The following is a 60047-nucleotide window of genomic DNA, read 5'->3' as shown; positions in this document are numbered from 1 at the left end:
GTGGAGAGAGAGAGGGGCCGGCCAGGGCAAGAGGCGTGCCCCCTCCCCTTGAGTCCGAATAGGACAAGGAAGGGGGGGCGGCACCCCCCTTGCCTTTCCCCTCTCCCACTCCTTCCTTCCCCCTCCTTGGAATAGGAAAGGGAGGGGGCAAACCTACTTGGAGTAGGTTTCCCCCTCCTAGGGCGCGCCTCCCCCTTGGTCGGCCCCCTCCTCCTCTCCTCCTTTATATACAGGGGAAGGGGGCACCCCATAGACACACAAGTTGATCTACGGATCGTTCCTTAGCCGTGTGCGGTGCCCCCCTCCACCATATTCCACCTCGGTCATATCGTCGCGGAGTTTAGGCGAAGCCCTGCGTCGGTAGAACATCATCATCGTCACCACGCCGTCGTGCTGACGGAACTCATCCCCGACGCTTCGCTAGATTGGAGCCCGGGGGACGTCACCGAGCTGAACGTGTGCTGAACACGGAGGTGCCGTACATTCGGTGCTTGGATCGGTCGATTCGTGAAGACGTACGACTACATCAACCGCGTTGTCATAACGCTTCTGCTAACGGTCTACGAGGGTACATAGACAACGCTCTCCCCTCTCGTTGCTATGCCATCACCATGATCTTGCGTGTGCGTAGGAAATTTTTTGAAATTACTACGTTCCCCAACATTGTGAACAAGTAATGAGATATTTAGAGGGTGGGGTGGGAAAAATTTAGCAGGACAAGTAAACAAAAAAGTAGGAGGGGAAAAAATTTGGGGCGGGGGAACAAAATATTGGAGGGAACCCAAAAAATTGTGTCTATTCATTCACCTTCATAAAACATGAATCCAACATAAACATTGATCTAATAATGTGGAATTGTCGAGCGTGTCATGGATCATTTCAACTTGATCATTTATTTTTTGTTGTGAACATGCCATGGATCATTTCTTACTAGTGTGTTGGTCATATCAAGATTATGAACCTCACATTTCAACTTTCCAATTCACAATATTTATGCAACACCTAACATGTCTACCATCCCAATTTTGTGCGTGCATCGGTTCTTCGTGATGTATGCAGCCCAAAGGCTGGTCTAGAAAAGTGGAATTAGTCATTGGATCTTATTGTGACCGTATTAGTGAGGTCAAAATGTCTCACTATGAGTATCAACTGTTGGGTTGATGTGTGCTTTCAAAAAGTCTGATCGCCCATTTTGTATGTGTTACACATGATTAAAATGGGCAGGTTTATGCTACACGAACCTTTTTCGTTGTCGATATGACATGTATACTAATGGACATGGATCATATCTTGCAGCCTTGCTCATATCAAGATTATGAATCTCACATTTCAACTTGCCAAGTCACGATATTTATGCAACACCTAACATGTATACATTCCCAACTTTGTGCGTGCATCCGTTCTTCATGATGTATGCAACACAAAGGCTGGTCTAGAAAAGTGGAATTAGTCGTTGGATCTTATTGTGACCGTATTAGTGAGGTCAAAATGCCTCACTATGAGTCTCAACTGTTTGGTTGATGTGTGCTTTCAAAAGTCTGATCCCCATCTTGTGTGTGTTATGCATGATTAAAATGGACAGGTTTACGCTGCACAAACCTTTTTCGTTGTGGATGTGACATGTACAATAATGGACATGGATCATGTCTTGCAGCCTTGCTCCTATCAAGATTATGAACCTCACATTTGTACTTGCCAAGTCCAATCTTGACCAATGCTCACGAAATAACACCTAATATGTACGATTGTTATAAAAGGTTGATCGACCACGTTGTCCCTGTCACATGGACAATAAGGGACATGCATCATATCTTACATCATTGGTGATCAATAGTTTATGGACCTCACATTTGAACTTGCGAAGTCCCGATCCCATCTAATGCTCATCCTACTAACACCAATTATGAAATACCTTATAAGACTACCATCCCAACCTAGTCATATGTTGTGCCACATTTATGTGTTCCTTATAAGTAGTATTTACCTCCATAAACATGCAATGCACTCTCTTCATTTCCTATTTCTGTTGTGCAGATTCAAATGATACCAAACTTTAGCAGTATCTCCATGACAATGATGTGCACTAGAGAGACATCTTCTTATTATTACAGCTTGTCATCTTGTCAGACGACAGGCATGAGCAACAATGGCCTAGAGTGCATTGTTCTTCACTCTCTCTTACTCCAATGTGCAATGTCTCGTTTAAGCTATTCTTGTGTCGTCATGCAGCTGTTGAAAGATCATGGATGACGCCTAGAGGGAGGGGGTGAATAGGCACTTTAAAATAATTATGATTTAGACTTGAACAAATGCGGGATAAAACTAGCGTTTAATTTCTCAAGAATAAAACCTAAAACAACTAGGCTCACCTATGTGCACCAACAACTTATGCTAAGCAATATAAACAACTAAGTGATAGCAAGATATATATCATGAAACACTAAGGCTATGACAAAGTAAAGTGCATAAGTAAAGGACTGAAGAGATAACCGAGGCATGTGGAGACGGCAATGGATCCCGAAGTTCACACCATTGCGGATGCTAATCTCTGTTCGGAGTGGTGTGGAGGCACAATGCTCCCAAATGCCACCAGGGCCACCGTAATATCCTCACGCCCTCGCATAATGCAAGATGTCGTGATTCCACTAAGGGACTGCTACCTCTTGAGCATGCGTTGGTTTTTCCCTTGAAGAGGAAAGAGTGATGCAGCAAAGTAGCGTAAGTATTTCCCTCAGTTTTTGAGAACCAAGGTATCATTCCAGTAGGAGGCTACACGCAAATCCCTCGTACCTACACAAACAAACAAGAACCTCGCAACCAACGGGATAAAGGGGTTGTCAATCCCTTCACGTCCACTTGCAAAAGTGAGATCTGATAGAGATAATAATAAAATAAATATTTTTGGTATTTTTATGATGTAGATTGGAAAGTAAAGATTGCAAAATAAAATAGATTGGAAACGTATATGATGGAAAATAGACCCGGGGGCCATAGGTTTCACTAGTGGCTTCTCTCAAGATAGCATAAGTATTATAGTGGGTGAACAAACCACTCTCGAGCAATTGATAGAAAAGTGCATAGTTATGAGAATATCTAGGCATGATCATGTATATAGGCATCATGTTCGCGACAAGTAGATCGAAATGATTCTGCATCTACTACTATTACTCCACACATCGATCGCTATCCAGCATGCATCTAGAGTATTAAGTTCATAAGAACAGAGTAACGCATTAGGCAAGATGACATGACGTAGAGGGATAAACTCAAGCAATATGATATAAACCTCATCTTTTTACCCTCGATGGCAATAATACAATACGTGCCTTGGTGCCCCTGCTGTCACTGGGAAAGGACACCGCAAGATTGAACCCAAAGCTAAGCACTTCTCCCATTGCAAGAAAGATCAATCTAGTAGGCCAAACCAAATTGATAATTCGAAGAGACTTGCAAAGATAACCAATCATACATAAAATAATTCATAGGAGATTCAAATATTTCTCATAGATAAACTTGATCATAAACCCACAATTCATCGGATCTCGGCAAACACACCGCAAAAAGAGTTACATCGAACAGATCTCCAAGAAGATCGAGGAGAACTTTGTATTGAGAATCAAAGAGAGAGAAGAAGCCATCTAGCTAATAACTATGGACCCGAAGGTCTGAGGTAAACTACTCACAACTCATCGGAGAGGCTATGGTGTTGATGTAGAAGCCCTCCATGATCAATTCCCCCTCCGGCGGAGCGCTGGAAAAGGCCCAAAGATTTGATCTCACAGGTACAGAAGGTTGTGGCGGTAGAAATAGAGTTTCATGGTGCTCCTGGATGTTTTCAGGGTATGTGAATATATATAGGCGAAGGAAATCGGTCAGGGGAGCCACGAGGGGCCCACGAGGGTGGGGGGCGCGCCCACCCCCCTAGGGCGCGCCTCCCTGCCTCGTGGCTTCCTCGATTGCTTCTTGACGTCCACTCCAAGTCTCATGGATTGCGTTTGTTCCAAAAATAACTCTTCCAAAGGTTTCATTCCGTTTGGACTCCGTTTGATATTCCTTTTCTGTGAAACACTGAAATAGGCAAAAAAACAGCAATTTGGGATGGGCCTCCGGTTAATAGGTTAGTCCCCAAAATAATATAAAAGTGTATAGTAAAGCCCATAAACATCCAAAACAGGTAATATAATACCATGGAATAATCAAAAATTATAGATACGTTGGAGACGTATCAAGCATCCCCAAGCTTAATTCTTGCTCGTCCTCGAGTTGGTAAATGATAAAAACAGAATTTTTGATGTGGAATGCTACCTAGCATATTTCTCAATGTAATTTTCTTTATTGTGGCATGAATGTTCAGATCCAAATGATTCAATATAGAAGTTTAATAATGACATAAAAATAGTAATACTTTAGGTATACTAACAAGTAATCATGTCTTATCAAAATAACATAGTCAAAGAAAGCTTATCCCTACAAAATCATACAGTTAGGCTATGCTTCATTTTCGTCACACAAAATACTCCAATCATGCACAACCCCGGTTTCAGCCAAGCAATTGGTTCATCCTTTTTAACGTGCTTCAGCTTTTTCAACTCTCACGTAATACATGAGTGTAAGCCATGGATATAGCACTATGGGTGGAATGATGATAGGGATTGCGTTGAGAAGACAAAAAGGAGAAAGTCTCACATTGACTAGCCGTATCAACGGGCTATGGAGATGCCCATTAATAGATATTAATATGAGTGAGTAGGGATTGCCATGCAACGGATGCACTAGAGCTATAAATGTATGAAAGCTCAACAAAAGAAACTAAGTGGGTGTGCATCCAACTCGCTTGCTCACGAAGACCTAGGGCATTTTGAGGAAGCCCATCATTGGAATATACAGCCAAGTTCTATAATGAAAAATTCCCACTAGTATATGAAAGTGACAACATAGGAGACTCTCTATCATGAAGATCACGGTGCTACTTTGAAGCACAAGTGTGGAAAAAGGATAGTAACATTGTCCCTTATCTCTTTTTCTCTCTTTTTTTTTCTCTTCTTTTTTATTTATTTTGGTGGGCTTCTTTGGCCTCCTTTTTTATTTGGGCTTCTTTGGCCTCTTTTATTTTTCATAAAGTCCGGAGTCTCATCCCGACTTGTGGGGGAATCATAGTCTCCATCATCCGTTCCTCACTTGGGACAATGCTCTAATAATGAAGATCATCACACTTCTATTTATTTACAAATCAAGAATTACAAGTCAATACATAGAACAAAATATGACTCTATGTGAGCCTCCGGCGGTGTATTGGAATATGCAATGAATCAAGAGCGACATGTATGAAAGAATTATAAAGGTGGCTTTGCCACAAATACGATGTCAACTACATGATCATGCAAAAGCAATATGACAATGATGGAGCGTGTCATAATAAACGGAACGGTGGAAAGTTGCATGACAATATATCTCGGAATGGCTATGGAAATGCCATAATAGGTAGGTATGGTGGCTGTTTTGAGGAAGGTAAATGGTGGGTGTATGATACCGGCGAAGTTGCGCGGCACAAGAGAGGCTAGCAATGGTGGAAGGGTGAGAGTGCGTATAATCCATGGACTCGCATTAGTCATAAAGAACTCATATACTTATTGCAAAAGTTTATTAGCCCTCGAAGCAAAGTACTATTACGCATGCTCCTAGGGGAAGGGTTGGTAGGAGTTAACCATCGCGCGATCCCGACCTCCACACATAAGGAAGGCAATCAAAAGAACACCCCATGCAATAAATTTGTCACACAACGTTTACCATATGTGCATGCTACGGGACTTGCCAACTTTAACACAAGTATTTCTCAATTTCATAATTACCCAACTAGAATGACTCTAACTTTACCACCTTTATATCTCAAAACAATTATCGAGTATCAAATTTATAATAGTGTTGCATGCACTTTCTATGATAGTTTTTACTATACCCAACTTGGATGCCCATCATATTAGGACTAATTTTATAACCAAAGAAATACCATGCTGTTCTAAAAGAATCTCAAAATAATATAAGTGAAGCATGACAGATCAATAATTTCAACAAAATAAAACAACCGCCGTGCTCTAAAAAGATATAAGTGAAGCACTAGAGCAAAACTGTCTAGCTCAAAAGATATAAGTGAAGCACATAGAGTATTCTAATAAATTCTGATTCATGTGTGTCTCTCCCAAAAGGTGTGTACAACAAGGATGATTGTGATAAACTAAAAAGCAAAGAATCAAATCATACAAGACGCTCCAAGCAAAACACATATCATGTGGTAAATAAAAATATAGCCTCAAGTAAAGTTACCGATGGACGAAGACGAAAGAGGAGATGCCTTTCGGGGCATCCCCAAGCTTAGGATTTTGGTTGTCCTTGAATTTTACCTTGGGGTGCCTTTGGCATCCCCAATTTTAGGCTCTTGCCACTCCTTATTCCATAGTCCATCAAATCTTTACCCAAAACTTGGAAACTTCACAACACAAAACTCAACAGAAAACTCATAAGCTCTGTTAGTGCAAGAAAGCAAACCACCACTTTAAGGTACTATAATGAACTCATTATTTATTTATATTGGTGTTAAACCTACTGTATTCCAACTTCTCTATGGTTCATACCCCCCGATACTAGCCATAGATTCATCAAAATAAGCAAACAACACACGAAAAACAGAATCTGTCAAAAACAGAACAGTCTGAAGCAATCTGTAACTTTCGAATACTTCTGGAACTCTAAAAAATCCTACCAAAATAGGAAGTCCTAGAAAATTTGTCTATTAATCTTCTGCAAAAATAATCAACTAAAAATCACGTTTTTCTGATTTATTAAAATTATTCTTGTGCATGCAAAAGTTTCTGTTTTTCAGCAAGCTCAAATTAACTATCACCCAAGATGATCCTATAGGTTCTACTTGGCACAAACACTAATTAAAACATAAAACCACATCTAACCAGAGGCTAGATGAATTATTTAATACTAAACAGGAACAAAAAGTAAAGAACAAAAACAAAATTGGGTTGCCTCCCAACAAGCGCTATCGTTTAACGCCCCTAGCTAGGCATAAAAGCGAGAATAGATCTAAGTATTGCCATCTTTGGTATTCAATTCATATGTGGCTCTCATAATAGATTCATAAGGTAATTTGATTTTCTTCCTAAGAAAGTGTTCCATGCCTTTCCTTAACGGAAATTGGAATATAATATTTCCTTCTTTCATACCAATAATTACACCAATCGTTCTAAGGAAAGGTCTACCAAGAACAATAGGACATGAAAGATTGCAATCTATATCAAGAACAATAAAATCTACGGGCACATAATTCCTATTTGCAACAATAAGAACATCACTAATCCTTCCCATAGGTTTCTTAATGGTGGAATCCGCAAGGTGCAAGTTTAAAGAGCAATCATCAAATTCACGGAAACCTAACACATCACACAAAGTTTTTGGAATCGTGGAAACACTAGCACCCAAATCACTCAAAGCATAGCATTCATGATCTTTAATTTTAATTTTAATAGTAGGTTCCCACTCATCATAAAGTTTTCTAGGGATAGAAACTTCTAATTCAAGTTTTTTCTTCATAAGATTGCATTAAAGCATCAACGATATGTTTAGTAAAAGCTTTATTTTGACTATAAGCATGAGGAGAATTTAACACGTATAGAAACAAGGAAATACAATCTATAAAAGAACAATTATCATAATTAAATTCCTTGACATCCAAAATAGTGGGTTCATTGCTATGTAAAGTTTTGACCTCTTCAATCCCATTTTTACCAATTTTTGCATCAAGATCTAAAAACTCTGAATTGGGATGCCTTTTAACTAAAGTTGACTCATCTCCAGTCCCATCATTATCAAGATTCATATTGCAAAACAAAGATTTAATAGGAGACACATCAATCACTTTTAGATCTTCATCCCTATTATCATGAAAACTAGAAGAACACACTTTTACAAAGCAATCTTTCTTAGCATGCATCCTAGCGGTTCTTTCTTTGCACTCATCAATGGAAATTCTCATGGCTTTTAGAGACTCATTGATATCATGCTTAGGTGGAATATATCTAAATTTGAAATAATCAACATCAAGAGAAATACTATCCACGTTCCTAGCCAATTCATCAATCTTAGGCAATTTTTCTTCAAGCAAGGCATTGAAATTCTTCTTAGAGATCATAAATTCTTTAACACTAATCTCAAAATCAGAGGGCATCATATTAAAATTTCCACAAGAGTTGTTGTATGAATTACCATAATTATTAGAGGAATTACTAGGGAACGGCCTAGGATTAAAGTTTCCTCTATACGCGTTGTTACCAAAATTATTCCTACCAACAAAATTCACATCCATAGATTCATTATTATTCTCAATCAAAGTAGACAAAGGCATATCATTAGGATCAATAGGAGCACTCTTATTAGCAAACAATTTCATAAGTTCATTCATCTTTCCACTCAAAACATTAATCTCTTCTATCGCATGAACCTTTTTACTAGTAGATCTTTCGGTGTGCCATTGAGAATAATTAACCATGATATTATCTAGGAGTTTAGTAGCTTCTCCTAAAGTGATTTCCATAAAAGTGCCTCCCGCGGCCGAATCTAAAAGATTTCTAGAAGCAAAATCTAATCCAGCATAAAAAATTTGTATGATCATCCATAAATTTAATCCATTTGTAGGGGAATTATGAATCATTAATTTCATCCTCTCCCAAGATTGTGCAACATGCTCATGATCAAGTTGCTTAAAATTCATAATATCTTTTCTAAGAGAGATGATCTTAGCGGGAGGAAAATACTTAGAGATAAAAGCATCTTTGCACTTATTTCATGAATCAATACTATTTTTAGGCAAAGACAAAAACCAAGTTTTAGCACAATCTCTAAGTGTAGACGGAAATAACTTCAATTTAGCAATATCATTATCCACGTCTTTCTTCTTTTGCATATGACACAAATCAACAAAGTTGTTTAGATGAGTAGCGGCATCTTCACTAGGAAGGCCAGAGAATTGATCTTTCATGAAAAGATTCAATAAAGCAGCATTAATTTCACAAGATTCAACATCGGTAAGAGGAGCAATTGGAGTGCTAAGAAAATCATTGTTGTTGGTATTGGAAAAGTCACACAATTTAGTATTATCTTGAGCCATCGTGACAAACAATCCAACACACAATCACACAAGAGGCAAGCGGAAAAGAGGCGATCGGAAAAGAGAGGGCGGATAAAACGGCAAGGGTGAAGTAGGGGAGAGGAAAACGAGAGGCAAATGGCAAATAATGTAATGCGAGGGAGAAGAGTTTGTGATGGGTACTTGGTATGTCTTGACTAATGCGTAGACCTCCCTGGCAACGGCGCCAGAAACCCTTCTTCCTACCTCTTAAGCATGCGTTGGTTTTTCCCTTGAAGAGGAAAGGGTGATGCAGCAAAGTAGCATAAGTATTTCCCTCAGTTTTTGAGAACCAAAGTATCAATCCAGTAGGAGGCTACACGCAAATCCCTCGTACCTACACAAACAAACAAGAACCTCGCAACCAACGTGATAAAGGGGTTGTCAATCCCTTCATGACCACTTGCAAAAGTGAGATCTGGTAGAGATAATAATAAGATAAATATTTTTGGTATTTTTATGATGTAAATTGGAAAGTAAAGATTGCAAAATAAAATAGATTGCAAACTTATATGATGGAAAATAGACCCGGGGGCCATAGGTTTCACTAGTGGCTTCTCTCAAGATAGCATAAGTATTACGGTGGGTGAAAAAATTACTGTCGAGCAATTGATAGAAAAGTGCATAGTTATGAGAATATCTAGGCATGATCATGTATATAGGCATCACGTCCGCGACAAGTAGATCGAAACAATTCTGCATCTACTACTATTACTCCACACATCGACCGCTATCCAGCATGCATCTAAAGTATTAAGTTCATAAGAACAGAGTAACGCATTAGGCAAGATGACATGATGTAGAGGGATAACCTCAAGCAATATGGTATAAACCCCATCTTTTTACCCTCGATGGCAACAATACAATACGTGCCTTGGTGCCCCTGCTGTCACTGGGAAAGGACACCGCAAGATTGAACCCAAAGCTAAGCACTTCTCCCATTGCAAGAAATATCAATCTAGTAGGCCAAACCAAATTGATAATTCGAAGAGACTTGCAAAGATAACCAATCATACATAAAATAATTCATAGGAGATTCAAATATTTCTCATAGATAAACTTGATCATAAACCCACAATTCATCGGATCTCGACAAACACACCGCAAAAAGAGTTACATCGAATAGATCTCCAAGAAGATCGAGGAGAACTTTGTATTGAGAATCAAAGAGAGAGAATAAGCCATCTAGCTAATAACTATGGACCCGAAGGTCTGAGGTAAACTACTCACAACTCATCGGAGAGGCTATGGTGTTGATGTAGAAGCCCTTTGTGATCGATTCCCCCTCCAGCGGAGCACCGAAAAAGGCCCCAAGATGGGATCTCACGGGTACAGAAGGTTGCGGCGGTGGAAATAGGGTTTTGTGGTGCTCCTGGATGTTTTCAGGGTATGTGAATATATATAGGTGAAGGAAGTCGGTCAGGGGAGCCACGAGAGGCTCACGAGGGTGGGGGCGCGCCCACCCCCTTATGGCGCGCCTCCCAGCCTCGTGGCTTCCTCGATTGCTTCTTGACGTCCACTCCAAGTCTCCTGGATTGCGTTTGTTCCAAAAATAACTCTTCTGAAGGTTTCATTCCGTTTGGGCTCCGTTTGATATTCCTTTTCTGCGAAACACTGAAATAGGCAAAAAAAACAGCAATTTGGGTTGGGCCTCCGGTTAATAGGTTAGTCCCAAAAATAATATAAAAGTGTATAGTAAAGCCCATAAACATCCAAAACGGGTAATATAATAGCATGGAACAATCAAAAATTATAGATACGTTGGAGACATATCAGGGACCCTTGAGGGCAGTCATCGAACCCATACAAATGGTAACCCTTGGGGGTGCTGGAACCCATACAAATTGCTCGGGGCACTCTCCACAATTTAATTGGAGTCTCCTGAAGCTTGTTCGGAGCTTTACACCACAATGATTGAGCTGCATCAACCCTAACCGTCTAGGGCACCAAAGCACCAAAGAGGAACAAGCTCCAGGGTGCTCAAACACCCAAGAGTAATAAGCTTATCAACTTTCACTTCCACATATCACCATGGAGAACTCAAACCGATGCACCAAATGCAATGGTAAGGGCACACGGAGCGCTCAAGTACGTACATCACTCTCAAGTCCCACCAAAGCAACGAGAGATTTTGAGGAATATGAGAGGAAGAAAAAGAAAGAGAACACAGCTAGAGTCCCTGGTCGCATACTGATACGTCTCCAACGTATCTATAATTTTTGATTGCTCCATGCTACTTTATCTACTGTTTTGGACTATATTGGGCTTTATTTTCCACTTTTATATTATTTTTGGGACTAATCTATTAACCGGAGGCCCAGCCCAGAATTGCTGTTTTTTTGCCTATTTCAGTGTTTCGAAGAAACGGAATATCAAACGGAGTCCAAACGGAATGAAACCTTCGGGAACGTGATTTTCTCACCGAACGTGATCCAGGAGACTTGGACCCTACTCCAAGACATAACAGAGGCGGTCACGAGGGTGGGGGCGCCACCCCCCCTAGGGCGCGCCCCCTGCCTCGTGGCCCCCTGTTGCTCCACCGACGTACTCCTTCCTCCTATATATACCAACGTATCCCCAAACGATCAGAACAGGAGCCAAAAACCTAATTCCACCACCGCAACCTTCTGTATCCACGAGATCCCATCTTGGAGCCTGTTCTGGAGCTCCGCCGGAGGGGGCATCCACCACGGAGGGCTTCTACATCAACACCATAGCCCCTCCGATGAAGTGTGCGTAGTTTACTTCAGACCTTCGGGTCCATAGCTAGTAGCTAGATGGCTTCTTCTCTCTTTTTGGATCTCAATACAATGTTCTCCCCCTCTCTCGTGGAGATCTATTCGATGTAATCTTCTTTTTGCGGTGTGTTTGTTGAGACCGATGAATTGTGGGTTTATGATCCAACTTATCTATGAACAATATTTGAATCTTCTCTGAATTCTTTTATGTATGATTGAGTTATCTTTGCAAGTCTCTTCGAATTATCCTTTTGGTTTGGCCAACTAGATTGGTAGTTCTTGCAATGGGAGAAGTGCTTAGCTTTGGGTTCAATCTTGCGGTGTCCTTTCCCAGTGACAGAAGGGGCAGCAAGGCACGTATTGTATTGTTGCCATCGAGGATAACAAGATGGTTTTTTTTATCATATTGCATGAATTTATTCCTCTACATCATGTCATCTTGCTTAAGGCGTTACTCTGTTTTTAACTTAATACTCTAGATGCATGCTGGATATCGGTCGATGAGTGGAGTAATAGTAGTAGATGCCGAATCGTTTCGATCTACTTGTCTTGGACGTGATGCCTATATACATGATCATACCTAGATATACTCATAATTATGCTCAATTCTGTCAATTGCTCAACAGTGATTTGTTCACCCACCGTAGAATACTTATGCTCTTGAGAGAAGCCACTAGTGAAACCTATGGCCCCCGGGTCTATTCTCATCATATCAATCTCTATCGCTTTATTACTTGCTTTGTTTTTTACTTTGCCTTTTACTTTTCACTTTGCATCTATCAATCAAAAATACCAAAAATATTATTTATCATATCTATCAGATCTCACTCTCGTAAGTGACCGTGAAGGGATTGACAACCCCTAATCGCGTTGGTTGCGAGGAGCTATCGTTTTGTGTAGGTACGAGGGACTTGTGCGTGGTCTCCTACCGGATTGATACCTTGGTTCCCAAAAACTGAGGGAAATACTTACGCTACTTTGCTACATCATCCTCTCCTCTTCGGGGAAATCCAACGCAGTGCTCAAGAGGTAGCAAGAAGAACTTCTGGTGCCGTTGCCGGGGAGGCTCACGCAAGCAAGTCAACAATACCAAGTACCCATCACAATCCTATCTCTCGCATTAAATTATTTTCCATTTGCCTCTCGTTTTCCTCTCCCCCACTTCACCCTTGCCGTTTTATTCGCCCTATCTTTACCAATCTCCTCCTCTCTTTCCCGTTTGCCTTTTTCCATTGCCTTTCTGTTTGCTTGTGTGTTGGATTACTTGTTGCCACGGCGCAAGATAAGACCAAATTGTGTGACTTCTCAAATACCAATAATAATGATTTACTTAGTACTCCGACTGCTCCTCTTAATAATGATGAGTCTTGTGAAATCAATACCGCTTTGCTGAATCTTCTTATGAAAGATCAATTCGCCGGCCTTCCTAGTGAAGATGCCGCTACTCATCTAAACAATTTTGTTGATTTGTGTGATATGCAAAATAAGAAAGATACAGATAACAATATTGTCAAATTGAAGTTATTTCCTTTTCACTTAGAGATCGTGCTAAAGTTTGGTTTTCGTCTTTGCCTAAAAATAGTATTGATTCTTGGAACAAGTGCAAAGATGCTTTTATCTCTAAGTATTTTCCTCCCGCTAAGATCATCACTCTTAGTAACGATATTATGAATTTTAAACAACTTGATCATGAGCATGTTGCCCAATCTTGGGAAAGAATGAAATTGATGCTTCGCAATTGCCCTACTCATGGTTTGAATTTATGGATGATCATACAAAATTTTTATGCCGGATTGAATTTTGCTTCTAGAAATCTTTTAGATTCGGCCGCGGGAGGCACGTTTATGGAAATTACGTTAGGAGATGCTCCAAATTTCTTGATAATATTATGGCTAATTATTTTCAATGGCACACCGAAAGATCTTCTAGTAAAAAAGTGCATGCGATAGAAGAAATCAATGTTTTGAGTGAAAAGATGGATGAACTTATGAAGATGTTTTCTACTAAAAATACTCCTCTTGATCCCAATGATATGCCTTTATCTACTTTGCTTGAGAATAATAATGAATCCATGGATGTGAATTTTGTTGGTAGGAATAGTTTTGGAAACAACGCGTATAGAGGGAATTTTAATCCTAGGCCTTATCCTAGTAATCCTTCTAATAATTATGGAAATTCCTACAACAACTCCTATGGAAATTTTAATAAGATGCCCTCTGAATTTGAGAGTAGTGTTAAAGATTTTATGAATTCACAAAAGAATTTTAATGCTTTGCTTGAAGAGAAATTGCTTAAAGTTGATGATTTGGCTAGGAACGTTGATAGAATTTCTCTTGAAATTGATTCTTTAAAGCTTAGATCTATTCCTCCTAAGCATGATATCAATGAGTCTCTCAAAGCCATGAGAATTTCCATTGATGAGTGCAAAGAGAGAACCGTTAGGATGCGTGCTTCCAAAGATGCCTTTATTAAAGTGTGTTCTTCCAATCCCTATGAAAATCAAGATGAAGATCTAAAAGTTATTGATGTGTCCCCCATTAAATCTTTGTTTTGCAATATGAATCTTGATGAAATTGAATATGATCTTCCTTTACCTAGAAGGCGTTCTAAGAATTCGGAGTTTCTGGATCTTGATGATGAAATTGATGAAAGTGGGATTGAAAGGAATAAAAACCTAGATGTTGCTAAACCCACTATTTTGGATCTCAAGGAATTTAATTATGAAAATTGATCTTTAATTGGTTGTATTTCCTTGTTGCAATCCGTGCTAGATTCTCCTCATGCTTATAGTCAAAATAAGGCCTTTACCGGACACATTGTTGATGCCTTGATGCAATCTTATGAAAAAAAACTTGAGTTAAAAGTTTATATCCCTAGAAAACTCTATGATGAGTGGGAACCTACTATTAAAATTAAAATTGAAGATTATGAGTTTCATGCTTTGTGTGATTTGGGTGCTAGTGTCTCTACTATTCCCAAAACTTTGTGTGATTTGCTAGATTTCCATGACTTTGATGATTGCTCTATAAACTTGCATCTTGCGGATTCCACTATTAAAAAGCCTATGGGAAGAATTAATGATGTTCTTATTGTTGCAAATAGAAATTATGTGCCCGTAGATTTTATCGTTCTTGATATAGATTGCAATCCTTCATGTCCTATTATTCTTGGTAGACCTTTCCTTAGAATGATTGGTGCAATTATTGATATGAAGGAAGGGAATATTAGATTCCAATTTCCCTTAAAGAAGGGCATGGAACACTTCCCTAAAAAGAAAATAAAATTACCATATGAATCTATCATGAGAGCCACTTATGGATTGCCTACCAAAGATGACAATACCTAGATCTATCCTTGCTTTTATGCCTAGCTAGGGGCGTTAAACGATAGCGCTTGTTGGAAGGCAACCAATTTTTTGTGTGTGTGTGTTTTTGCTTCTGTTTAGGAATAAATAATCCATCTAGCCTTTGTTTGGATGTGGTTTTATGTTTTAATTAGTGTTTGTGCCAAGTAGAACCTATAGGATAACCTACGATGATAGTTGATTTGATTCTGCTGAAAAACAGAAACTTTGCGCGCACGAATATAATTTTTTTAAATCACAGGAACGTGATTTTGCGTTGATTCCTTTTGATGCTGATCAATAAACAAATTTTCCAGGACTTCCTATTTTGGTAGAATTTTTAGTGTTACAGGAGTTTCGTTAGTTACAGATTGCTACGGACTGTTCTGCTTTTGACAGATTCTGTTTAGCGTATGTTGTTTGCTTATTTTGATGAATCTATGGCTAGTAAAATAGTTTATAATCCATAGAGAAGTTGTAATACAGTAGGTTTAACACCAATATAAATAAAGAATGAGTTCATTACAGTACCTTGAAGTAGTCTTTTGTTTTCTTTCTCTAACGGAGCTCACGAGATTTCTATTGAGTTTTGTGTTGTGAAGTTTTCAAGTTTTGGGTAGGAGTGGCAAGAGCCTAAGCTTGGGGATGCCCCGGAAGGCATCCCCCATTTTTGTCTACTTCCATCGGTAATTTACTTGGAGCTATATTTTTATTCACCACATGATATGTGTTTTGCTTGGAGCGTCTTGTATTATTTGCGTCTTTGCTTGTTAGTTTACCACAATCATCCTTGCTGTACACATCTTTTGAGAGAGCCATACATGAATTGGAATTTGTTAGAATACTCTATGTGCTTCACTTATATCTTTTGAGCTTGATAGTTTTGCTCATAGTGCTTCACTTATATCTTTTGAGCATGATAATTTTTGCTCTAGTGCTTCACTTAGATCTTTTAAGAGCACGGTGGTAGATTTGTTTTAAAGAAACTATTGATCTCTCATGCTTCACTTAGATTATTTTGAGATTCATTAATAGCATGGTAATTTGCTTAATGTTAATATACTTGGTATTCAAGATATGTGAAACTTTTTTTTGAGTGCGTTGAATACTAAGATAAGTTTGATGCTTGATAATTGTTTTGAGATATGAAGATGGTGATATTAAAGTCATGCTAGTTGAGTAGTTGTGAATTTAAAGAATACTTGTGTTGAAGTTTGTGACTCCCGTAGCATGCACGTATGGTGAACCGTTATGTGATGAACTCGGAGCATGATTTATTTATTGATTGTCTTCCTTATGAGTGGCTGTCGTGGACGAGCAATGGTCTTTTCCTACCAATCTATCCCCCTAGGAGCATGCGCGTAATACTTTGCTTTGATAACTTCTAGATTTTTGCAATAAGTATATGAGTTCTTTATGACTAATGTTGAGTACATGGATTATACGCACTTTTTCCCATCCTTCCACCTTTGCTAGCCTCTCTAATACCGCGCACTTTTTGCCGGTATCATACACCCACCATATACCTTCCTCAAAACAGCCACCATACCTACCTATTATGGCATTTCCATAGTCATTCCGAGATATATTGCCATGCAACTTTCCACCGTTCCGTTTATTATGACACGCTCCGTCATTGTCATATTGCTAGCATGATCATGTAGTTGACATTGTATTTGTGGCAAAGCCACCGTTCATAATTCTTTCATACATGTCACTCTTGATTCATTGCATATCCCGGTACACCGCCAAAGGCATTCATATAGAGTCATACTTTGTTCTAAGTATAGAGTTGTAATTGTTGAGTTGTAAGAAAAATAAAAGTGTGATGATCATCATTATTAGAGCATTGTCCCAAGTGAGGAAAGGATGATGGAGACTATGATTCCCCCACAAGTCGGGACAAGACTCCGGACGAAAAAAAAGAGGCCAAAAAAAGAGAGAAAGGCCCAAATAAAAAAATGAGATAAAAAGAGAGAAGGGACAATGCTACTATCCTTTTACCACACTTCTGCTTGAAAGTGGCACCAAGATCTTCATGATAGAGAGTCTCTCATTTTGTCACTTTCATATACTAGTGGGAATTTTTCATTATAGAACTTGGCTTGTATATTCCAATGATGGGCTTCCTCAAAATGCCCTAGGTCTTCGTGAGCAAGCAAGTTGGATGCACACCCACTTAGTTTCTTTTGTAGAGCTTTCATATACTTATAGCTCTAGTGCATCCGTTGCATGGCAATCCCTACTCACTCACATTGATATCTATTGATGGGCATCTCCATAGCCCGTTGATACGCCTAGTTGATGTGAGACTATCTTCCCTCTTTTTGTCTTCACCATTCTATTCCACATATAGTGCTATATCCATGGCTCACGCTCATGTATTGCGTGAAGATTGAAAAAGTTTTGAGAATGTCATAAGTATGAAACAATTGCTTGGCTTGTCATCGGGGTTGTGCATGATTTAAATATTTTGTGTGGGGAAGATGGAGCATAGCCAGACTATATGATTTTGTAGGGATAACTTTCTTTGGCCATGTTATTTTGAGAAGACATGATTGCTTTGATTAGTATGCTTGAAGTATTATTATTTTTATGTCAATATGAACTTTTGTCTTGAATCTTTCGGATCTGAATATTCATATCACAATTAAGAAGATTTACATTGAAATTATGCCAAACTATCACTCCGCATCAAAAATTCTTTTTTATCATTTACCTACTCGAGGACGAGCAGGAATTAAGCTTGGGGATGCCTGCTACGTCTCCAACGTATCTATAATTTTTGATTGCTCCATGCTACTTTATCTACTGTTTTGGACTATATTGGGCTTTATTTTCCACTTTTATATTATTTTTGGGACTAACCTATTAACCGGAGGCCCAGCCCAGAATTGTTGTTTTTTGCCTATTTCAGTGTTTCGAAGAAACGGAATATCAAACGGAGTCCAAACGGAATGAAACCTTTGGGAACGTGATTTTCTCACCGAACGTGATCCAGGAGACTTGGACCCAACTCCAAGACGTAACAGAGGCGGTCACGAGGGTGGGGGGCCACGCCCCCCCTAGGGCGCGCCCCCCTGCCTCGTGCCCCCCCTGTTGCTCCACCGACGTACTCCTTCCTCTTATATATACCTACGTATCCCCAAACGATCAGAACAGGAGCGAAAAACCTAATTCCACTGCCGCAACCTTTTGTATCCACGAGATCCCATCTTGGGGCCTGTTCCGGAGCTCCGCCGGAGGGGGCATCCACCATGGAGGGCTTCTACATCAACACCATAGCCCCTCCGATGAAGTGTGAGTAGTTTACTTCAGACCTTCGGGTCCATAGCTAGTAGCTAGATAGTTTAATCTTTTTGGATCTCAATACAATGTTCTCCCCCTCTCTCGTGGAGATCTATTCGATGTAATCTTCTTTTTGCGGTGTGTTTGTTGAGACCGATGAATTGTGGGTTTATGATCCAACTTATCTATGAACAATATTTGAATCTTTTCTTAATTCTTTTATGTATGATTGAGTTATCTTTGCAAGTCTCTTCGAATTATCCTTTTGGTTTGGCCAACTAGATTGGTAGTTCTTGCAATGGGAGAAGTGCTTAGCTTTGGGTTCAATCTTGCGGTGTCCTTTCCCAGTGACAGAAGGGGCAGCAAGGCACGTACTGTATTGTTGCCATCGAGGATAATAAGATGGTTTTTTTATCATATTGCATGAATTTATCCCTCTACATCATGTCTTCTTGCTTAAGGCGTTACTCTGTTTTTAACTTAATACTCTAGATGCATGCTGGATAGCGGTTGATGAGTGGAGTAATAGTAGTAGATGCAGAATCGTTTCGATCTACTTGTCTTGAACGTGATGCCTATATACATGATCATACCTAGATATACTCATAATTATGCTCAATTTTGTCAATTGCTCAACAGTAATTTGTTCACCCACCGTAGAATACTTATGCTCTTGAGAGAAGCCACTAGTGAAACCTATGGCCCCCGGGTCTATTCTCATCATATCAATCTCTATCGCTTTATTACTTGCTTTGTTTTTACTTTGCCTTTTACTTTTCACTTTGCATCTATCTATCAAAAATAGCAAAAATATTATTTATCATCTCTATCAGATCTCACTCTCGTAAGTGACCGTGAAGGGATTGACAACCCCTAATCGCGTTGGTTGCGAGGAGCTATCGTTTTGTGTAGGTACGAGGGACTTGTGCATGGTCTCCTACTGGATTGATACCTTGGTTCTCAAAAACTGAGGGAAATACTTACGCTACTTTGCTGCATCATCCTCTCCTCTTCGGAGAAATCCAACGCATTGCTCAAGAGGTAGCACATACAAGCATTCCTTCAGACATACCGGTAAATTGAAGACTCAAACACCTACCATCAGCTTTAGGAGGACCTCATTGAACACCATTGGCAAAGGCATGGCCAAAGGCATTGAGCACCATTGGCAAAGGCACCGGTCAATTTTACATTCATTTCATTTAATTCATGTGTGATCGGTATCATTGTTGTATTCGGGACAATTGTTGTATTGAATTATTAGTCTAATTCGGTGATTTGAATAATTATTGTAATTTGGATTCATAATTTCACATTTTGTGTTATATTGAGTTCATAATTTTGTGTAATATGTGAGTTATGTGTCAATAACACGTATTTTGCGGGTTGGCGCGGGCTGCGGCCGAACAGACCCTGCATAGCGGAACTGTAAAAGAGAATGTGTATCTTTTACAGTCCTGCTATGCGGGGTCCGTTCAGCCGCAGCCCCCCTAGCCCGCAAAACACGTTTTTGGCGAAATGTAAACATGTTTTAAGGGTTCGCAATATAAAGGGTCTGCTAAAGATGCTCTAATAATGGTTTTTGAAAGCGCCTTGAATCGCCCATCCAAAAAAGATGGGAAGCCTTAATCGATGAACATACCTGGGCTGGGATGATCCCCTAGAAGTGCAGGTCATCGAATCACTATGTCTTAACCATGATGTCTATGAAAGATTTCACCTCCACAAAGAATCAGACCAACAAAAAAAGCTTGACACAGCAACATAATCTCATCTCAAATCTGCAAAGACATAAAAACTCTCTAATCACATGGCACCGCCAAAAGAACAAGAGAAAATTTATTCTCATAAAATTATAATGATCACTAGAGATTGACGAAGAACATAAAAGTCTTGAAGATCCGAGGTCCCCCCACCTCTCAGCACCAAGCTGGCAGCCGGAGGCGAGGGGATCTAAATTTCTCACATGTGACGGTGGCATAGGTGCGACTAAATTTTTCCCTTATCATACACGAATGGGTCACATGGGCCCGTGAGATTTTTCTAGTAATTATTGGATAAAATAATTAGGTTACAACCCAATAATTTCAGAACAAAAATATAATCTTACGAACGTTTATCCATCCAATTTTTGTACGACCGGGGAGATCAAGTGTTCGCTTGTTGTGGCCTACAAAACCAGTTAAAGTAACTGTACCAAAGTCGTACTACAAGCAACTTTCTATGGTACGCCTACCATTGCTCAGAATTAAACGATGGACGAGAAGAGGACATAAAAATTTCAGTTGTGGATCGCAAGATACGAGTAACATTGAAGGAAAGCACCACGTTATGTAATCGCACGGATGTCTTCTTCCGAGGGCGTTATGTAATCGCACGGATGTCTTCTTCCGAGGGTCGATGGATGAATCTACGGAAGCAAAGGATTTGTAGCTTACGCGCCGCCGATTCTTGGCCGGCCCGCATGTAGATGTAGTGGATATATGATGCAAGATTGACTTGAGATGGTCGCTTTTGGCACTTAAAGATAACGTTGATATGTGATGTCTCTGTGGACAACGACCTATCGAGGGCACCCCGTTGTGGCACCGGAGAAGAATGTCTTGCGGCGGCTGTAACCCTGGTCTAGGGACAATTACGGCGGCAAGCAAGCTCTTGATTAACGAAAGTAATTAACTTCTGCACGCTAGTTAACGGTGCTCTTAATTGCCCAGAGTACATAGGTGCCGATGCTGTCCTACGTCTAGCTTTTTGTTATTATCAGATAATTGTCTGCAACGAGGCACAAATATTTTACCTGTAATTACCATAATTTATCTGTCATTTACATCTTAAAAAATGATTTTTAGTTTTTAATTGAATCTGCACTTTTTGTAAAACTTGATTTTACGAGAAGTTGTCTCTTTTTTTTCTCATGTGAAAAAAAGGAAAGCCGATGCGAATCTCGCCTAGCGGCCAGCCTTCCGGCACTTGTTGCGGTGACTCCCGTTCGATGACGACCTCCTCTCGGTTGACCGTGGTGAGGAGGGTCACCGAGTCCCGCGAGTGTGTATCTGTATAATTTTAGAATTAGGGCTTTAGTAATTTAGGTTTTTTAGACGCTCTACGTCTTGGTTCCGACGAAGGCGGCGGCGACGTTGAATAAAAGTACTTTGTATCTCCCCCACCCCAACCCCCACCCCCAACGCGGTGTTCTTATCTATATATGGTCGGCAATTGATCTAGATGGTTGTCTGTTCAAATGGAGATGGTGTGATGGCGGCGCCAGTATCACTGTGGTGGACTTGTGTCCTCGGACTCCACCCTTGCGACATCATTAGATCCAACGCAGATGCGAAGTTCGGGAGACAGTGCAGGAGCGGGTAGCAGATAGTGGTTTGCATTAACGACAACTAGAAGACGTGGATCATGTGCTAGGTTCGTGGTTGACGTCAAGCAGGGTATAAGATTTGGAGTTCGATGGCGTGACTAAGATGATGTGCGAGCCAAATTATTTCAACGATGATTTCGTCTTTGGTGAGTAAACTGAAAATGGGATTCCTTCATGAATTTGCATTCACCTGCCCATTAGGCAAACTGGGCAATCACACAATTCATCCCAATGCACCATCTCAAAAATAAAATTTTCTAACCCAAGACGATTGAGCGACTGTTTAACAAATTAATGGCATAAAATATTTGTCCCCGCAAAAAGAATGGCGTGGCATAAAATATGTCGCCATGATCCGATTGTACTTTTTCTTTTGAGAACTATTGTACTTCTTTGTTGCACCGCCTACTTCCCTTCCCTTCCTCTCACATTTTTGCATTTCTATCCTCTCCCAAACATTCCCCTTCTGTATCATTTAACAAGCAAGGAAGAAATCTGCTCCAGGAGATACCAAATCACCTCCTCTCCCCTCCCGTCTCCTCTTCCCCTCTATCTCTCTCTCTCCCCTTCCCCGTTCACACCACTCCCCCGCTCCCCCCATTGGCCATTGCTGCCCCAATCCCAAGCTCCAAATGTCAAGAACTTCAGCCCCATTGCCCCGCCCGCTCTGCTGCCTGCTGCCACTCTCCTGCATTGCTATAAAATCATCTGCATCTCCACTCCGGCCCCTCTAGTCCAGCCAAAGGAACAACCGGAGATGGCAGGAGCCCCAAAATCCACCCTCCTTATCTTGCTCCTCCCCCTCCTGTTGCTCGGGGCCGCGGCCTCCTCCCTCCCCCTGCTCAACTCCTCGCTCCCGGACCCCGCCGCCGTCGTCGCCGACTTCCACAGGTACTACCTTATCCTCGAAATCTCGCAATGTGGCAGCGCAAACTTCAAATTCGCAATCTTTTTTTACGCGCTTCTTTCGCAACGTAACGGCGGCGTGTCGGCGTTGGCATGGGCAGCAAGGTGGCGACGTCGCGGCGGCGGATGCAGGAGACGGGCGGAGGCGGCGGGTGCATGACGGGCAACCCGATCGACGACTGCTGGCGGTGCGCCGGGACGGACTGGTGGAAGGACCGGCAGCGGCTGGCGGACTGCGGCATCGGGTTCGGCCGCAACGCGCTGGGCGGCAAGGGCGGGCCGTTGTACGTTGTGACCGACTCCTCGGACCGCGACCCCGTGAACCCGGCGCCCGGCACGCTCCGGCACGCCGCCATCCAGGAGGGCCCGCTGTGGATCGTGTTCGCCGCGGACATGACCATCCGCCTCAACGAGGAGCTGCTGGTGAACAGCTACAAGACCATCGACGGGCGCGGCGCGAACGTGCACGTCGCCGGCGGCGCGTGCATCACGCTGCAGTACGTGTCCAACGTGATCATCCACAACCTGCACGTGCACGACTGCGTGCCGGCGGGGAACGCGAACGTGCGGTCGTCGCCGACGCACTACGGGTGGCGCACCCGGTCGGACGGCGACGGCATCTCGCTCTTCTCGGCGCGGGACGTGTGGGTGGACCACTGCGCGCTGTCCCGGTGCGCGGACGGGCTGGTGGACGCCATCATGGGGTCGACGGGCATCACCGTGTCCAACAGCTACTTCTCCCACCACGACGAGGTGATGCTGCTGGGGCACAGCGACGGGTACCTCCCGGACTCGGGGATGCAGGTGACCATCGCGTTCAACCACTTCGGCGTGCAGCTGGTGCAGCGGATGCCGCGCTGCCGCAGGGGCTACTTCCACATCGTCAACAACGACTACACGGCGTGGGAGATGTACGCCATCGGCGGCAGCGCCAGCCCCACCATCAACAGCCAGGGCAACCGCTACATCGCCCCCGCAAACCCCAACGCCAAGGAGGTTTGTGCTTTTCTCTTGCCGTGCCGCCTCGGTTTGTTTGCTCATGGTTTTGGGTCTCCGTTTGCTCTGTTCCTTTCTTTGCTTGCCGAGTTCTTGTGCTTTCACCGCCTCGTTTGGATCTTTGCTCTGTTTAGGGCGGTGGATGGGCCGGTACCATGCGGTGGTTGCCAAATAAGTACTGTGACCATTGTCCTGTTATTCCATGTCCCATTTTTCTTTCTTCCCGTACGTGTTCTCCACTGGAAAGTGGTCCGGGTTTTCTGTTAAAAATCATGCTCATTTCTGCGGTTATTTTGCTAGTTAGTACTACATGAGGTTTGTATTAATGAACACTAGTGATGGTCCTGCGAAATGGTACCACTCACTGATCGATGAATGTGCATAGTACTACCCCATCTCTCTCTCTTTGGTGTTGGTAGTAGTAGTAGGAGCATCTCCTTTTATTTTTACAAAAAAGGTGGCGCGTGCATGCATGCATGCTTCTCCGATTTTGGTCCAGCCAGCCGGAGGCAGGGGTGGCATCCGAGGGCCGAGGCTCCCCGGCCCGGTTGAGGCAACCGCTGAGGTCACGGCCAGCAGATAGTAGTTTGAATGAGCGGGTGTGGTTGGTTTGGGTTGCAGGTGACGAAGCGCGTGGACACGGAGGAAGGGCAGTGGAGCGGGTGGAACTGGCGGACGGAGGGGGACATGATGGTGAACGGCGCCTTCTTCGTGCCCTCCGGGGAAGGGATGGAGAACATCTACGACAAGGCCTCCAGCGGCGTCGACCCCAAGTCGTCGGCGCTCGTCGACCAGCTCACCATGGGCGCCGGCGTCCTCGGCGGGCCAAGGTACTACGCTTTCCCTTCCCTTGGCTTGCGGTCTACGTGGGGGTGGGTCAGGGGGCTGAAATATCTCGTACCATGCGATAAACTGCGATCGGTCGCGGCTGCCTGGCGGGTCCCACGTGAACACCTTTGTTCCCCAACTTTTTTGCCTTTTGTTTCTTCTTCTTTTTTACTCATTTGCCTTCCTCCAACGGGCATCGGTTGCCGGGGTGCGTGCCGGACACCCCGCACTGCACCCCGTCCCCGGCCCCGAGTCGCCCATTCCCGCGCCCGGAGTCAAAAATCATTTCCTCCCTGGCAGTGGGAATGTGCATCCGAGGACCGCCGCCGCCCGGCCATAATGTCGTGGACTTAGATGTGCGCTGCGTACCACGTTGGCCGAACCATGTCGGCGTTATGCCGTCGAAAGATTCATTCACGATTTCGCAGAGACACGGGCGTCGATTTATTTTTAAATTAATAATTAAACCGGGCCATGCTTTGCTCCGCCTGTAGTACAGAGCATGGTGGTTAATTAAACTGTGACTTCTCACTAGAAGATGCAGAGCACTATGAAGATAGTACAGGGTACAAGTGCAGAGATACTAGTGATGTACTGACAAATTCAGACTGCCCATGGCACTCGCATGGGTGAAAGCGAGAAAAATTCGGCCGTGCATGAGAGCGCCATCATCCAGCCCGTGGCTCTGTCATCCGCGGCCTGGACGCTCCATCGTCAAACCAAGAGACAAAAAGGAACGTGGTTTCTCAAAAAACAAAGGACAAAAAATAACGTGTGTGCTAGTAGCTACTGCTACCTGGTAGTGCTAGTACTAGTAGAGAAGAATAGCCCGCCGGGCCGCTGATCACTGATTTTGTCCCGGAATCTTACGTCCCATCACTTCAATCTTGCTCAAAATGATACTACTACCTTCGATCCATATTTGACTAGATACCGATGTATTTCCTTTCTTTTTTGTCTCATATAAAATTTGTCAGATTCAAACTTCATAAAATTTGACCAACTATATAAGAAAAAATAGTATCAACATTCACATTATGAAATCAATATCATTAGATGCATCACGAAATTACTTTCTATACTATATACTCCCTCTGTTCACTTTTATAAGGCCTTGTAGACATTTCAGACAACATGCAAATTGTCTGAAACGACTTACAAAAGTGAACAAATGGAGTAACTTTTCTATTGTAAATTTCAATATTTTTTAAGATAACTTTGATCAAACATCACGTGGTTTGACTTCAAATAAGTTTTATACACGGAGTAAAAAGAAACAGGGGGAGTATCTAGACACAAACGTTTTGGCTTTTCTTTTTTGGAACAATCCAATTGTTCTAATACTACCTTGTACCGGGAGTTAATTGAGCGTTTGGATCTAGGTAGTGTCCCGTGACCTTTTTGTCGTCCCGTACCGTGTTCCCCGGAATCGAATTCTTAGAGGGTGCTTGGATACGTTTTAGTCCCATGACTAAAAGTAGTGGGACTAAAACTTGCTAGCCTCACCCATGCTTGGATACAAATACTAAATAGACTAAAATAAGTTAATGAGCATTTATTATCCTTCAAACCCTCCAATCCCGAACTCGCATGTGTTAAAGGAGAGGAGTTAAATGAGGAGAGAGAGGACTAATCCACATTTTAGTAGGGTTCCCCTGACTAAATTTTTTTAGTCTCAAGACTAGTTCTAGTCTCTCTTTAGTCAGGGGTGATTGGAACTTTAGCCTCTAAAAAAGACTAGTTTTAGTCAGACTAAAAATAGTCCCTTGAATCCAAGCATAGCCTTATTCCAGCGCGCGTTCATGACAGCGCTGCTAGATCTGAGCTTGACCAATACCCAAAAGCAACTGTGTAAGCAGTCGTTGCCGGTTTTCGTGGTGGTATCTTACTCATAAGGGCGCGCTTGGATTGGATGTAAAATAATACGGGGCTGTTTTGTTTACACGTGTAACTTACCGACTGATGAGCAATTTACACGCGGAAATGAAACGACAGACCGAGGCCTGTATATTTTACGGATGTATTTAGAACGGAAACGCTGATCCAAACAGGGCCTAATGTGTGTTTTCTTCTGCCAGGGACAATGGCGAAGCGTCCGCGTACGTCGGGTTCAACTATGCCGGATCGGCAACCGGCGGTGGGAGTGCAGGAGGTGGAGGCAACGGGTATGGTTCCCTTGGGATGGTCTATGCCAATAGCGGCCATCGGAGCTGCCCATCTCAGTTGATACTATCGTTGACTACTTTGGTTCTTGCCCTAATATGGTCTGTAAGACTCGATTGAGACATAACACATGGTTTGGTTATTATGATTCAGTCGGGGAAAGGTAGGAAAAGAGGGGAAAGTTGACACTAGGGACATATGTAGGCAGCAGTAATATAGATACCCACCATCACCATGTCCATGTACCAGCACATGGGGATGTGTTGGAATATTGCAAGGTAGCCTCAGTGTAGCTGTTGTGACAAAGTTCATTCATTCGTGTGGTTATTAACTCTAACCGCCCTGTAATCTCAGCCAAAGAAGAAAATACAGACTGGCTTACAAGGGAAAGCTCACTGGACTGCATCCAAAGAGACTGTCATTAAACAAAATAAAATTTCAGAACGGTGGGTGCTAGCAAACACTATAGCCTGACGCCCAACGGTTTATTCATAAACGCACAGCCAAACATGTTTTTCAACCTAACAATACCTTGATAGAAAAAGCATTGTGTTACTTGTTTCATGAAAATAGCCGAAAGTTGAGCGACAACTGTCAATGACCAGGGGCCTGTTTAAAAACATGATTATGTCAGTAGTAACAATGTAATGATGACATAGCAGACCACGGTCCATAATTGTCCTAAGCAGAGCACACAGCAGCAGCACCCACACAAGGCGGGTACAGTACATGCAATCACAAAAGTCACGCATTTTGTATCACCGTCCGCTAATTCTCTCAATTCTGATATTCTCCTAGTGCTGCAAGCTACATGACAATATATGAAAGACTTTTAACACCCTTGGTACAACTGCTGCGCGCCAAATTAACCCAAAATGGAACCCATTTGTATTTTTAACCAGAAGGTGGCGGTGGAGGAGGTGGCATGGACATTGGAGGTGGCGGCATTCCACCACCTTGTTGTGGGGGTGGGGGTGGCCTCCACATAGGTGGTGCTTGCATATTGGGAGGTGGCGGAGGCGGCCTGGCCATGTGATGAGGTGGCGGCATCATGTTTTGCGGTGGGGGCATCATGTTTTGCGGCGGTGGGGGCATCCCTGGAAGCCTGTATTGAAGCTGCTGTTGCATAGGAGGTGGTACTTGTTGCATATTCTGTGGAGGACCAGGCCAGGCAGGCTGTCCATGCATCTGCATGGGAGGGTATTGACCAACAGGTGGCGGCGGCGGTCTGACATGTTGCATCTGTCCTGGGACATTCCCATTGGCAAAAGGCCGTGGCACAGGTGCACCAACACCACCGTTTTGAAGCCCTTGGGTTGGCGGAGCAGTTGCAAACATTGTGTGAGGCCTATGCTTCTGAGATCCTGGGTTATTCGCTGCAAGCAACCTCTCTGCCAACATATAACAACAGAGTCATCACAAGTTAAGAAAAAGTAGTAATAATAAGATCTTCAGATCAAGACAGCCGTCTACAGCATATATAGGCAGCAATGGTGGCAAGAGCAGTGACAACATGTGATATGGTAGTAAAAATGCCTCCAGGAAAATTTCAACAAATCAGATCAAGATCCATCATGTTTACTAAATGATGAAATACTTGAAAGGAAATCACTTTCAATAAAGTTGAAACCCTAAGGCCCGTTCGGTACATGTGAGTGCAAAACAAAGGAACACAAAAAGGCATAGGAATCAGGTGGAGTGCAACCTTGAAACCTACAGGCTTCCAAAACATAGGAACGGGCTTTTCCTTTGGTCTTGGGTGGATGTTATGTTTACCCTATTAAACATAGGAAACCTTCCCTTCCCTAAGGAAACCGTACAGACATCACAGGAAAAATTTCCGTAGGAAACCTGTGCACTAAAAAGAACCTAAAATGTCAAAGCACAAATGTCGGGATGTGGGGAACTCGGCGTCAACCAGTTAGCCAGTGGCACACAGCCGACAGCATGCCCGGCCTGCCACCCATGTTCAAGCCTTCGGCTCCAGAGGGTGTGTCCGTGTGTGTCTGGGTTGTTTCCCCAAATAAGTCCCTGTTGGTCTAGTTGGTTTTTTTAAATGTGGGGATTTGGAGAAGTATAGCAATCTAAGTCCATGTCCAGAATGGAACAACCTAATCAAGATTAGACAACAGGTTTTTTTTAAATGCGGGGATTTGGAGAAGTATAGCAATCTAGAGTCGATGTCCAGAATGTTACAACCTAATAAAGACTAGACAACCAACTTCAATATTCTTTCAACATAAGCAAGAGCTGATCCATGTTATTGTACAAGAAACCAAACAACTAGCTCAACAGATATTTCGAAATACAATACCTGCTGGTGTGCCATGGCGCTCTCCTTTCGTGTCTTTCTTGTAAGCATATGAGACAGTGATTGGCCGATTACATAAATGCTGGTTGTTCATGGCCTGGGAAATTACAGCAAAGGTAACAGTTGAAACATATGACAGAATCACAATAAGCCAAAATATAGAGCAGTATTGCGCGAATGACATTACCTCTATAGCTTGATCAGATGATTCAAAGGAGTCATAGCTCACAAAGCCAAAACCTCGAGAATTTCCAGTTTCAGGGTCCCGCATTATCTTGAAAAAGGAAGTTCAGAATATGACAGTCATGACACCAACATGCATTTGCGTCAAATATGCAAAGGGAAAAGAAGATAGAATATTTAACTCATTTGATCCCTATCATGGCATAATTAGAGGAACAGTGCAGGGAGCATGTAGGGTAATTTTAAATCAAGAAGATGCTACCAGATAAGTATTACACTGAAGCAAGGAAGACTACCAGACAAGCAAATGCAATAATATTAGGTTAATTTAAGCATAACGATTGCTCTTCTTTGATTCTGGAGATCGTAATAAGAGGCTAATGCTGATGAAATCAGTTCCCATTGTGACGTGAGATAATTAGCTAGCAAGTACATAGCCAAATGCAGAAAGTTTATATAATTGTCACCTTAGGGTTGGTCACAATCACACCAAATGCACTGAAGGTATCATAGAGAAGCTTCTCATCGACTTCCTGTTGACAAAGCAAACACAAAACTATTAGCTACATATATTAATATGAATATAAAGTAATAAGAGAAAATGGGCTTTAGGTTTCTACCGGATCAAGATTGCCAATAAAAAGATTCGCACCCACATCCAAGCTCTTCTTGTCTTGGGAAGCCTGGAAAAAGATGGCATAGTCATATTAGGTCACTGTGATTAAAATCCTAACTGTATGATGTATCATTAAACAAATTCATGTGGACTACATACAATAAAGAAACTTCAAGTTACCAGGAAGCAATAGGTTTGTAAAAATAGAAAATGAGAATTCAAAGTACTGAACTCTGTCAATCAGACAGTTTACCACAAGATGATCATCCACATTAATTAAGTTGTTCAAACAGTAGCAGTAACATCAGAGGGAAAGAGTAATATCAACATTTGAAGACATTTATTTTACTCAACGGATCCAATCCCCCCAATCAGGAATTTGGTATCAGTTTGTCGATGTTTTGAAGTAGGGTTTTTATCATTTATGCCACTAGTTGTGTCCCACTACTCAGTTTTTCCATTAGAAGTTTCAACTACTCAAAAATGCCATCGTTCCGTGAGATGCTTGCTCAAAAATACCATTAGATACCATTTCTGTCAGGTCATACCCGTTGACCATGTTATATGACCAAAATACCCCTAGACACACATGTCACCTCTCTCTATCTCACAATGATAAATGTGGACCCCACTTGTCAAGAGTAAGTCAGCGAATAATTTTTAGAGGAAAATAAGAACGTCGTTGGGGATCGAGTGGGACCCACACTTTATCGTATTGAGATAGAGGGAGAGCTGACATGTTGGTCCATGGGTATTTTGGTCATATAACATGGTAAACGGGCTTTTAGCTGACAGTAATGGTGTCTAGTGATATTTTTGAGCATGCGCCTAATGGTGCGATTGCCTTTTTGACCAGTTGAAACTCCTAGTGGCAAAACTGAATAGTTGGACACGACTAGTGGCATAAATGATAAAAACCCTTTGAAGTATCATCTAAATTTCTAAGCACACGAGATTAAACTACCAACTATCATAAAGTTCAAAAGTAAGGGATCTCAGTGTTAGTCCAGTTACTATATACTCCCTCCGTTCCTTTATATAAGGTGTATTTGTTTTTTGATAAAATTCCAAAATGTAAGGTGCATTTCTTCTAATTCATCCTAATTCCGCTTTTAACCCTCCAGAAAAAGGAAAGTATATTTCTCCTAATTGCATATATATCTCCTTGTAGAGAAAAAAGGAAAGTATCTCTCTCTCGATTGCGTGTATCTCTTCCTTTACTAGTCTAAATGATTTACTTGTCGATAATCAACTAATTAGCCAAGAGCGATTTCGTCCTACATTGTCTATAATTATGTGCCTTGGTCACCGTGCCGAAACTAATACACCTTATATAAAGGAATGGAGGGAGTATTACATAACTGCTGCAGAAGTGCTGAGGAAGGCTGGGAGGGTCAAGAGAAGTGATTACCTTGTTTACTCTTATTGGCTTTCCGTACAATTTGAGCATGTTCAAAATCTTAATAGCCTACAAAAAGCAAAGCAAAAATTCAAAAATAAAACAGTTTACATCTAGATGAGATAAATGAAGGTAAAATAAATTGCTATCACGCCAGTACAAATAGACTTACATAATCTGCATCTTCCTCACTCCTAAATTCTACAAACCCATAGCCCTGGTGTAGATTTGTAACTCTGTCTTTTGGGACATAGACATTAACTACAAACAAAAGAAGGGATCATTATTTATTAACCATCAAACTCACTAATTTATTCACATGATATTTGAGATGAAATTTCTATTTCACGGTATAAGTGAAAATGGTCCGCAGTTCAGCACCAAACATATAAATCGATTAGAGCAAGATGCTGGAAGATAGTTCACAACAAGAATCAACCTGTACATTATAGGGCAGGAAAAGTGTCCCATTGTGGACATGCTACTTACCAACAGGGCCTGCTTGGACAAACAACTCCCACAGTAATTCCTCAGAAACCTGTAAAATGATACAGGAAGAACTATCAGCATGGATGTCTGGAAATAATGATACCAAAGGGAGGAATATGCGGTTCTACAATATACAAGAAGGCACAGGTTCCTTAAGTGGATTTATAATTTCTCAATGGAAGCAACAGGATTGAGTTGTTGCAACTTACAATCATCCATAAGCACATACTCCCTCAAAAAAAGAAAGCACATACAGAACTCCATGGTTATAATTTCCTACTGAAGAAAGGAAAAATAATCCCAGTTACAAACTATCAAATAGCAATGTGATTGATGCACATCTAAACAGTCGACTTCTGTCCATCTAAACATTACACCAACGAATGATTAGCGGCCAATGCACGTGACAGCGTTGCTGCACTTGAAACAGTGGAAGGCCATGTATTTAGCAGCAGGGACTAGCCATTTTGACCGCGCAAGACAAATCCATATTCATCAAGCAAAAACTGGACGGCGTCGCCGACAGGATACACGGATCCCGCTCTCAGAGCAAGGTGGGGATCTATACTTTTACAGGGATGGATAGGAGGGGGGAGTAGGGGCGGGGGAACACCAACCTGCGGGTCGAGGTTGCCAACGTAGGTGGTGGCGTCCTGGTTGCGCTCCGCCGAGTGCTGCCCGAGGAGGTTCGCGCCCACGCCGGGCGCGATACGCGTCGTCATGCCTGGTTCACGGCGGCGCGACGGCGAGAGTGCTAAGAAAGCGGAACCGCGGGGGTGGGGTCTGCCCTAGGACGAGGACGGGCTGGGGAGTCGGTGCAGTATCTTGTACGGGGCGGCGGCGTGGTGCCGTCCGTGCAGGGACCAGCGCTGGCGAGGGTGGCGGGGTCGCGACCAACGCGCCGGTGAAGAAACGGGCGGAGGGCAGCCCTAGGAAGCCAGTCAGTGGGGCAGGGGAGGCGCCGGTGCAGTGGCGGCGGCTAGGGTTAGCTGTTCGCCATCTGCGGCGAGAGATAGAGGTATTCTTTTTTTTTCTTCTCTCTTTTTGAATTGGCGAGAGATAGAGCTGCGTACGGGCGAATTGCTGCTCGATAGAATTGGCTTTTGTCGACTTGTCGTGGCTAAGAGCATCTCCAACACACAACGACTTGATAGCGTGCGCGGGACCGAAACTGACGCTCTAGCAGCCATGATAAAATCGTGTGCGCAGTAAAGTTGGTTCAGCGCGATGAGTGAAACGGCATCGTGAGTGTTGTGTATTTGGTGCGCCAGCTCCCGCGCGTTGTCCAGCGAATATTTGCGCGCGAGTGACCAACTGCCACCCTGACCTCTTCGGTCGTCCCGCCTTCGCCCCGCACCGCCGCCAGCGAAATTACACCGATAGAAGGTCGTGCCGACATCCCGCCAACCCCTTCCTACACCCGCGACCCCTTCGTCGCCGCCGCTGCCGCAAACCCTAGCGTGGGGTTGACCTTTGGCTTTGTCGCCGGCGCCCCTCCTCCTCCAAGCACCGGTCTCGCGCACGGTCTTTTCATGGCGCCCCGGACGACCTCGCGAGGTGGTGAAATGGCGCCGCCGCCCGCCATGAAGCCACGGGGCTCCGTCTCCAAGCGACCAAATATAGCGACGGTGACGACGACGACGTCCGAAAAGAAGAAGAAAGTGGACGGCGCTTCTAGGCGCCCGAAGAAGAAACATGCAGCGCGTCCGGCTGCACCTCCGCCTGATTGCCGCCCAAAGCGCTGGATAGCTCGCAATTTGTAGCGTCGGCGGCCGATGCGCACAAGGTGTTTGATGAAATGCCCACAAGGTATGAGTTTTTCCCCTTTTCTTTGTTGTTCTTTAGATAAATGTATACATATGGATAGCTTGATTGGTTTTCTTTATCGTACTTTGTAGTTTCAATGATGACACATACATGTCAACAATGAGTGTTCACTCCAATAATTGTCATTGTTCTCAAACCAATGAAGTGCATGCAGATGATCATGGTATGAAGTGGATGAGGATGGTGAGTGTATCGTCGATGCACCAAAAGGAAGGGTGTGCAACTACACCATTGAGGAAGACGTCTCGCTATGCAATACATGGTTGACCGTGTCTATGGATGCCACCGTTGGAGGGGACCAATCTAGAGATACATATTGGTTTCGTATGAATGAGTTCTTTGATGCACACAACAAGAGTGGAATTGAGCGCACAGGTAGATCTCTTCTCCCGGTGGTCGATGATCAACAGAGATTGTCAAAAGTGGGTGACGGCAATGAAGTCGATTGACACGATAAACCCAGTGGCACTAATGATAGAGATGGGGTAAATGCCATTTATTTATGTTCCATGTTCATGCTTCACCTTTTGTGTTTCAAGTAGTAACGTGTTATTTTGTTTGTAGCTCAATATTGCAGAAACTTGTTTCACGGAGAAGAGAAGAAGACCAATAAAAGTAAGGTCGAGAAAGGGAGAGCATTTGTGTTGCCCCACTGCTACGAAGTGTTGAAGGATGAAGAGAAATGGAAGCCCCGTGAAGTCCAAGAGGAGAGCAAGAAACACAAGGGAACTATTGATTTGGATGATGATGAGGAGGAGGAGGAGGCATCAAGTGATGGCGGCAAGAGGAGCCCTGCACCAAACTCGGTTGCCTACTCTAAGCCTAAAAGACCAAATGGAGATAAACTAGCAAAAGAAGAAGAAGAAGAAGAAGAAGAAGAAGAAGAAGAAGAAGAGGGGGAGGAGGAGAAGGAGGAGAGGAGATGATAGAGGCAAAGGTGTCCCGTCTTTCGATGAGATGGTGATTATCGTTTCGGAGGAGTAGACTTTGACTATCCGACTACGTACGTGCAAGGACGTCGCGCCTTAGCAATCGCTAAACCAACTCCGAGAGGTTATTGACCACGCCGGAGCACGATCAACCTGACCACGAGGATCAACTCCGAGAGGTTATTTCCTGCGAGCACACGAAGAACAAGCAAGAAACTGAGATTGCAATCTGGATATTGCGAATATAAGATGAAAGCTTTATTGATCAAGATGGGGTTCTCTGACGTCTTGGTCTGGTCGTTGAACACAAACGAAGTACACGAAGTTGCAGCTATGGCGAACTTTTAATCTAAACAAAACCCAAAGTCTAAACGACGCCCTAAGGGTTGTATATATGGAGGAAGAGGGGGGATTTCGTGGCCCTTGGGGAAGGGGTCCGAAACCAACCTTATCTCTTGTTTCCCCACACATACGGACTCTAGAAACAACCTATACTCAAGTATTTCAAAATTACATGGACCTGACCCAATAATAAGGTGACGCAACACCTAGAATAGCCTCTGGACAAAAGTTATGAAGTAGCATCTTGTATATTTCGTCCAAGGCTTCATGCACTCATTATGGTGGCTTCAACGTCCTGAAATCATCACTTGTAACTCCGTTCTTGTTCCCCTTGCGCATGCCATCATCTCCATGCTTGTTCTTGCTCCAATGTTCATCCTTCTCCAAGCTAGGCCCTTCATTTGTAAGTAAAACAAATGTATCCAATTTAGGCAGCACATATTCTCATGAACATTAGAATCATTACCAAGAAACGAAAGTACCTGGTAATTTAATTGGCATGCGCGAGCTCTAGTAATTGCTCCAATATGTATAGTAGCAGGAGTTGTGGGTGTAACAATGGTATTGATGACCTCGTCATCCTTCCCTTCTTGAAATGAAGTCGTCCTCGACGGAAGCTCATCTTCCTTGCCTTAAATAAGGCTTCAAATCTGCAATATTAAAAGTGGGGCTAACCCCAAAATCTGCAGGCAGCTCAAGTTTATATGCATTATCATTTATTTTTTCTAACACCTTGAAAGGACCATCAGCACGTGACATTAGCTTTGATTTGCGCAAATCATGAAATCTATCCTTACGCAAATGTAACCAAACAAGATCTCCAGGTGCAAACACAACATGTTTTCTACCCTTATCTCCAGCAAGTTTATATTTAGCATTCATACGCTCAATGTTTTCCTTAGTTAACTCGTGCATTTTTTGAAATCAATTCGGCATGTTGTTTAGCATCAAAATTAACCTTCTCCGAAGATGGAAGAGGCAACAAATCAATAGGTGCACGAGGTAGGAAACCATACACAATTTCAAAAGGGCACGTCTTAGTAGTAGAATGCAATGAACGATTATAAGCAAATTCAATATGAGGCAAGCATTCTTCCCACATTTTCTTATTATTCTTCAAAACAGCCCTAAGCATATTAGACAATGTTCTATTGACTACTTCAGTATGTCCATCAGTTTGGAGGTGACAAGTAGTACTAAAAAGCAGTTTAGTTCCCAACTTAGCCCATAAACATCTCCAAAAGTGACTAAGAAATTTAGTATCATGATCTGAAACAATAGTATTTGGCACACCATGCAAGCAAATAATTTCACGAAAGAACAAATCAGCAACATTAACAACATCATCGCTTTTATGACATGGTATAAAGTGTGTCACTTTCGAGAATCTATCCACGACAACAAATATGCTATCCCTCCCCTTCTTTGTTCGTGGTAAACCTAAAATAAAGTCCATAGATATATCCTCCCAAGGAACACTAGCTACAGGCAAAGGCATATATAAACCATGAGGATTGAGTCGTGACTTAGATTTTTGACATGTAGTGCAGCGAGCAACAAAGCGCTCAACATCCCGTCTCATCTTTGGCCAAAAGAAATGTGTAGTAAGTATGTCCTCCGTCTTCTTCATGCCAAAGTGTCTCATTAATCCTCCTCCATGCGCCTCCTGCAACAACAAAAGACGAACGGAGCTAGCTGGAATGCATAGCTTGTTAGCACAGAACACAAATCCATCATTAACGATGAACTTGTTCCATGTTCTTCCTTCTTTATAATTCTGCAATACATCTTTAAAATCAGCATCATGCACATATTGATCTTTGATGGTCTCCAAACCAAATATTTTGAAGTCAAGTTGTGAAAGCATAGTATAGCGACGAGACAATGCATCAGCAATAACATTTTTTTCACCCTTCTTGTGTTTAATGACATAAGGGAAAGTCTCAATGAATTCAACCCATTTAGCATGTCTATGATTCAGTTTAGCTTGACTTTTAATATGTTTCAAAGATTCATGGTCAGAATGTATAACAAATTCTTTGGGCCATAAATAATGTTGCCATGTTTCTAAAGTCCAAACAAGAGCATATAATTCTTTATCATAAGTAGAATAATTCAGACTAGGCCCACCCAATTTTTCAGAAAAGTATGCAACAGGTTTGCCATCCTGTAATAACACACCTCTTAATCCAATTCCACTAGCATCACATTCAAGCTCAAATGTCTTATTAAAATCAGGAAGTTGGAGTAAAGGAGCATGTATAAACTTATCTTTCAACACCGTGAAGGCTTCTTCCTGTGCGGTACCCCAAACAAAAGGCACATCCTTCTTTGTAAGCTCATTGAGAGATGCAACAACGGTGCTAAAATCTCTCAAAAACGACTATAGAATCCAACGAGGCCAAGAAAACTCCTCACTTGTGTGACCGTTTTGGGTCGCGACCAACTCTCAATAGCTTGAATCTTGGCTTTATCAACTTCAATTCCCTGTGGAGTAACAACATAGCCAAGAAAAGACACTCAGTCGGTGCAAAAGGTACACTTCCCAAGGTTACCAAACAAACGTGCATCAAGCAGAGCAATAAAAACAACACATAAATGTTCCAAATGTTCCTCCAAAGATCTGCTATAAATCAATATGTCATCAAAGTAAACTACCACAAATCGTCCAATGAAAGCACGTAAAACTTCGTTCATTAATCTCATGAAAGTACTAGGTGCATTAGTTAACCCAAAAGGCATGACTAACCACTCATATAATCCAAACTTAGTTTTAAATGTTGTTTTCCATTCACCCCCCAATTTCATATGAATTTGATGGTATCCACTACGCAAGTCAACTTTGGAGAATATTGTAGAGCCACTCAATTCATCAAGCATATCATCTAGCCTAGGAATAGGATGACGATAACAAATAGTAATATTATTAATGCCTCTACAATCAACACACATACGCGATGTACCATCCTTTTTCGGCACTAGAATAATAGGAACATCACAAGGACTAAGGGATTCGCGTATATAACCTTTGTCGAGAAACTCATGTACTTGATGCATAATCTCCTTCGTCTCCTCTGGATTGGTACGGTATGGCGCACGGTTTGGCAGTGAAGCATCGGGAATTAAGTCAATCTGATGCTCAATTCCTCAAATAGGCAGTAATCCCGGTGGCACGTCTTGTGAAAATACGTCAGCGAACTCCTACAAAATGTTAGTGATAGCAGGAGGCAAAGAGGAAGGCACGTCCTCGAATTAAAACAATGTCTCTTTGCACACAAAAGCATAGCAAACAGATTTGCTGAAATCTAGCTCATCAATATCAGACTTGGTGGCAAATAAACATGCACTTTTCAATTTAATTTCAGAAGCAACACTAGATGGTTTATTATTAGGCTTCATTTGTTGCTCAAATTTTTTTGCCACAATATGATTTTCACTCTTATTCTTCTCATGTTTTGCTTTATTAGCTCTTTTAATATCATCTTTCAAAATGGAATCAGGAGTCATGGGAAGCAAAGTAATATTTTTATCCTTGTGAACAAGAGTATACTGATTGTTTCTACCATGGTGTACAGAATTTTTATCAAATTTCCATGGTCGACCAAGTAATAAGGAACATGCTTGCATAGGTACCACATCACAATCAACATAATCAGCATATGTAGAGATACTAAAATGCACACGAACTGTACGTGTTACCTTAACCTTGTCACTCTTGTTGAACCATTGGATCTAGTAAGGATGTGGATGTGATCTTGTTGTGAGAGATAGTTTCTGCACCATCTCCATGCTAGCCAAGTTGTTGCAGATCCCTCCATCTATGATGACGCGCACAGAACGTTCCTTCACAACTCCCTTTGTATGGAACAAATTATGGCTCTGATTTTTCTCAGCTTGTGTGACCTACACACTCAAAACACGTTGAGCAACTAAACATTCATACATGTCAGTATCTTCAGGAGCCATTTATTGCGTCTCATAATCAGAATCATCTCCACTGTGTTCTTCACGTGTAATAAGAGCCAAAGTCTCCTCATCATAGTCACTAGCGGACTCATACCCACCATCCTCAGTAGCAATCATCACACGCTGAGATTTCCATTCTCTCGCATAATGACCTCTTCCCTTACAACGACGACAAATAATATCACTTGTGTGCCCAGTTGATGCCATGGAAGAAAAAGAGCTTTGTGCAGGCCCAGCAGGTGCGCTCTTGGCAGATAGTGGTGGTTGTGCCTGCTTTCTTGTATCACGGCTGGAGGTGTCACATGATGGAGGTGCTGGTGCAGTGGAAGTAGAAGATGCACGCGGGGTCCATGATGAAGGTCGACCTGCAAAAAAGTTAGTTTGCGCCAATGCCTGTCGATCCTGCACTTCACGTTCAGCTTTACACGAGTGATATTAGTATACTCCTTATACTCTAGAATGGTCCAAATCTCTCTATTTAATCCACCCATAAAATGTGCAAGCATAGCTTCATTCTCCTCAACAATACCACATCTAATCATGTCAGTTTGTAATTCCTGATAATATTCTTCTATATAATTTTTTCCTTGTCTTAAACGCTGCAATTTTTGAAGCAATTCACGTTGATAATATGGTGGAACCCAACGAGTACGCATAGCAGTTTTCAAAGTAGCCCAAGTAGCTGGAATAGGATATAATCTACAATGTTCAGACCACCATACACATGCAAAACTAGTGAAAGCACAAATAGCAGCATCAACCCGTCTCTCCTCGGGATATTGTAAACATGTAAAACATTGTTCAGTTTCTAACTCCCAAGTAAGATATATATCAGGAACACATCTACCCTCAAATGGTGGAATATTCAATTTCAGTTTAGGAATATGGTCATTATCTCATACCTGAGGTACTGGTGTAGGTCTACCATTGCGAATATATACATGAGGTCGACCTGCTGGTGGTGGTGCTGGTGGCTGCACGTAGTTCTGATTTTGATCAACCTCATCCCCGTAATAGTCTAATACGTCTCCAACGTATCTATAATTTTTGATTGTTCCATGCTATTATATTACTTGTTTTGGATGTTTAATGGGCTTTACTATACATTTTTATATTATTTTTGGGACTAACCTATTAATTGGAGGCCCAACCCAAATTACTGTTTTTTTTGCCTATTTCAGTGTTTTGCAGAAAAAGGAATATCAAACGGAGTCCAAACGAATGAAACCTTCGGAAGAGTTATTTTTGGAACAAATGCAATCCAGGAGACTTGGAATGGACGTCAAGGGACAAACGAAGAAGCCACGAGGCAGGGAGGCGCGCCCTAGTGGGTGGGCGTGCCCTCCACCCTCATGGGCCCCTCGTGGCTCCCCTGACCGACTTCCTTCACCTATATATATCTACATACTCTGAAAACATCCAGGAGCACCATGAAACCCTATTTCCACCACCACCTTCTGTACCTATGAGATCCCATCTTGGGGCCTTTTCCGGCGCTCTGCTAGAGGGGGAATTGATCACGGAGGGCTTCTACATCAATGCCAAAGCCTCTTCGATGAAGTGTGAGTAGTTTACCATAGACCTTCGGGTCCATAGTTATTAGCTAGATGGCTTCTTCTCTCTCTTTGAATCTCAATACAAAGTTCTCCTCGATCTTCTTGGAGATCTATTCGATGTAACTATTTTTGCGGTGTGTTTGTCGAGATCCGATGAATTATGGGTTTATGATCAAGTTTATCTATGAGAAATATTTGAATCTCTTCTGAATTCTTTTATGTATGATTGGTTATCTTTTGTAAGTCTCTTTGAATTATCAGTTTGGTTTGGCCTACTAGATAGATATTTCTTGCAATGGGAGAAGTGCTTAGCTTTGGGTTCAATCTTGTGGTGTCCTTTCCCAGTGACAGCAGGGGCAGCAAGGCACGCGTTGTATTGTTGCCACCGAGGATAAAAAGGTGGGGTTTATATCATATTACTTGAGTTTATCCCTCTACATCATGTCATCTTGCCTAATGCGTTACTCTATTCTTATGAACTTAATACTCTAGATGCATGCTGGATAGCGGTTGATGTGTGGAGTAATAGTAGTAGATGCATAATCGTTTTGGTCTACTTGTCGCGGACGTGATGCCTATATACATGATCATGCCTAGATATTCTCATAACTATGCACTTTTCTATCAATTGCTCGACAGTAATTTGTCCACCCACTGCAATACTTATGCTATCTTGAGAGAAGCCACTAGTGAAACCTATGGCCCCGGGGTCTATTTTCCATAATATAAGTTTCAGGTCTACTTTATTTTGCAATCTTTACTTTCCAATCTATATCATAAAAATACCAAAAATATTTATCTTATTATTATCTCTATCAGATCTCACTTTTGCAAGTGGCCGTGAAGGGATTGACAACCCCTTTATCGTGTTGGTTGCGAGGTTCTTATTTGTTTGTGTAGGTACAAGGGATTTGTGTGTAGCGTCCTACTGAATTGATACCTTGGTTCTCAAAAACTGAGGGAAATACTTAGGCTACTTTGCTGCATCACCCTTTCCTCTTCAAGGGAAAACCAACGTAGTGCTCAAGAGGTAGCAAGAAGGATTTCGGGGCGCTGTTGCCCGGGAGGTCTACGCACAAGTCAAGACATACCAAGTACCCATCACAAACTCTTCTCCCTTGCATTACATTATTTGCCATTTCCCTCTCGTTTTCCTCTCCCCCACTTCATCCTTATCGTTTTATTCGCCCTCTCTTTCTCGTTCGCCTGGAGCGGTGGAGGTTGGATGAACAAGAGCTCGTGGATGAACAAGAGCCCGTGGAGGCAGGAGGGGAGACACCGTGGATGAACAGTCACAGGTGGAGGCTGGAGGAGGTCGAAGATGGATGAACAATAGCCCGTGGAGGCAGTTGCTACGTCTTGAGCTTGCGGTGGTTTTCCTTAAAGAGGAAAGGGTGATGCAACAATAGTAGCGTAAGCATTTCCCTCAGTTTTTGAGAACCAAGGTATCAATCTAGTAGGAGGCTCCTCAAAAGTCCCACACACCTACACAAACAAACAAAGAACTCGCAACCAACGCAATAAAGGGGTTGTCAATCCCTTCACGGCCACTTGCAAAAGTGAGATATGATAGAGATAGTATGATAAGATAAATATATTTTTGGTATTTTATAATATAGATGCAAAAAGTAAAGATGCAAATAAAAGTAGATTGGAAGAAAATATGATAAGAGATAGACCCGGGGCCATAGGCTTCACTAGAGGCTTCTCTCAAGATAGCATAAGTAATACGGTGGGTGAACAAATTACTGTCGAGCAATTGATAGAAAAGCGAATAATTATGAGATTATCTAGGCATGATCATGTATATAGGTATCACGCCTGTGACAAGTAGACCGACTCCTGCCTGCATCTACTACTATTACTCCACACATCGACCGACTCCTGCCTGCATCTAGAGTATTAAGTTCATAAGAACAGAGTAACACCTTAAGCAAGATGACATGATATAGAGGGGTAAACTCATGCAATATGATATAAACCCCATCTTTTTATCCTCGATGGCAACAATACAATACGTGCCTTGCAACCCTTTATGTCACTGGGTAAGGACACCGCAAGATTGAACCCAAAGCTAAGCACTTCTCCCATGGCAAGAAAGATCAATCTAGTAGGCCAAACCAAACTGATAATTCGAAGAGACTTGCAAAGATAACTCAATCATACATAAAAGAATTCAGAGGACATTCAAATATTTCTCATAGATAAACTTGATCATAAACCCACAATTCATCGGATCTCGACAAACACACCACAAAAAGAGTTTACATCGAATAGATCTCCACAAGAGAGGGGGAGAACATTGTATTGAGATCCAAAAAGAGAGAAGAAGCCATCTAGCTAATAACTATGGACCCGTAGGTCTGTGGTAAACTACTCACAACTCATCGGAGGGGCTATGGTGTTGATGTAGAAGCCCTCCGTGGTCGATTCCCCCTCCGGCAGAGCGCCGACAAAGGCTCCAAGATGGGATCTCGCGGATACAGAAGGTTACGGTGGTGGAAATTGTGTTTCGTTGGCTCTCTGGATGTTTTCGGGGTACGTAGGCTTATATAGGAGGAAGAAGTACATCGGTGGCCGCCCGAGGGGCCCACGAGACAGGGGGCGCGCCCTGTAGGGGGGGGCGCCCTACCCTCTCATGGCCGCCTCAGCTGCTTCTTGACTTGCACTCCAAGTCCCCTGGATCACGTTCGTTCCAAAAATCATGCTCCCGAAGGTTTCATTCCCTCTGGACTCCGCTTGATATTCCTTTTCTTCGAAATACTGAAATAGGCAAAAACAGCAATACGGGCTGGGCCTCCGGTTAGTAGGTTAGTCCCAAAAATGATATAAATGTGTAAAATAAAGCCCATACACATCCAAAAGGGGTAATATAATAGCATGGAACAATCAAAAATTATAGATACGTTGGAGACGTATCAAGCATCCCCAAGCTTAATTCCTGCTCGTCCTTGAGTAGGTAAATGATAAAAACAATTTTTTTTGATGTGGAATGCTACCTAGCATAATTCTCAATGTAATTTTTCTTTATTGTGGCATGAATGTTTAGATCCAAATGATTCAAAATAAAAGTTCATATCGATAAAAGAAATAGTAACACTTCAAGCATACTAATCAAAGTAATCATGTCTTCTTAAAATAACATGGCAAAAGAAAGTTCATCCCTACAAAATCATATAGTTAGGCTATGCTTCATTTTCGTCACACAAAGATGTTCCCAACTTCTATACCCCCGATGACAAGCCAAGCAATTGTTTCATACTTAAATAATCTCAAACTTTTTCAACCTTCACGCAATACATGAGTGTGAGCCATGGATATTGCACTATGGGTGGAATAGAATGTGATGATGGGGATTTTGTGGAGAAGACAAAAAAGGAGAAAGTCTCACATTGACGAGGATAATCAACGAGCTATGGAGATGCCCATTAATTGATGTCAACACGAGGAGTAGGGATTGCCATGCAACGGATGCACTAGAGCTATAAATGAATGCTCAACAAAAGAAAACTAGTAGGTGTACATCCAACTTGCTTGCTCACGAAGACCTAGGGCATTTGAGGAAGCCCATCGTAGGAATATACAAGCCAACTTCTATAATAAAAAATCCCACTAGTATGAAAAAGACAACCTATGAGACTCACTATATGAAAAACATGGTGCTACTTTGAAGCACAATATATGAGACTCACTACATGAAGAACAAGGTGCTACTTTGAAGCACAAGTGTGGAAAAAGAGATAGTAACATTGCCCTTTTTATTTATTTTCTTTTTCTTTTTTTCTTCTTTTTTCTTTTTTTTCTTTTTTGGGCCTTTCTTTTTTTGGGGCCTTTTTTTGGGCAATGCTCTAATAATGATGATCATCACACTTTCATTGATTACAACATATGAATTACAACTCGAAACTAGAACAAGATATGACTCTATATGAATGCCTCAGGCGGTGTACCGGGATGGTGCAATGAATCAAGAGTGACATGTATGAAAATTATGCATGGTGGCTTTGCCACAAATACGATATCAACTACATGATCATGCAATGGCAATATGACAAAAGTAAAGTATGTCGTGATGATGATGAACGGAACAGTGGAAAGTTGCATGGCAATATATCTTGGAATGGCTATGTGTAAGTGCATCTAGTGCCACCCCTAGTTGGTTTTGGAGTATTGACGACAAAGTTGGTTGAGGGACTAATGCGTTTGTGAGAATTGTAGGATAATGCAGGTTGTGTCCCTCAATGATTCGGTTTACCTACCGGAGATGACCCCTAAAAATGTATGAAGACATTGAAGACAATGGTGATGTGTGAAGATATTCACACTAAAGTCTATGACATGAGAAGACATTGAGTGAAGACTATGGAGCACCAAGACTGAGTTGTTTCGCTGTTTCCTTTTCTTCTTTGTTGAGTCATAGGAACCACCGTACTGTTAAGTGGGGTCCAAGTGAACTAAGTCAGAGTGACTGAAGTGATGCTCAACCCAAATCCTATGTCTTCGAGTGAAGACGATGAGAGCAAATCTTATCCAGAGCTGGATGAGTCAGCTTTGCTTGTAGCCCAAGTAAAGTTGCCGTGTGTGTTTGAAATCTGACCGTTGGAACACGTGTCAGTTCCTTAGTGACCCAGGGTCATTTCGGACATATCAGGTTGGGTTGCCTTGTGGCTATAAATAGCCCACCCCCTACACCATAAATTGGTGGCTGCTCAGAGTTAGTTTACGGCTTTTGTCGTTTTGAGAGCAACCCACCTCGAAGCCTTTGAGAGAGAAATCCTTGCGAGGACAAAGCCCAAACACCCAGAGCCAAAGAGTGTTAGGCATCACTGAAGTCTTTCTGTCTGTGTGACCTGAAGACTTATTACACTTGAGGACTGTGTATTCTCCAGCCGGTTAGGCGTCATGTTCTGAGCATCCAAGAGTCATCGTGGATTGCCGGGTGAACGAAGTCTGTGAAGGTTCGGAAGTCTACCTTGAAGACTTACCAGAGTGATTGGGCGAGGACTGTGTGTCCTTAGCTCAAGGGGAATAAGGTGAAGACATGGTCTTCTGAGTTGAATCTCAGCCTCCCTAACCAGACGTACAGTTGTCATAGAAACTGAAACTGGTCCAACAAATCCTGTGTCCTCAACAAGTGACTGGTTCTATCTCTTCCCTCCTTTACTTTGTGTTTGTCTTCGTGAAGTCATTGCTTGTCTGTCGTATCTGTTTGACTTCATTGCTTGACTACTATTGTTGATTGGCTTCATACTATCTTCCATCCTGATCCTTACTACCTTGCTGCTATTAGTCTTCGTACGTTAACACTATTGCATACTTGACTATGGCTTGCTTGTTGTAGTTTATCTTCCGCTGCATATCAATTAGGTCGTTTCTATTGTTTGTCTTCAAAACTTCCACGTTTTGAAGACTTGGATAAAAATCGCCTATTCACCCCCCTCTAGTCGATAACTAGCACTTTCAATTGGTATCAGAGCAAGGTACTCCCTTGTTCTGTGTGATTCGGTTTAACCACCTGGAGTTTAGCTATGTCGACTGCAGGGATAATCAAAGTCTCCGCTGCTTGCCCCGTGTTCGATGGAACAGAATATCCCTACTGGAAGAATAAGATGCGCATGCATCTTGAAGCCATTGATGTCGACCTCTGGTATGTCGTCAAGAACGGCGTTCCAAAGACTGGTGAAGGTGTCACCCTGCTGATGTCAAGAAGTTCATTTAACTGGACTCGACTGCAAAGAACATCATCTGTGTCATCTGACCAAAGGACAGTATGGCCGTGTGAGTGCTCTGGAAACGTCAAAGCTAGTCTGGGACTGGCTATCCAAGGTCAACGAAGGCGTCTCTACACAAAGAGACCAGAGCATCAGTGTTCTTCACAATCTCTTCAACCGCTTCAAGAGAAACGACAATGAAAATGTCCAGCTCACGTTTGATCGCCTCACCGACATCACAAATGAGCTTTAGGCTCTCGGCGCCACAGAGATCACCAAGCATGAAATCGTCAAGACGCTACTAAGATCTCTTGACAGCTCCTTTGACACCCTTGCCCTCATGATACAAGAACGTCCTGACTTCAAGACTCTTGATCCGTCTGACATACTTGAGAGGCTCAACACCCATGAGTTCCAGCTTTCTGAGAAAAGAGATATCTATGGCCCCAACTATGGCCGAACTCGTGCTTTGAAGGAAAAAGTTGCTTCCTCGTCTGAAGAAGAGGAATTTGACCGCGGTTCTGATGATCCTGAAGACATTGGAAGGGAACTTGCTATGCTTGTGAAGAAGTTCCAAAAATTCACCAAGAAGAAGGGCTTCAGAAAGTCTTCACGATCCAGGTCAAGAAATGATGAAGCTTCCACTCAAGACAACAAGAAGAGAACCTGTCACAAGTGTAAGAAGCCTGGGCACAACATCTCTGAGTGTCCTTAGTGGGAAAACGAGAAGAAGAAGAAGAAGAGCAAGGAATATGACTCTAATGACAAGAAGAAGAAGAAATCTTCGAAGTCTTCTTCCAAGTCCTCATCAAGGTCTTCATCGCATAAGAAGAGCTCATCTGGAAAGGCTCGTGCTTTTGTTGGCAAGGAAATGGATTCAGAGGAGGAGTCTGCTTCTGAGGAGGCAGAGGTGGAATCTGAAGCTGAATCTGACTCTGGCGTTGCAAGTCTGGCTCTAGCCACTGCCTACGTTGCCAAGTCCATCTTCAACACTGAAGACAATGACTCCCACGCCAACGCTGATGATGACAACGACGATCCTGCTCCCACCTTCTGCTTCATGGCACGCGGTGCCAAGGGTATGACACCTCGTGCTTCAAAATGGATTATGGACAGTGGATGCACTAATCATATGACTGGTGATCGAAGTCTTCTCATGGACTCAACCTTACGTCCATCTTACAAGAGTCAAATCACATTTGCTGACACTGGTAAAGGCAAGGTATTGGGTCTAGGTAGAGTTGCAATCTCAAAGGATCAACACATGGATAAAGTGATGCTTGTTGAATCCCTTGGATTCAACTTAATGTCGGTCTCGATGCTTTGTGACTTAAACATGATTGTGATATTCGGAAAATATCGTTGCCTTGTACTAATGGAATCTGACAAGTCTCTAGTCTTTGAAGGGTATAGGAAAGGTGATCTATACATGGTAGATTTCTCAGCAGGTCCACAACTTGCCGTATGTCTTCTTGCAAAAGCTTCAGAATGCTGGCTCTGGCATCAAAGGTTGGGACATGCTGGCATGAGGAACTTACACACTCTCGTCAAAAAGAAGCATGTCATAGGCATCAAAGGTGTCAAGTTCAAGAAAGATCATCTGTGTGGTGCCTGTGAAGCTAGAAAGATGACTAGGGCCAAGCATCCCTCGAAGACAATCATGACGACATCTCAACCCTTCGAGCTGTTGCACATGGACTTATTTGGCCCTACTCACTACTCTACCCTCACAACAACGGCGTGTCTCTATGGCTTCGTCATTGTTGATGACTACTCAAGATATACATGGGTGCACATAATTCTCTACAAGACTGAAGTACAAGATGTTTTCAGACGTTTTGCTAATCGTGCAATGAACAATTATGGCGTTAAGATCAAGCATATCAGAAGTGATAACGGCACTGAATTCAAGAACATCGGGCTTGATCTTTATCTGGATACAATGGGAATCACTCATGAATTTTCTGCTCCATACACACCTCAGCAAAACGGCATTGTAGAGCGCAAGAACAGAACCCTCATTGAGATGGCTCGAACAATGGTTGACGAGTACAAGACACCAAGAAAGTTCTGGCCTGAAGCTATTGATACAGCCTGTCACATCATCAACCGTGTCTACATCCATAAGCTTCTGGGCAAAACATCCTATGAGCTCCTTACTGGCAAGAAGCCAAATGTCAGCTACTTCAGAGTCTTTGGTGCTAGGTGCTGGATCAAGGATCCCCATCACAAGTCAAAATTTGAACCCAAAGCCCATGAAGGCTTCATGCTCGGTTATGGAAAGGATTCTCATTCTTACAAAGTCTTCAACCTCTTTCACTACAAAATCGTTGAAACTGTGGACGTGCGATTTGATGAAACCAATGGTTCACAACGAGAGCTCCTGCCAAACACATTAGATGAAGCTCCTTCCTGTGAATCTATCAAGCTGATGGGAACTGGTGAAATCATGCCCTCTGAAGCACAGCCTGAAGAGGAACTTATCATTTCTGCACCAAACCAACCTGAAGACAATGCTCAGACTGAAGACAATCCTCCCAATGATGACAATGATCAGCATGAGCAAGGTCTTTGTCCAGTTCATCCTCGTGTTGCAAATGAAGTACAAATTGAGAAGATAATTGATAACATCAATGCTCCTGGTCCACTTACTCGCTCAAGGGCAACACAGCTAGCAAATTTCTGTGGGCATTTTTCATTTGTGTCAATATCTGAACCCAAGAAAGTTGCTAAAGCCTTTATGGAACCTGAATGGATTCAAGCCATGCAAGAAGAACTTCAACAGTTTAAGCTGAATAATGTTTGGGAACTTGTCAAGCGCCCTGACCCTCGCAAGCATAACATTATTGGCACTAAATGGATATATCGAAACAAGCAAGATGAGCATGGTCAAGTCGTTAGAAACAAAGCACGTCTTGTAGCACAAGGATATACTCAAGTTGAAGGAATTGACTTCGATGAAACATTTGCTCCTGTGGCTAGGCTTGAAGCTATTCGCATACTGCTAGCCTATGCCAATCACCACAACATCTTGCTATATCAAATGGATGTGAAAAGTGCTTTCCTCAATGGCAAGATTGAAGAAGAAGTGTATGTTGCTCAACCACCTGGCTTTGAAGATCCAAAACATCCTGATATGGTGTACAAACTGAACAAAGCACTATATGGCCTCAAACAAGCTCCTCGCACCTGGTATGATACAATAGACTTCCTGAAGAGCAAGGGATTCAAACCTGGATCCCTCGATCCCACACTCTTTACGAAGACATATGATGGTGAACTGTTTGTATGCCAAATATATGTGGATGACATAATCTTCGGCTGCACCAATCAAAAGTATAGTGATGATTTTGGATACATGATGCAAGAGCGATATCAGATGTCCATGATGGGTGAGCTGAAGTTCTTCCTCGGTCTTCAAATTTGTCAGCAAAGAAATGGCATCTTCATATCTCAAGAAAAATATCTCAAAGACTGTCTGAAGAAGTTCGGCATGCAAGATTGCAAAGGGTACACGACGCCAATGCCAGCCAAACATCATCTTGGTCCCGACGACAATGGTAAAAAGTTCGATCAACAGGTATACCGCTCCATGATTGGTTCTTTACTTTACCTATGTGCATCTAGGCCAGATATTATGCTTAGTGTTTGCATGTGTGCTCGATTTCAAGCGGCACCAAAGGAATCGCATCACTTAGCCGTGAAGCGAATTCTTAGATATTTGGCTTACACCCCAACTCTCGAATTATGGTATCCAAAGGGCTCAACGTTTGATCTGGTTGGATTCTCGGATGCTGATTATGCTGGTGACAAGGTGGATCGCAAGTCAACATCAGGAACATGTCACTTTCTAGGACGACCACTTGTCTGTTGGTCTTCAAAGAAGCAAAACTGTGTATCACTCTCAACTGCTGAATCTGAATATATTGTTGCTTGATCTTGTTGTGCACAACTTCTGTGGATGAAGCAAACTCTCAAGGACTATGGCATCAATCTGAAGCAAGTCCATCTCTTCTGCGACAACGAAAGCGCCATCAAGATTGCCAACAATCCAGTTCAGCACTCGAAGACAAAGCACATTGAAATTTGTCATCATTTTCTCAGAGGTCATGTCATGAAGAAAGATATTGACATCATTCACGTCAACACTGAAGAACAACTGGCAGATATCTTCACAAAGCCCTTGGATGAGAAAAGGTTTTGCAAGTTACGATGTGAGCTAAATATCTTGGAATCCTCAAATGTCCTGTGATCAGGCACACATCCTAACACTTATGCATGTTGATGACTTAGATGTACAACACACGAAGTAAGGTATATCTTCAATCAATGAAGACTTACATTCTGAGTGTGAATACATTAACGTGGAATTTGACTTCGGAGCGCCACGATAATTGTGCGTCGTGTCTGGGTCTAATACTTCCTATACGATGGTAACGCCACCACCAAATTTCTTGGTTTGAAGTGTTTCACTCATGGCATTATTTTTGAACATCTTCGCATATTGATTTGTCTTCAACTTTCAACTTATCTTCATGATTTACTTCACTATGTTGAGTTGATTGCTTTCTCATATAGATATGTATACTAGTATTCTGTCCTCTACAACATTCACTTATAGCTATGTTCTCATTGTTGAATCTTTTGAACTAAGTGAATGTGATCGGACCCTAATCTCTCCATGCTTACTATCTCAAACTCTATCTGTCCAAATCATATGCATTCTATTGAAACTGTCGAATGTCTTCTCTGCATCCTTGTTAGCAGAAGACACAAAGACAAAACATCAAGTCCTATTTAACTGATTAATCTTTATTGTCGATATCCGGAGAAGTCGGAACAACCATCCGACAAATTTGGCGGGCATGGGAACATGGGACAACTCTGAGTATGTTGCATGCTTGCCACGTGTCCCACGGATGTGAACAGACAGGGGCACCTGCATAATTGCACTGTGCCGCACACCTACTTATAAATACGTGTCCCCTGCGGTAAAGAAAACCTTCTTCCACCTCTCCACCTTGTCAAAACCCTAGCGCCACCGCTAGCTCTCGACGACACCGGCGACGAAGCGCTTAGCTGCCGCGACTTCTCCGACGTCGTCCTCACGCCGGCCGCGGGCATCGTCCTCTTCGCCGCCGCCGTAGGTTTCCTCCGTCGCCAAGTTAGGGCACGGTGGATTGAACTGCTCGGTCTCCTACTCATCCCATCTAGCAGTTCTTCGTGTGGTAAATATAACTCTATTTTTACCAGCTTTTTGATCCTCACAGATTCATCCAATTTACCAAAATTGGTTTCTGTCTATACAAAGTTAGATCTATTCTGTCTGCATCTCATACTGCCTAGTATATTCACTTAAGCTTCACATCAAGTTAGATTCCTCACTTGTACTTATTCACAGATTCGTACAAATCTGGAACCGACTCTCAACATATAAGTGAATGTCTTCGCAACATGAGGTCAATGTCTTCAAACTGATTTATCTTCCAAATCTTCTGAGAATGCATATGACCTCTTCCCCTTCCCTCGCATCTCTAATGTTGTCACAGGTACATGTCCGTGGGAGAATCCCTAGGTTCTCATAGTCTGCATTCGTTTGCAGAATTCTTACAGCAACACATTGATTCTCCTGAAGCCAGTTCCTGTCTGACCAGCAAGCGAAAGCCTTTGAAGCCCTTGAACATATTGAAACCGTTCAGTTTGAAGTTCATGGCTGCAGAGAAATCAGTAAGGAAGGGTGGCAGACAACGTCGTGGGGGAACTTCAAGGGATCTGCCTGATGATCTTGCAGAAATCTACAAAACAGATCCTGAAGAAGACTACAATCAGCGCAAGACTCGAATCCAATGGATTCGACGCTATTGGGCTGAACAATGGTTCAAGTACAAGTTCGTCACCCAGGAGTATGCTGAGAAAAATGCTATCAAGAGTCCTTGGGGTGATATTCTCTATCGAGGCCTCCCCCCCCAAGAACAAAGCTGAAGCCATTGCGCAAGAATTCTATCCTTGCATGGTCCATGGACCGCAGCCTGAAGATGCCGACCCATCCTCATTGCTCTGGTGTCGCGATGATGATCTCTTCAAGCGCAACTTCCAGTTTGCACAGGCTTCAGCAAAGGAAAACAAGAAGTCTTGGGGATTAGACTTCAATCCGGGTCCCTCTACTCCCCGCAAAGATGGCACACGTGAAGCTGAAGAAAACAGAATTTGCCCCTTTGCAAACCTTGATGGCCTCATCTCATATGTCATGGTACAAGGTGCCAAAGTGGATCATTCTGACAATGATGCCGATTCTGATGAAGCCCCAGCACCTCCTCCAAGGCCACAGAAGCCAAAGAAGATTAAGGCTTCATCATCAGCTGCACCTCCAAAAGCTTCTCGTGTGAAGCCACTGGCCACTGCACCTCCTGAAGCCAGTGTGCAGTCCGAAGATCTTTCCCGCATCTCCAAGAAGACGGAGAAGAAAAAGAAAATCGTTAAGAGTACTGATCAGGCTCTGACTCCTGCTGCTATTCTGCGTGAAGAGCCCATTGATCTGTCCAGTGATGACGATCTTGCAGATGATGCTCTTGAGCAACTGATAAAGAGCAAGGAAGAAGCTGAGATCTTCAACAACTTGCCTCTCTTTGATGTGGCTGTCATCCATAATTTCATTGATGAACGGTTTGACACACCAAATCTCAGCTTTGATGACTTGCAACTTCCGATTGGCCTCAGCGTCGCCTTCAATGGCGCCATTGCTTCTGAGCTATCTATTGCTCAGCGCATCGTCGAACTGAAGCACAAGATTGACTATGAAAAGGCTCAATTCAAGAAGCATGTGGCCAATCTCACTGTGCAAGATGTCAAAAACTTCAAGATCATGCTACACGAGCTCAAAGAGGCGTTTCACAAGAAGCGTGAAGAAGCTAAAGGCTCTCGTGAGCGCATGAAAAATCTAGCTGACAAGTGTGTGATTGCCTACAATGAGTCTGAGAAGCGCAAGGCTCTTGGTCGTCCTGGCATCGACCCCAGGATGGCTGCAAAGAAAAAGAAGAAATCGACTGTCCAGTCTGCACCTTCAAGGCCAGATGAACCTCGCATTATCTTCCCAAGCAGCATGACTGGCTCGAAGCCAAAAGTCACGTCAACCACTTCAGAACAGAAGAAGACGAGGGTTGCAGAGGCTGAAGCCAGAAAAAGGAAAACCTCCGAAGCCTCTGATGCTGCTCCCTCCAAGAAGAAGCGCAAGACCAAGAAGAATCGGGCTGCTCCCACAGAGCCCCTTGTTGTTGAACCCATCTCAGTGGTTCGTCCTGCATCCGCTACCCAAGAACTTCACATGACTGTACATGAGCCTGCTTCCACAGAGGCTCCTGAAGCTGAAGAGATTCCAGCAGTCGATCCCATCACTGCTGAAGACATTGGTCATCATGACAATGTTGAAGATGATGAAGTTCTTCCTCAAATCGAATACAATGTGGTATCATCGCCTGTTCATATGAACAGCGAAGTCATCAGCATTGGTCGTCCTCTGACGTCAATTGCTCAGGATGCTTCATGGGCTGATCGCCCGCAAGAACAAGATTCCCCAAGTACTCCCCAACAACAACAAGTCACACCATCCGTGCAAATTGAAGAGGATGAGGACCTGCCCACTCCATCTCCAAAGGCGTCGCCTGTACTGCAAAGGCTTCGCAAAGGACCAAGGCCTCAAGCCCCTCTTTCGAGCGTTCCAGAAGGAGAAGTGCACCATCAACCTGTTGCACGTCTAGTGTTCTCAGAAGCCACTCCAACTGTGAATGTCTCCGAGTCTGAAGCACCATCTGCTGAACACAATCCGGCTGCAATAGCCGATGATGAACGTCAAGAAGAACGTGTCCCTACTCCCCTCATTCCAGAAGAAGCAGTTCATGAAGTGAACGTGTCTGTGCCTGACCCTCCAGCTTAGCAAGTGGAGATTGAAAACCTCGAGGCTGCCACCACCAACACCAATGAAGCTAATGACATCATCATGGCTGAAGCCAATGTGGAGCCTGTCCCAAGCACTGTACCAGAAGTCAATGCTGACAATGCTCCTGAAGCTTCTGTTGTGCAGCCCGAAGCCACTGTTGCTACCACTGCTCCTGTTCTGCCACCAAGGCCCTATACAATCGAGCAAGCATACAACCATGGCGAGCTAATCACCGTAAGATGGCCCGTTCTGGTCCCTCCGCCTAATGTCTCTGGTCCTCAATTTGACTATCACATTGAGCATAGGCCTCAGATCCAGAAGCCAAAGCCAAGACTGCCAAGGTTTCCAGGCACTGCCACATCTGTCGGGTCTTTCAATGCAAATGGCTTCAAGAGCCAGAACACATTCTTTGATAGCTCAAAGAACCCCTACACAAGGCCAAGAATTTCATCAGATCGGTTCTGGAGTCATTAGCAGCGAAGCTATTACTCCTGTGTTCTGTATGATCAAGGGCGCATTTTCCCTCATATGCGCCTCGACACTGAAGCCATTACTGGACTGCCCTGCTTAGAAGAAGCACTTGACTGCTTTCGTGATGCTGGACTGCTCAGTTTTGTCACAGATAAAGAACATTGGAATGAAGAGCTATTGCTTCAATTCTATGCTACACTCCACATTCGCGGTTATAACCGAGATACGAAGACATGGGTTCTCGGGTGGATGACAGGACATGTTCATCATGAAGCCAAAGCTCTCGACATCATTGAGCTTACAGGCCTATCCACTCTCGGAGAACTCTACGAACCTGGTTGTCAAAATCACCGCAATGCTCTGGAAAGCATCTTCCATAAGCCTGAACCCAATATGAGCCAGATGTTGAGCATGATGAAGCCTTTTCCACATGATGCAGAACATCCAAAGGAGTATCTGCCGCGCACAATATATCACATCGTCAGGTGGACTCTATGGCCTATCAAAGGACATTCATCAGCTGCAAAACTTGAAGGAGCCATGAAGACATTGGTCTTTTACATTCTCAATGGCATCAACTTCGACGCACAAGATTTCTTCATCAGGCAACTGGCTGCATCTGGATCTGACCTCTTCGGACTGAAATTCTATGCTCCATGGGTCATGCGCCTCATCAAGCGACACTCTGCTGTCAACTATCAACCTTCTGCTCGCAATCATGTGATTTTTCTACCAGAGGTTGATATGTCAGTTGAAGCTATATACCCTGAACCGGCCAAGAAGCCTCTTTGTCTTCAGAATGCTAAACATCAAAGCTTCACTCAGCCTATTGAAGGAGTCCAAGCTGTTACGAGTGTCTATCCGATGGCTGGAAATCTTCGTCTACCTCATCGCGCATCAACTGAAGCCACTGCGAGCACCATTGCTCAAAGGCCTCGGTAGCGCTCTCGGGTCCTCAACGACCGAGAACTTCTTGTGGCCCTGCATCAGAAGCAAGATAAACATGATTTTTGGCTCAAGCGTCAGATGCAAAGCCTCTTGGTGGATGTAAATCACATTCACAACCTTGCCACCAAGAATGCTTTTGTCGCTCATGAAACTTGTCGGCTATCATGGAAGAGTTTGACCCTACTCAGTGCTGAAGCGGATCTTCAAGACGACGGCTTCACTGAAAGATTCAAGTTTGACTCCACTCCTCCATGGAATGCTGTCCTACGAAGAACTCCATCTCTTGAAGACTCTGACTATTCTTCCTCCGCGGCAACTGTTAATGCCAATGTGATCGATGATGAAGACGATGCAACTTCACCGCCTCCTACCTCTGCACACATCGACACTACACCAAGTTCATCTGCACCGCCAACCAACAACGACAACCCTGCTGTTTCACCTACTCATCAAGAGGACGAGTAGATGCTCTATGTCTTCAAACCTTTTTGGTCATTACTGACAAAAGGGGGAGAAGCGTATGAGTTGATAGTCTTCAAGCGGGTTCATATGGGCGGTTGCTTTATATTTGCCTAGTGCTTACAACTCTTGCTTTTGATACACTTCGTTCTTTGAGTTGTAACACTTAAACCTGATGGTCGTCTACTACTTATTTGCGTTTCCACGTGCGATGTTAACTCCCGCACTTAGATCATTCTGCAGACGTCCATTTCTCATTATGCATGTCATTTTCTTAGCCATATCATTTCATGCATGATGAATTATCTTCATAAGTTTAAGAGGATCTCCACAAGTACAACCTGCCATGTGCGTTTGCATTCCAAAAGCAAATATTTATATGCACATCTTTAGGGGGAGCCCTTGCCACTTATGAAGACAATACGCTATCCTTTACAATTTCACATACTTCCTTCCCGTTGAAAACTTCAACCATTTTTTCATCAATCACCAAAAAGGGGGAGATTGTAAGTGCATCTAGTGCCACCCCTTGTTGGTTTTGGAGTATTGACGACAAAGTTGGTTGAGGGACTAATGCGTTTCTGAGAATTGCAGGATAACGCAGGTTGTGTCCCTCAATGATTCGGTTTACCTACCGGAGATGACCCCTAAAAATGTATGAAGACATTAAAGACAATGGTGATGTGTGAAGATATTCACACTGAAGTCTATGACATGAGAAGACATTGAGTGAAGACTATGGAGCACCAAGACTGAGTTGTTTCGCTGTTTCCTTTTCTTCTTTGTTGAGTCATAGGAACCACCGTACTGTTAAGTGGGGTCCAAGTGAACTAAGTCAGAGTGACTGAAGTGATGCTCAACCCAAATCCTATGTCTTCGAGCGAAGACGATGAGAGCAAATCTTATCCAGAGCTGGATGAGCCAGCTTTGCTTGTAGCCCAAGTAAAGTTGCCGTGTGTGTTTGAAATCTGACCGTTGGAACACGTGTCAGTTCCTTAGTGACCCAGGGTCATTTCGGACATATCAGGTTGGGTTGCCTTGTGGCTATAAATAGCCCACCCCCTACACCATAAATTGGTGGCTGCTCAGAGTTAGTTTACGACTTTTGTCGTTTTGAGAGTAACCCAGCTCGAAGCCTTTGAGAGAGAAATCCTTGCGAGGACAAAGCCCAAACACCCAGAGCCAAAGAGTGTTAGGCATCACTGAAGTCTTTCTGTCTGTGTGACCTGAAGACTTATTACACTTGAGGACTGTGTATCCTCCAGCCGGTTAGGCGTCACGTTCTGAGCATCCAAGAGTCATTGTGGATTGCCGGGTGAACGAAGTCTGTGAAGGTTCAGAAGTCTACCTTGAATACTTACCAGAGTGATTGGGGGAGGACTGTGTGTCCTTAGCTCAAGGGGAATAAGGTGAAGACACGATCTTCTGAGTTGAATCTCAGCCTCCCTAACGAGACGTATAGTTGTCACAACAACTAGAACTGGTCCAACAAATCCTGTGTCCTCAACAAGTGACTGGTTCTATCTCTTCCCTCCTTTACTTTGTGTTTGTCTTCGTGAAGTCATTGCTTATCTGTCGTATCTGTTTGACTTCATTGCTTGACTACTATTGTTGATTGGCTTCATACTATCTTCCATCCTGATCCTTACTACCTTGCTGCTATTAGTCTTTGTACGTTAACACTATTGCATACTTGACTATGGCTTGCTTGTTGTAGTTTATCTTCCGCTGCATATCAATTAGGTCGTTTCTATTGTTTGTCTTCAAAACTTCCACGTTTTGAAGACTTGGATAAAAATCGCCTATTCACCCCCCTCTAGTCGATAACTAGCACTTTCACTATGGAAATGCCATAATAGGTAGGTATGGTGGCTGTTTTGAGGAAGATATAAGGAGGTTTATGTGTGATAGAGCGTATCGTATCACGGGGTTTGGATGCACCGGCGAAGTTTGCACCAACTCTCAAGGTGAGAAAGGGCAATGCACGGTACCGAAGAGGCTAGCAATGGCGGAAAGGTAAAAGTGCGTATAATCCACGGACTCAGCATTAGTCAAAATAACTCATATACTTATTGCAAAAATTTAGAAGTCATCAAAAATCAAGTACTACGCGCATGCTCCTAGGGGGATAGATTGGTAGGAAAAGACCATCGCTCGGCCCCGACCGCCACTCATAAGGATGCACAAGCCAGGTACACTTCATGTTTCAAATTTGTTACACAACTTTAACCATACGTGCATGCTACGGGACTTGCTAACTTCAACACAAGCATTCTTTAAATTCATAATCGCCCAACTAGCATGACTTTAATATCACTACCTCCATATCTCAAAACAATTATCAAGTATCAAATTGATCATAGCACCCAATTCACTTCCTATGATAGTTTTTATTATACCCAACTTGGATGCCTACCATTCTAGGACCAATTTTATAACCATAGCAAATACCATGCTGTTCTAAAAGACTCTCAAAATAATATAAGTGAAGCATGAGAGACTAGCAATTTCTACAAAAATAAGCCACTGTCGTGCTCTAAAAGATATAAGTGAAGCACTAGAGCAAAAACTATCAAGCTCAAAAGATATAAGTGAAGCACATAGAGTATTCTAGCAAATTCTAATCAAATAGGCTTCTCACAAAAGGTGTGTACAACAAGGATGATTATGGTAAACTAAAAAGCAAAGACTAATATAATACACGACGCTCCAAGCAAAACACATATCATGTGGCGAATAAAAATATAGCTCCAAGTAAAGTTACCAATGAACGAAGACGAAAGAGGGGATGCCTTCCCGGGGCAGCCCCAAGCTTAGGCTTTTGGCTATCCTTGAATTTCTTGGGGTTCCATGGTCATCCCCAAGCTTAGGCTCTTGCCACTCCTTATTCCATAGTCCATGAAAGCTTTGCCCAAAACTTGAAAACTTCACAACACAAAACTCAACAGGAAATCTTATAAGCTCCGTTAGTGAAAGAAAACAAAACCACCACATAAGGTGCTGTAATGAACTCATTCTTTATTTATTTTGGTGTTAAACCCACTGTATTCCAACTTATCTATGGTTTATAAACTATTTTACTAGCCATATATGCATCAAAATAAGAAAACAACACACGAAAAACAAAATCTGTCAAAAATAGAACGGTCTGTAGCAATCTGTAACTAACGCAAACTTATGGAACTCTAAAATCCTACAAAAATAGAAAGTCCTGGAAAATTTGTCTATTGATCATCAGCAAAATGAATCAATGCAAAAGCACGTTTATGTGATTTAACAAAACTAAATTCGTGGGCGCAAAGTTTCTGTTTTTCAGCAGAATCAAATCAACTATCATCATAGGTTATCCTATAGGTTCTACTTGGCACAAACACTAATTAAAAGATAAAAACACATCTAAACAGAAAGTAGATGCAAGATTTATTAATAAAAAAGAACAAAAACAAAAAACACAAATAAAATTGGGTTGCCTCCCAACTAGCGTTATCGTTTAACACCCCTAGCTAGGCATAAAAGCGAAGATAGATCTAAGTAGTGCCATCTTTGGCACTAAATTCATAAGTAGCTCGCATGATAGATTCATAAGGTAATTTGACTTTGTTTCTTGGAAAGTGCTCCATGCCTTTCTTTAATGGGAATTGGAATCTAATATTCCCTTCCTTCATCTCAATAATCGCACCAATCGTTTTAAGGAAAGGTCTACCAAGAATAATAGGGCAGGAAAGATTGCAATCTATATCAAGAACGATAAAATCTACGGGCACCAAATTTCTATTTGCAACAATGAGAACATCATTGATCCTTCCCATTGGCTTTTTAATGGTGGAATCCGCAAGGTGCAAATTTAAAGAGCAATCATCAAGATCATGGAAACCTAGAATATCACATAAAGTTTTCAGAATCATGGAAACACTAGCACCAAATCACACAAAGCAAAACACTCATGATCTTTAATTTTAATCTTTGTAGTAGGTTCCCACTCATCATTAAGTTTTCTAGGTATAGAAACTTCCAAATTAAGTTTTTCATCATAAGATTGCATCAAGGCATCAATGATATGTTTGGTAAAAGCTTTATTTTGACTATAA

General features: G+C 42.6%; 2 protein-coding genes across 2 annotated transcripts; one reads left to right on the top strand and one right to left on the bottom strand.

Moving 5' to 3' along the window:
- The first annotated feature begins 22424 nt into the window (after window positions 1-22424).
- Window positions 22425-27209, top strand: LOC119332351 (probable pectate lyase 5). Its single transcript, XM_037605538.1, has 4 exons — window positions 22425-22817; window positions 22934-23828; window positions 24450-24658; window positions 26735-27209. The coding sequence occupies exons 1-4, from the start codon at window positions 22684-22686 to the stop codon at window positions 26937-26939; spliced, it is 1443 nt and encodes a 480-aa protein (XP_037461435.1). The 5' UTR covers window positions 22425-22683; the 3' UTR covers window positions 26940-27209.
- A 190-nt stretch (window positions 27210-27399) lies between these two features.
- LOC119332341 (splicing factor 3B subunit 4-like) lies at window positions 27400-32905 on the bottom strand. The gene is made up of 9 exons (XM_037605528.1): window positions 32435-32905; window positions 31818-31866; window positions 31501-31589; window positions 31341-31397; window positions 29934-29996; window positions 29781-29846; window positions 29318-29404; window positions 29134-29227; window positions 27400-28210 (listed from the first exon to the last, which is right to left on the bottom strand). Exons 1-9 carry the CDS (start codon window positions 32537-32539, stop codon window positions 27714-27716), a joined length of 1107 nt encoding a protein of 368 aa, XP_037461425.1. The 5' UTR covers window positions 32540-32905; the 3' UTR covers window positions 27400-27713.
- Between the last annotated feature and the right edge of the window lie 27142 nt (window positions 32906-60047).

Source organism: Triticum dicoccoides, chromosome 1B (assembly GCF_002162155.2).
Source record: "Triticum dicoccoides isolate Atlit2015 ecotype Zavitan chromosome 1B, WEW_v2.0, whole genome shotgun sequence".
Lineage (NCBI taxonomy): Eukaryota > Viridiplantae > Streptophyta > Magnoliopsida > Poales > Poaceae > Triticum > Triticum dicoccoides.
Note: the sequence above shows the minus strand (reverse complement) of the source record. Positions and strands in the feature narration are given on the sequence as shown.

Bases quoted from the DNA above. Each gene is read 5' to 3' on its own strand.
- LOC119332341 (XM_037605528.1), bottom strand. From the start codon at position 32,539: ATGACGACGCGTATCGCGCCCGGCGTGGGCGCGAACCTCCTCGGGCAG. The intron at 29,847-29,933 runs GTAGAAACCTAA...CTTTGTCAACAG, and splicing joins TTATTGGCAATCTTGATCCG to GAAGTCGATGAGAAGCTTCT. The intron at 28,211-29,133 runs GTATTGTATTTC...ATATGTTGGCAG, and splicing joins GCGCCATGGCACACCAGCAG to AGAGGTTGCTTGCAGCGAAT.
- LOC119332351 (XM_037605538.1), top strand. From the start codon at position 22,684: ATGGCAGGAGCCCCAAAATCCACCCTCCTTATCTTGCTCCTCCCCCTC. The intron at 22,818-22,933 runs GTACTACCTTAT...TGGCATGGGCAG, and splicing joins GTCGTCGCCGACTTCCACAG to CAAGGTGGCGACGTCGCGGC. The intron at 23,829-24,449 runs GTTTGTGCTTTT...TTTGGGTTGCAG, and splicing joins CAAACCCCAACGCCAAGGAG to GTGACGAAGCGCGTGGACAC.